The 69,708-nt window shown below is 38.4% G+C and overlaps 1 protein-coding gene across 2 annotated transcripts; it reads left to right on the top strand.

Annotated features, from left to right (window-relative positions):
- Nucleotides 1–23,248: 23,248 nt before the first annotated feature.
- Nucleotides 23,249–64,781, top strand: DSC3 (desmocollin 3). Of its 2 annotated transcripts, XM_022586892.3 has the most exons (17): nt 23,251–23,574; nt 29,563–29,647; nt 31,691–31,890; nt 33,214–33,333; nt 37,413–37,568; nt 39,270–39,414; nt 41,963–42,129; nt 44,727–44,861; nt 45,249–45,434; nt 48,439–48,698; nt 48,811–48,956; nt 49,868–50,092; nt 52,220–52,435; nt 54,799–54,920; nt 58,899–59,141; nt 60,940–60,982; nt 61,063–61,148. In XM_022586892.3, the coding sequence occupies exons 1-16, from the start codon at nt 23,506–23,508 to the stop codon at nt 60,964–60,966; spliced, it is 2,502 nt and encodes an 833-aa protein (XP_022442600.1). In that variant the 5' UTR covers nt 23,251–23,505; the 3' UTR covers nt 60,967–60,982; nt 61,063–61,148. The 2 variants fall into 2 exon arrangements, with proteins under 2 accessions (XP_022442599.1, XP_022442600.1); XM_022586891.3 differs by lacking the exon at nt 60,940–60,982 and having other exon boundaries at nt 23,249–23,574; nt 61,063–64,781.
- The last annotated feature ends 4,927 nt before the right edge of the window (nt 64,782–69,708 follow it).

Below are 69,708 nucleotides of genomic sequence, written 5' to 3'. Positions count from 1 at the left end.
ATTTCTGCTAGTTGCCTGTTTGCTTTTATTTATGTTAGGATACAGGAAGGAGGATGGAGCAAAATGCTGGTTCTTTCACAGTAGACAAATAGTAGGGTGACCTTGCTGAAATATTTGCTTGCACTATTTTTTAGAGTGTGGTTCACCGATCATCTACCTCAGAATCACCCATTGTGTTTGTTAAAATAAAGATCCCTTTGGGACTTCTCTGGTGGTCCAGAGGTTAAGACTCCGTGCTTCCACTGCAGGGGGTGCAGGTTTGATCCCTGGTCAGGGAAATAAGATCCCACAGGCAAAGTGGCCAAAAAAAATCCCTTGAATCAGAATCACAGGGATGACAGGTTATTGGGAAGAAGTATGGAAGGCCACACTTTTTAATAAGTTTGCTAGGTCACTTTTACACCCTTTAAAGTTTGAGAACCATGAATAGGGATTAGTATCTGGATTTAGGTGATTATTTGGAAGTTTATGAAACTGAAGTATCTAAAGTTTGCTTCTTCATATCAGATACATTACACAAAATGCTAGAAATGTACCAAAAAGTTGAAACACATTAGTTTGTAAAATTCCACAATTTCAGTTGATTAACCATTTCAGAATGAACTCTGCTCCGTGATTCCTGCCAACCACATGGAAGGGAAGTGGAGGCATGGTCTTAAGGTAGAATCGTGGGATGAAGACAATCAGTAAACACTAAAAAAAATGAGCTCATTTTGCCACATAAATGCTGCTAACCAATAACATGCATGCAAATTATGTTGCATCTCTTCCCAAAACAAGTCAGGTTGTCAAACCTCCAGAGACAAATGGGGCAAGGAGGGTCAGCACCAGGTGCAAGAGGTGACTCTGTCCATGAAGTGGCAGATACTTGGCAGTGCTATGCTGTCATGTGGAAGCCGTGTCAGGCAGGGTGACAGGCAGTGCTCACTGGGTAACCATGGCTAGGAGCTTCAGAGGGTTTTATGAAACAGGGAAGGGACGTGGTGGAAGAGTCAAGACTTGCAGCTTAAGGAGTGTTCCCATGGGAAGTGGGCCAATTGGAAATTTTCTAAGAACCAAGGACATGAGGTGAACCTACAGGGAATGAGATGTTCTGAAAGCCATCGTTGAAAGGAGAGGGGCGGGGTCAACCTACAGAATTCTGATGCAAAATTACCAGTAAATCAGGTAAAAGGAATTTATCCTGAAAAGGTAGGATAATGGTGCAAAGATTCCACACACATGCAAGGATGTTTATCTCAGTAGTATGAAATATGTGGATAATTGGAAATAAGCTAAACGTCCCATGATAGGAAACTAAATGATTTATAATACATTACTGTGATACAAGTTACCATAAATGAGGATAACGGATGTAGTGACCACGGGCACTGACTTTGTAGTCTGAAAGACATGAATCCAAATTGCAACTTTGTTATCACTAACTGAGGAGCCTTGGTAAGTCATGGGAGCATCAGATTTGTTACATATAAAATGGGGACAAAATAGGAATAAATGACGTAATACATGTAAAGATCCTATCTTTTTAAAAAATTTATTTATTTGTTTTTGGTTGCCTCGGGTCTTAGTTGCAGCACGCGGGGTCTTCATTGAGGCATGCGGGATCTTTTCATTGCTGTGTGGACTCTTCGTTGTGGCACGTGGGCTTCTCTCTAGTTGTGGCATGCGGGCTTAGTTGCCCCGCGGCATGTGGAATCTTAGTTCCCGGACCAGGGCTCGAACCCGTGTCCCTTGCGTTGGAAGGCAGATTCTTTACCACTGGACCACGAGGGACGTCCCAAGGATCCTATCTTAGTGCTTGACTCATCAATGAATTAATAAAGATAACTATTGCTACTATTGTTATGATGATAATGGAATATCATGCAATTATTTTATTTTGAAGGCTATTTAAGAAAAGACAAAATACAGTATTAATGAAAAAGTAGGACAATTCTCTAGTATAATTCCAAATTCATATAAATGTAAGATTCTATGTAATATACTAAAATATTGAGTGGTAATCTGCAGATGAAATATTTCTTTATTGTGTTTTTGTGTTTCCATTTTACAATGAGCATTTATTATAAAATCGGGGGAAAATAATAAATGAAATAACAAGAAAAGTTCATAGGTTTTAGATTTTTGGAGATTTATAGACCTGTGAGAAAAAAACCTTTAAATCTTAGCCTTACAACATCAAGGCTACAAGGAACATGTTACATTCACAGTAAATGACTGAATTGAAGCAAAAACAATATTTTATCATCTCATAAGAATTGAGTGCACTCGTGTTTTTCGTCTAAAAATTTTGCATTAGCACACAAATTTTATCATCAGTAAATTTTCATGTGCTGGCTAGACTAAGAAAAAGTAATCAATTTACTAGACGTACCAAATGAAATATTTCAAACAGTATTTGCATGAGTGCAAGGGTGAACCAAATAAATTGTTCATTTTGTAGCAAGCCTAGCTTTCCCTCTTCCTCCTGCCATAGACACAAAGTTAATCTCTGCACAAAGAAGACCTATGGTGAGGACTTCCCTGGTGGCACAGTGGTTAAGAATCCGCCTGCCAATGCAGGAGACGCCGGTTCGAGCCCTGGTCCACGAAGATTCCACATGCTATGGAGCATCTAAGCCAATGTGCCACAACTACTGAGCCTGCGCTCTAGAGTCCACGAGCCACAGCTGCTGAAGCCCGCGTGCCTAGAACCCAAGCTTTGCAACAAAAGAAGCCACCATAAGGAGAAGGCCGTGTTCCGCAACAAAGAGTAGCCCCCGCTCGCCACAACTAGAGAAAATCCACGCGCAGCAGCGAAGACCCAACACAGCCAAAAATAAATAAATAAAATAAAATTTAAAAAGACTGCTGAGTCTTCATTACATTTTAAACATTGTAACATTGTGGTCTGGTCTGGAGTCTGTACTTTTTATATATATATAAATTTATTTCTGGCTGCGTTGGGTCTTCGTTGCTGGGAGCGGGCTTTTCTCTGGTTGCAGCCAACGGGGGCTACTCTTTGTTGCAGTGTGTGGGTTTCTCATTGCTGTGGCTTCTCTCCTTGCGGAGCACGGGCTCTAAGCACGCAGGTTTCAGTTGTTGTGGCACGTGGGCTCAGTAGTTGTGGCTCGCGGGTTCCAGAGTGCAGGCTCAGTAGCTGTGGTGCACTGGCTTAGTTGCTCCAGGGCATGTGGGATCTTCCACGACCAGGGATTGAACCCGTGTTCCCTGCATTGGCAGGCAGATTCTTAACCACTAAGCCACCAGGGAAGTCCCTGGAATCTGTACTTTCTTTTTTTAATTGAAAAATAGGAGTCATTTTCTAATTATTTTAATGTCTCCTTTATGCAAAATTTTCATATAAACATCAGTAATTTAAATTCTTCCTTTTTGCATAATGCATATAGAAATCTTAGAGAATAAATATCATTTAAAAACTTCTAATTAATAAAATTATTTCTAAAACTCTTTATATGGTTCATTGATTGTTCACAGTAAAAGAATTTGGATAGCTTCCTAGAACAGGATTTAACTTGCAGACACGGTTTTGTTTTTTATGGTTATAATTGGGTGCTGTTTCTTCCAACAATAATACTAATTTAAAACCTGCCAATACATCTTAGGTTTAAGCAGGAAAGAAAAAAACAACATTATGGGTTTCAACCATTTTTGGTTTTAACAGATTAATTTATCTCCATAAAGATTTTTTAAGAGAGGGTATATGGGTCCAAAATTCTGAATTTTTATCTCAACATTCTAAAAACTCATCTGCATCTTTAGGAAAATCACATAACTCCTTCTTTGGGTGTATGTTTCTTCAATAAAATGAGGAGTTAAACCAGGTTAAATATCTAGTCACTTTGTTATAATTTTCTATGATTCCATGTTAATCAAATATAAGTGAAGTGGTAATTCAGTCTTAGTATATCATTGATTTCCAAACGTCCTCCAAGTCAAAGAGATTGTATTGCAATGTCTGTGGTGTGTGGGGATGTATGTCAAGGACAGGGCAAGGGTAGTTGGAATAGTTTGATGTTAGCTCCATGCCGACATGAAGCTGGTAAGCAGCCCCGATAAAATGTCTTTAACAGATAAATGCACACGTCTATCCCAGAACTCTTCTGATGCTTTGATTTATATAGTTTGTCTGGATATGTGCCTGAAACTCAATTACTTAGGGAAGTTCCCTTTTTCTGTTTTTTGGTTGAGTTTCTTTAGGAAATCTTCCAATAACATCTTTGGCAATTTTCGGTCTCTTGTAAAACAATGAAAAACTTTTTCATTGTTTCATTGATCTCATCATTTCCTTCCTTTCTCAACTTCAATTTATTCATTGCTTTAATCTATTCCACTATAACTTTAACTTCTTTTCCCTTCTCTTCTTTGTAGTTACTCAGCAAAACCCTGTCACTGGATTTGCCAGCTTTTTCATGAATTTTACATGAACCCTGGAACATGGCTCAAGAAAAAACATTTAACAATGTTGTCAGTGCTGACCCACAATTCTGCCCTGTTACCTAAGTTCAGGGTTTTTCAAACAGTGAGATACAGCCAATTGGTTGAAACACAGCCAATTAATTCGAGGGATGGCCACCTGCATTATTAATAAATTAGAAGGCAATGAACAGAAATGGTCAGTGTGTGTTACACATGGGAAGAGTAAGCGTTATTCATGAAATTTAAGTTCCAGATTACATGTATGAGCTATGTACCAGTTCACAACATATTTCTTACTATGAATTAGAGTTAACAATTCAAAAGACTGGTCTAGTCAATTTCCTGTTTTACACCTACTCTTTGCTTAAGTCTCTAGACTACCTTCCTTGCTTAACATAACTTTGCAACTGATTTTAATGACAAAATAGAAACAGAACTCTCTCATCTTTCCACCACCAACTCTACCAGACTACCAACAGCTATACCATGTACTTTGACCTCCATCCTTTATAATGGATGACTTGCTCTGCTCCTATTTAAGGCAACCTCTCCATTAATACACTGGTTCCCATGACCTTTTCCTTCCTCAAGATCTTTGTTCATGAAATTAACCTCTCCTACATCGTCCATAATCTGCTCTTGCCTGGATCATCTCCAATAATAAACAGAAATGCTTAATAGAAATAATAGTTAACATGGATATAGTAGTTTTCTTGTGCCATATTGTAAAAACTTTACATATGTTAATTCTTTTTATGCTCATTCAAGTTAAGAACTATTATTATTCCCACTTTATAGATGAGAAAACTGAGACACAGAAATGTTAAATGACTAGCTCAGGGTAGTGGTACTAGGATATGATAGAATCAGTATTTGACTAGGCAATCTGATTCCAGAATCTACGCTCTTAGCCACCCTGCAATTTGCTTCTGTCATGTGCATAAAACTTGTTTACCTCAAGTTGTCCTTCAGCGTTTGCCTCATTTTCTCCGTCCCTTTTCATAGAAAAACCTACGTAACAGAGACCCAAATGATGCTGTTGCAGAAGGCTTTGAGTCCCATAGGACAACCCTTCAACACCCAATTTTAGCATAGCTGAGGCTGACAGCTCCACACACCTGCCAGTGTCCACCTGGAGCACCTGCTTCATCATCTCTCAGTCTTGTGTGTAGATGGAGCCCAGAAAGTCAGAGGAGTGACTGCTCCTCAGGGCCCACCCTCACCGTAAAGGGAAGAGAAGTCAGTGGACATGTGCTCCAGATTCCTGTTTGTTAAGGTGACCCTCCAACGGTTCCTTGCCTTTTGGTGTCCATGATTTTGAGTAATCTCCTCCTCTGGAATGAGGGCTGGGCCTCATTGGCTAGAAGGCAGGGCAGGGCTTCTATTGACTAGAAGCAAGTCTATTGACTAGGCTTGCTTCTAGTCAACAGAACATGGCAAAGGCAATGGGATGAGACTTCACCCACATCGCGTATGATTATGCTATATAACATCCCATTTTAGTGGACCGGGGAAAGAGCTTCTTCTTGCTGACTTGCAATAAGCAGCCGTATTAAGCAAGCCTATGTGACAAAGAACTGGCGTGACCTCTAGAAACTGCTGGTGGCTTGTAGGACTTAATGCTGCCCACCATCCATCCAACAGCCACAAAATCAGGCCATTTGTTACACAGCCATAAGGAAACCTGCCAAGAATCAGCATGAGCTTGAAAGTGGATCCTTCCCCACCTGAGCCTCTGGATGAAAATGCAGCCCAGCCGACACCTCGGTTGCAGCCTGGTGAGAATAAAGCAGAGCACCCAGCTAAGCCATGTCCAAATATCTGACACACAAAAACTATGGATAATACATGTGTGTTGCTTTAAGCCTCTAAGTTTGTGGTAGCTTAGAATTGTCTGGTCACGTACCCTCTTTCCAGAATACAACTCTGAAGTGCAGTAGACCTCATTTCTCAGAGTGTGACAAATGGGACTGAGCCCACAGCATTAATCAAGTCAATAACACAACTTTTAGTGACTTTTATATTTTCCCAGTCTCTGATTCTGCCTCCAGGATTATCTCCCAGTAGACTGTCTTCTCTCACATCTGTGTTTCAGGCTTTGTTTTCAGGTGGACCAAAGTGTGACAGGTGCAAGGAAGCGAAGATCTGAGAGTCGCTTTTGTCTCTATTTCCTCATCACCTCGCCTAGTCCATGTGCGCCTCTGCAATCGTACCTTCGTCACCTCTACTCCAAGGAAACTCACTTTCCTGTCATCACCAATGGCTTAGTCATGTCCAATCCAATGACTTGTTTTTAGCCTTAATCTTACTTGACTTTTCAAAAGTTTATGTCACAGTTAATTACTTCCTTCTTGGTGACAAACTGTCTTCCCTTGGCTTATGGAACACCATGTTCACAGATCATCCCATTCCTCCTTAGTGTCTGGCCACTCCTCCTTAGTCTAGGAGAAGCTGTTTCCTTTTTCCTTCCTGACTCTTGGAGTAACTAAGGGATCTATCTTCACTCATTCCCTAGATTTTCTTTCACTCTCAAAGTTTTAAATAATACATCTTAGCTTGGGTATGTAATAGATATCTCAAACTTTACATGTCCAAATAAAACCCTTCATGTCTTAAGCCAAACCAGTTCCTCTCCCAATTTCCTTCCTTCATTCGGTCACTGTGTTCACACTGCTGCTTAGTACAAAGCCCTTGGTAGGCACCCTTGAATCTTCTCTTTCTCTCACATCCCATCTCCAGTCTATCAACCAGTGCTATGAGGTTTAACTTCAAGTTATACCACAAATCCAAACTCCATCACTAGTTGCGTCACTGCCTTTCATAGGTCAAACCATCATCACCTTCCGCCTGAACTGCTACATCTGCCAGTGTTGTCCTCTATAATCTCTTTTCTTGCAGCAGCCGTAAGTGATTAATAAAATATATACATCATATCACGCCTTCCTCCCCCCCCCACCACCCAAAAGCCTTTCTATGCCTTTTTATGAACAGATGAAATTAACATAAAACCTAAACTCATTAATGGGGCCGATGAGTTTTTTTAAACCTCTGTTGCTTCTTTTTATTGTTTTATATGCTAGTAGCCTTCACTCCACTCCAACACTTGTTGGCTTCTCTCTGTTCTCTGAACAGACAAGCTTGTTCTTGATTTCCGGGGCTTTTATACTTGGTATTCTCTCAGGCTGGGATGCTTTCCCTCCAGATCATTTGTCTCCTCTATCATTCAGATCTCCAAGTTCACACCTCAGTACATCTTTCCAGATGACCCCTATAAAATACCCATTTCTCAGGATATTTAAACTAGCTTGGGTGTCAGGACTGTTTGGTCTTCCTAAAAGAGGTGTGGCAGAAAACTTGTGGTTTCAGGAAGCATGCCTTCACCACTGTCAATTATATGTGTCTTGAGAACATTTTTATTGTCCCAGTTGAGAGTGTGCAATGGAAAGATGAAAAAGTAGGTAAAGCATGAGCTAAAGGAAGAGATTTTTAAAAACCAAAATGAAAAACAAGACCCATAACATCTAGGTAGAGATGAACAGGGGTATCTCAAAGGGAAGCATGATTTTGTTTCAAGACTGGCATTAGTCCCTGAGTAATAAGATACTGTGTTTCAGTACTTAGTATGAAGGCAATGGAAACACCAATCTCTGTCCTGTGTTTACTGTGTCATGATGCTAAAAGTCTTACATGATAGCTTTGGTTATCTAAGTGGAAAGAACACCAAAACAATACCTGATTTTTTTTCCTTTTTGCCAATAGCTGTGGACATCAAAGTAAATTGTGAGAATTGTGTCAATTGTAAGCAGAGGGAAGTCTTAATAATATAGACAGTTTATCTGGAAACCATTTAAAAGACCCAGACCCAAGAGTTACAATAAATATTCTTGTACTTGAGATAGGAAAATGGAACCATTAGAATCTTTCTAGCCATTAATATTTCACCAAGGATAGGAAACATCTAGACCTAAATGGGTGTGTGGAAGAAATACTTCCTTGATATATATTTCTCCTGTAATTTACTGAAATCTAGGGAAAGACTTTGAAAGTAAGAATAAACGAATACAGGTAACAACAGTCCAGGTAATAAACGAACTGGAAAGCACAGTACATTTCATCATGCCCACCATGAAAGGACTTGAGGAAGTGCACAAAAGCAGACCTAAGCCTTTCTTGTAAAGTATTGATTAAATAGATTATATAAATGCTACAAAGAGGGCTAAAAAATGGGAAAAGGAGTTTTACATCTAAATCAAAATGAAACATTTAAAAAAAATTTAAGAATCTGCATCTTAGAAAAACCCAAAGGCCTGAATTCTTCCAACGTCAATTTCATCATTTCCTGGGTTTTGTACCTGTCATATTTCAGAGTGAGTAAAGAACTTCCACATTCCTAGTGGTGCTTGTGCTACTGGTTAAACAACCACATTTTGAGAACTGCTCATCTAGAGCAAGAATCTCATTTCTGATCTGTACAGTAGAATACTCTGGGAAGCTTTTAAATAAAACACTTAAGAGAGCCCCTCCTTCGGAGAATCCGATGTAATTGATCTGAGGGGGGATCCTGAACGTTGGTGTTTATTAAAATCTCCCCAGGAGATATCAATACGCAGTGAGAGTTACGAACTACTGCTCCTGGTGGTGATATTCCTAAATTTGCAGTCAGTCCTGGACCCACTGCAGCCTTCCCAAACTTTTTTTGTTTTGTTTTGTTTTGTTGCGGTACGCGGGCCTCTCACTGTGTGGCCTCTCCCGTTGCAGAGCACAGGCTCCGGACGCGCAGGCTCAGTGCCCATGGCTTACGGGCCCAGCCGCTCCGCGGCACGTGGGATCTTCCCGGACCGGGGCACGAACCCGTGTCCCCTGCATCGGCAGGCGGACTCTCAACCACTGCGCCACCAGGGAAGCCCCCTTCCCAAACTTTTGAGTCAATTACAGAACTGGGACATTCTCTTCCATAACTATAAATTTTATCTTGGCATCCAAAGAGAAATTTAAAAAATGTTTTGTGGTCCAAAAGCTTAGACAATAACATTTTCTAGAAGATACCCTTGCCTCCAACTTCCTACTTGTAAATCCAACCTGTGAAACACAAGATTTTAACAGCTCCTGTGACTCTGGAACCACTTTTGTAATGAACATTAGCCAATATAAAGATGAAAAGGAAGAGGAGGAAGAGGAAGGAGGAGGACTTGAATTACGTTTTCAACAAATAAAATTCTATTTAAAGTGTACAAAATTTGAATTTATATTTAAGTAATTTGTATATTTATTACACATAAATAATTTAATTTTTAAAATATGTAGTAAATATTGTCACAAAACAGTAATGAGGAGACAGACGGTGCAATTGTACTTAACATGGCCAATAAGCACTTGAAAATTTGCTCAACATCATTAGTCATCAGGGGAAAGCAAATTCAAAACATAAGATATCACTTCATCAGTGAAATGCAAATGAAAACCACAATGAGACACCCATAGTGGTAAAATTATAAGACTGACAAAAATGTGTTGGCAAGGGGGATTCCCTGGTGGCGCGGTGGTTGAGAGTCAGCCTGCCGATGCAGGGGACACGGGTTCGTGCCCCGGTCCGGGAGGATCCCACATGCCGCGGAGCGGCTGGGCCCGTGAGCCTTGGGCGCTGAGCCTGCGCGTCCGGAGCCCGTGCTCCGCAGCGGGAGAGGCCACAACAGTGAGAGGCTCGTGTACCGCAAACAAACAAAGAATGTGTTGGCAAGGATGTAGAACAACTGGAACTCATATATATTGATATATGCTGGTGGGGAATTGGTCAGGCAGTTTGAATGAAAGAGAAGTATAGCCTTATCCTATGCCCTATGTCCTAGTTATTCTACTACTAGGGATATATGGGGGAGAAATGAAACTCTATGCGCACAAGAAGACTTGCACATGTTCATAGCAGCTTTATTCATAACAGCTAAAATGTGGAAACAACAAAAAAGAGAAGAATTAAACACACAGTGGTGTACAGACAATGCAATAGTGCTCAGTAATAAAAGGGACAAGGTACTGATACACTCAACAACAACGTTGAATGAGAGACATCGGACACAAAAGCATACATTCTGGGTGGCTGTCAGCCTCTAAGATGGTGTCCAATGATCTCTGCCTTTTGGTGTTCGTGCCCTTGTGTAATCGCCATCCCTTGACTTTGGAGTGCTTCTAGTGACTTACTTCTAGCCAACAGAATTAGGCAGAGGTGACAGAATCTCACTTCTGATGTTGTGTTACAAGAAGACTGTGGCTTCCATTCTGGGCACCTTATCTTTCTGGTTTGTTCTGAGGGAAGCCAGGTACCCATGGTGTGGGCTGCCCTAGAGAGGCCCATGTGGCAAGGAACTGATGTCTCAGCCAACATTTATCAAGGAAAGCCTGCCGAAAGTCATGTACAGGAACTTAAAAACAGATCCAGTGGAACCTTGATATGACTGTAGCCTCAGCTACACACCTTGACTGCAACCTGAGCTAGAGACAGCCAGCTAAGCCTGGATTCCACAGAAACTGTGAGATAACAAGTCCTAGCTGTTTTAACCCACTAAGTTGTGGAATAATGCAAAAGTGATGTCCAATAGATAAAAAGTGATGCTGTAATAGATAACTAAGTTAGTGTGCAATTCCATTTATGTGAAATTCTAAGGAAGCCAAAACTACTCCTTAGTGACAGAAAGCAGAACAGTGGTTGCCTCAGGGTGGGGGTATTGACTAGGGTGAAGGAAATGTTCTCTATCTTGATTTGAATGAAGGTAACACTATGTATATATATAGATAAATAATTGGGTCGGCCAAAAAGTTCGTTCGGGTTTTTCGTAAGATGAAAAGCCCTAACGAACGTTTTGGCCAACCATATATATATTTATGTATATATTTGTCAAAACTTATTGAAGGAAAAAAAAGCTTATTGAAGAGTATGCTTAAGGTCTATGAAATTTACTCTATGTAATCCAGATGTAAAAGGAAAAATCTTTTCTAAAATTTTACATTTTTACAAGATGGAGAGGCCAGAGATTTAAAAATTACCTACCCCAGGGCAATTATGTCAAACAAGTTAACAGGCAATTTAAAAATTCAGTTAGAATCTCTAGACAGATGGGGTTAGAGTACCCAGGTCAGGCTGACTTGGATCCCTGTTACATTTGGAGGGGAAGGGGAGGAAAAAGCTAGAGGGCCTTGGACAAACTTGGGAAAAATAAAAAAACCTGGCATATTCCTTGCCAAATGCCATGATAGAGTATGCCCTTCTCCTTTGAACAGATGAGTCTGGAAAACTATTGCTGAGAGAGCCCAATAGAGCAAGGCTCAGGCCACCTATTCTCAGGGAATACTTTGTATACTATGATAAATGAATGTGGCAGAAAATAAGATGTCTTTATGTTACATTATGTCATGAGAACATGTGTGTCCTTATCACTTTTCAGTATCTCTCTGAAGAGAGGAAACCTTATTCTCGGTGTGCCAAATGAGAAAGGAAAAGTTGATAGTGGATGACATTGGTGTCAATTATCTTGGGACTATTACAGAAAGGCAGGTCACCATAAGGGGAAAGATGTCATAGTTACATCCACAGCGCTTGTCCATTCCAATTTCGTTTTGTCCACCCTTCCTAGGATAAGACAAACGGGGGGAGGCAGTGGGCTCCAGTCTTTGCTTGGACCTTTGGAACAGTACGGCAGTTGAGGTCAGATAACTCATCATTAGATGGTTGAGAAGCTGTTCCACATAATATCTGATCACTACTTAACATTGTTTTGTGTTTTGTTCTTTAAATTATTTTTTATACAGCAGGTTCTTATTAGTCATCAATTTTATACACATCAGTGTATACATGTCAATCCCAATCACTCAATTCATCACACCACCACCCACTCTCCCACCGCTTTCCCCCCTTGGTGTCCATACGTTTGTTCTCTACATGTGTGTCTCAATTTCTGCCCTGCAAACCAGTTCATCTGTACCATTTTTCTAGGTTCCACATATGTGCGTTAATATACGATATTTGTTTTTCTCTTTCTGACTTACTTCACTCTGCATGACAGTTTCTAGATCCATCCACGTCTCAACAAATGACCCAATTTCGTTCCTTTTTATGGCTGAGTAATATTCCATTCTATATATGTACCACATCTTCTTTATCCATTCGTCTGTCGATGGGCATTTAGATTGCTTCCATGACCTGGCTATTGAGAATAGTGCTACAATGAACATTGGGGAGCATGTGTCTTTTGGAGTTATGGTTTTCCCTGAGTATATGCCCAGCAGTGGGATTTCAGGATCATATGGTAATTTTATTTTTAGGTTTCTTAAGGAACCTCCATACTGTTCTCCATAGTGGCTATATCAAGTAACATTCCCACCAACAGTGCAAGAGGGTTCCCTTTTCTCCAGACCCTCTCCAGCATTCGTTGCTTGTAGATTTTCTGATGATTCCCATTCTAACTGGTATGAGGTGATACCTCACTGTAGTTTTGATTTGCATTTCTCTAATAATTAGTGATGGTGAGCAGCTTTTCACATGCTTCTTGGCCATCTGTATGTCTTCTTTGGAGAAATGTCTATTTAGGTCTTCTGCCCATTTCTGGATTGGGTTACTTGTTTTTTTAATATTGAACTGCATGAGTTGTCTGTATATTTTGGAGAATAATCCTTTGTCCGTTGATTCGTTTGCAAATATTTCCTCCCATTCTGAGGGTTGTCTTCTTGTCTTGTTTATGATTTCCTTTGCTGTGCAAAAGCTCTGAAGTTTCATTAGGTCCCATTTGTTTATTTTTGTTTTGATTTCCATTACTCTAGGAGGTGGATCAAAAAAGATCTTGCTGTGATTTATGTCAAAGAGTGTTCTTCCTATGTTTTCCTCTAAGAGTTTTATAGTGTCCAGACTTACATTTAGGTCTTTTACATGTAGCTGTCCAGTTTTCTCAGCACAACTTATTGAAGAGACTGTCTTTTCTCCATTGTATATCCTTTTCTCCTTTGTCATAGATTAGTTGACCATAGGTACGTGGGTTTATCTTTGGGCTTTCTATCTTGTTCCATTGATCTATGTTTCTGTTTTTGTGCCAGTGCCACATTGTCTTGATTACTGTAGCTTTGTAGTATAGTCTGAAGTCAGGGAGTCTGATTCCTCCAGCTCCGTTTTTATCCCACAAGACTGCTTTGGCTATTCGGAGTCTTTTGTGTCTCCATACAAATTTGAAGATGTTTTGTTCTACTTCCATAAAAAATGTCATTGGCAATTTGATAGGGATTGCATTGAATCTGTAGATTGCTTTGGGTAGTATGGTCATTTTCACAATAGTGATTCTTCCAATCCAAAAACATGGTATATCTCTCCATCTGTTGGTATCATCTTTAATTTCTTTCATCAGTGTCTTATAGTTTTCTGCATACAGGTCTTTTGTCTCCCTAGGTAAGTTTATTCCTAAGTATTTTATTCTTTTCATTGCAGTGGTAAATGGGAGTGTTTCCTTAATTTCTCTTTCAGATTTTTCATCATTAGTGTATAGGAATGCAGGAGATTTCTGTGCATTAATTTTGTATCCTGCAGCTTTACCAAATTCATTGATTAGCTGTAGTAGTTTTCTGGTAGCATCTTGAGGATTCTCTATGTATACTATCATGTCATCTGCAAACAGTGACAGTTTTACTTCTTCTTTTCCAGTTTGGATTCCTTTTATTTATTTTTCTTCTCTGATTGCTGTGGCTAGGACTTCCAAAACTATGTTGAATAATAGTGGTGAGAGTGGACATCCTTGTCTCATTCCTGATCCTAGAGGAAATGCTTTCAGTTTTTCACCATTGAGAATGATGTTTGCTGAAGGTTTGTCGTATATGGCCTTTATTATGTTGAGGTAGGTTCCCTCTATGCCCACTTTCTGGAGAGTTTTTATCATAAATGGGTGTTGAATTTTGTCAAAAGCTTTTTCTGCATTTATTCAGATGATCATATGGTTTTTATTCTTCAATTTGTTAATATGGTGTATCACATTGATTGATTTGCATATATTGAAGAATCCTTGCAACCCTGGGATAAATCTCACTTGATCATGGTGTATGATCCTTTTAATGTGTTGTTGGATTCTGTTTGCTAGTATTTTGTTGAGGATTTTTGCATCTATATTCATCAGAGATTTGGTCTGTAATTTTCTTTTTTTGTAGTATCTTTGTCTGGTTTTGGTATCAGGGTGATGGTGGCCTCATAGAATGAGCTTGGGAGTAATCCTTCCTCTGCAATTTTTTGGAAGAGTTTGAGAAGGATGGGTGTTAGCTCTTCTCTAAATGTTTGATAGAATTCACCTGTGAAGCCATCTGGTCCTGGACTTTTGATTGTTGGAAGATTTTTAATCAGTTTCAATTTCATTACTTGTGATTGTTCTGTTCATATTTTCTGTTTATTCCTGGTTCAGTCTTGGAAGGTTCTACCTTTCTAAGAATTTGTCCATTCCTTCCAGGTTGTCCATTTCATTGGCATAGAGTTGCTTGTAGTAGTCTCTTAGGATGCTTTGTATTTCTGCGGTGTCTGTTGTATTTTTCATTTTTTCTCCTTTTTCATTTCTAATTTTAATGATTTGAGTCCTCTCCCTCTTTTTCTTAATGAGTCTGACTAATGGTTTATCAATTTTGTTTATCTTCTCAAAGAACCAGCTTTTAGTTTTATTGATCTTTGCTATTGTTTTCTTTGTTTCTATTTCATTTATTTCTGCCCTGATCTTCATTATTTCTTTCCTTCTGCTAACTCTGGGTTTTGTTTGTTCTTCTTTCTCTAGTTCTTTTAGGTGTAAGGTTCGATTGTTTATTTGAGATTTTTCTTGTGTCTTGAGGTAGGGTTGTATAGCTATAAGCTTCCCTCTTAGAACTGCTTTTGCTGCATCCCATAGGTTTTGGATCGTCATGTTTTTATTGTCATTTGTCTCTAGGTATGTTTTGATTTCCTCTTTGATTTCTTCAGTGATTGATCTCTTGGTTATTTAGTAACGTATTGTTTAGCCTCCATGTCTTTGTGTTTTTTACGGTTTTTTCCCCTGTAATTGATTTCTAATCTCATAGCGTTGTGGTCAGAAAAGAAGCTTGATGTGATTCCAATTTTCTTAAATTTACTGAGGCTTGATTTTTGACCCAAGATGTGATCTATCCCAGGGAATATTCCGTGCACACTTGAGAAGAAAGTGTAATCTGCTGTTTCTGGATGGAATGTCCTATAAATATCAGTTAAATCTATCTCGTCTATTGTGTCATTTAAAGCTTCTGTTTCCTTATTTATTTTCATTTTGGAAGATCTGTCCATTGGTGTAAGTGAGGTGTTAAAGAAGATTTCCTGTTTTATAGCTGTTAGCAGATGCCCTATGTATTGAGGTGCGCCTATATTGGGTGCATATATATTTATAATTGTTATATCTTCTTCTTGGATTGATCCCTTGATCATTATGTAGTGTCCTTCCTTGTCTCTTGTAACATTCTTTATTTTAAAATCTGTTTTATCTGATATGAGTGTTGCTACTCCAGCTTTCTCTTGATTTCCATTTGCATGGAATATCTTTTTTCCATCCCCTCACTTTCAGTCTGTATGTGTCCCTAGGTCTGAAGTTGGTCTCTTGTAGACAGCATATATATGGGTCTTGTTTTTGTATCCACTCAGCAAGCCTGTGTCTTTTGGTTGGAGCATTTAATCCATTTACATTTAAGGTAATTATCAATATGTATGTTCCTATGAACATTTTCTTAATTGTTTTGGGTTTGTTTTTTTAGGTCATTTTCTTCTCTTGTGTTTCCCACTAAAAGAAGTTCCTTTAGCGTTTGTTGAAAAGCTGTTTTGGTGGTGCTGAATTCTCTTAGTTTTTGCTTATCTGTAAAGCTTTTGATTCCTCCATCGAATCTGAATGAGATCCTTGCTGGGTAGAGTACTCTTGGTTGTAGCTTCTTCCCTTTCATCACTTTAAGTATATCATTCCAGTCCCTTCTGTCTTGTAGAGTTTCTGCTGAGAAATCAGCTGTTAACCTTATGGGAGCTCCCTTGTATGTTATATGTCATTTGTCCCTTGCTGCTTTCAATAATTTTTCTTTGTCTTTAATTTTTGCCAGTTTGATTACTATGTGTCTTGGCATGTTTCTCCTTGGGTTTATCCTGTATGGGACTCTCTGTGCCTCCTGGACTTGGGTGGCTATTTCCTTTCACATGTTAGGGAAGTTTTCATCTATAATCTCATCAAATATTTTCACTGGTCCTTTCTCTCTCTCTTCTCCTTCTGGGACCCCTATAATGCGAATGTTGTTGCATTTAATGTTGTCCCAGAGGTCTCTTAGGCTGACTTCATTTCTTTTCATTCTTTTTTCTTTATTCTGTTCCACAGCAGTGAATTCCACCATTCTGTCTTCCAGGTCACTTATCCATTCTTCTGCCTCGGTTATTATGCTATTGATTCCTTCTAGTGTAGTTTTCATTTCAGTTATTGTATTTTCCATCTCTGTTTGTTTGTTCTTTAATTCTTCTAGGTCTTTGTTAAACATTTCTTCCATCTTCTCGACCTTTGCCTTCATTCTTTTTCTGAGGTCCTGGATCATATTCACTCTCAATATTCTGAATTCTTTTTCTGTAAGGTTGCCTATCTCCACTTTATTGAGTTGTTTTTCTGGGATTTTTTCTTGTTCCTTCATCTGGTTCATAGCCCTCTGCCTTTTCATCTTGTCTATCTTTCTGTGAATATGGTTTTTGTTCCACAGGATGCAGGACTGTAGTTCTTCTTGCTTCTGCTGTCTGCCCTCTGGTGAATGCGGCGATCAAAGAAGCTTGGGCAAGTTTCCTGATGGGAGGGACTGGTGGTGGGTAGAGCTGACTGTTCCTCTGGTGGGCAGAGCTCAGTAAAACTTTAATCCACTTGACTGCTGATGGGTGGGGCTGGGTTCCTTCCCTGTTGGTTGTTTGGCCTGAGGCAACCCAACACTGGAGCCTATCTGGGCTCTTTGGTGGGGTTAATGGTGGACTCTGGGAGGGCTCACGCCAAGGATTACTTCCTGGAAGTTCTGCTACCAGTGTTACGCCACCCCCCACCTCTGCAGGAGACCCTCCAACACTAGCAGGTAGATCTGGTTCAGTCTCCCCTGGGGTCACTGCTCCTTCCCCTGGGTCCCGATGCACACTCTACTTTGTGTGTGCCCTCCAATAGTGGAGTCTCTGTTTCCCCCAGTCCTGTTGAAGTCCTGCAATCAAATCCCACTAGCCTTCAAAGTCTGATTCTCTAGGATTCCTCCTCCCGTTGCTGGATCCCCAGGTTGGGAAGCCTGACATGGGGCTCAGAACCTTCACTCCAGTGGGTGGACTTCTGTGGTATACGTGTTCTCCAGTCTGTGAGTCACTCAGCCAGCAGTTATGGGATTTGATTTTACTGAGATTGCGCCACTCTTACCATCTCATTGTGGCTTCTCCTTTGTCTTTGGATGTGGGGTATCTTTTTTGGTGAGTTCCAGTGTTCTCCTGTCGATGATTGTCCAGCAGCTAGCTGTGATTCTGGTGTTCTCGCAAGAGGGAGTGAGAGCATATCCTTCTACTCCACCATCTTGGTTCAGGGCTCTACCTAACATTGTTTTGAGTAGGAAATAAAGTTCTTAAGGATGTCTCTGTGAGTTTGGAATAATTTATTTTGAGATGTCTAACAGTACTATTTATTACTTTGGGGGCCTGAAAGGGTGATTTTGGTCAGAGATTCTCATTTTTAAAGTGAAATATTATAGTTAAGATCAAGTCTTTCTCGGACCACCATCCAAACAGAACTTGGAATCTGGGAGAAGCAGCCAATTTCATTGCACATGTCAAGAACACTGCAACCTTAGGAGAAAGGGACAACAAAATAGGCTTTCTGGAACATGCCTACATGCGTAATAGGAATATTTCTAGCTTCTCTCTCTCTTTTTCTTTTAACATTCAGGTAAGATCCCTGCATTAGGGTTGTTTAGAGGAATAGGGATCTGGTATAACCTTACATAGATGTGTGCAAGTTAAGACTAGAACTTATCAATTAGGGAAAAGTGCAGCTTATCATAATGTTGAAAGGCAAACACAAGTATGATGCTTGAAAGCAGTGCAAGGAAAGAACCTTGGTGTTTGGCTTGTTCAGTGAACACTAAGTAGCTAATTGGTAGAAAACTACTCCTTATCTAGTGACAGAAGGGCTTGGGAAACTGGGCAGGCTGAAAAGAAAAAAACAAATCAAGTTGAATAAATCTTAAGTAGATAAAATTAATGAGTAGATAATTAAAAATAAAATCAACAATTAAGAACAATAAATAATAACTGCTGAATTAAATAATTTACTGCCCATAGAGAACTGGTGGGAAAATCTTTCTCCACTCCTGAGCTAGCTGATAGGCATCTGAGCTGGGGGTCTGCCACTTCCCCAAGCTGATTTTGAGGGATGGTCCTCCTAAACTTCTGGGAAAAAAGAAGGCTGATGGGCCAATGAATCAGATGAATGACACATGGCATCTGGAAGTTGGCCCATTCACACCTGTAGCCTTCATCCATGAGTAATGCTCTTTGAACAACAGATGCACACAATGTGCTCTCCTGGCGACATGAGAACATATAGGAGAAACTAAAGCATCACCTGGTGGGAAGAAATTTTCACGCTGACATGAAGCGAAGGATTATGGGATGATTCCAAGATAAGAGGGACTAAATTGACCCTGTAGCAGGGCTTTGTTACCCTGGGTTTGTGTAGTTAATGTAAGAAGTTATCACTCACACAATGGAGTTGTTGTCTGTGTGGAAATCCGTCTTCCTTCCAGCCTGGTGAGAAGTCACCAGGAGACCATTCCTCTCTCCTTGAAAGGCCTGTTTGCAGAAGAGAGGCTATTTGTCAGGGCTTCTGAAGATTTCCGTGGAGAAAGAGTAAAACTATTGTAATAGTTCTTGAATCATTTATTAATAAGGAGAGACTGAAAGGGAGCCTTTCTGAGCCTGGCACACCCTATCTGGATTGGACTATTATCATGGTGTTACTTAAACTGGATATTTCTGAGTTTGAGAGATGTACAAATGTTCAATTTTTGAATGTTTGTTGCAAGGTTAGAGTGAAAGGTCACACCTCTGTGGCTGGGAGTGTTTTCTCCGGAAAGAAATGGGTAATCCTACTGTCAATCACTCTGGGTAGAAATTAATCCTCAGGAGTAAGGACACAGCACAGAAAAGGAGGAAAGGTAAACTTCTGTTCCCTGGGAGGCCAGGGTTCATTCTGGTCTAGGCTCGAGGTTCTGTTTGTTTCCCGGAGCATTTCCATGGGGGTGGAAATAGAGCTGGGAGGGGTGCTTGCCGTGAGGTTGATGGAGATGGTGGATGGCTCTCGTCCGGAGCATCAATGCAATATTATAGGTTACTCTTGACGTCAACTGTCTCCAGCAGTCTTTTTAAATGACAAAAAAAAAAAAAATCAAGGCCGTTCTTAGCGGCGCTGTGGGAAATTTGTGGAGGACCTACCGCCACATTTTGGGAAAGGTGCTACAGGAAAAGCAGCATCCTCTCCTGGAGGCTGGAAGGGCAGTAGCAGAATTTAGTACTCTTAGAGGAAAACAGTAGTGGAGATGAGAGAATCCGACCGCCCAGTTGCCAAACACCAGGGAAGAGCCTTCTCTAAAAGAGCAAGTGGATACACTAAGGGGAGCTAATTTCTAAAAATTAAGTCTGAGAACGCTCCTGGCATTTGAGTACATGTTTGTACAGTATTCCCCACTCTTGCTCCAGCAAGCAATTTGTTTGAGTACTGTTCATTACCGTGACTATTTACCCTAAATAATATTCTACAAATGCTTCGGAGCTAACGTCTCAGGGCAGAACTCATTCTGTGTCACTAGTAGGACTATTCAACATGAAACTTTTACTTGGTTTTAATTTAAGCTTTTCATAAATATCTCTTCCCTTACCAGCAAATTTGTTCCAAACATCATGCAGTTGTACTGGTTGTGTTTTATAGGCGTGTGTGAGGGGACCCACATTTGCGGTGTCACCGCCCATATAAACCACTGAGGTGAGTGGGTGTGTGAGACCAGCACCTGTGGGTGCGGAGTTGTGCAAGGCAGCCTTCTCAGTGGGCTAGGAGTCGGCTCCCAGCTCCTAGGGTCTTTACCCTTTCTGTGGCCAGAGATCCCTCCTAGCTACAGAGAACTCTTCCTGATGACCTTAAGTTTGCTTTCTACTGAAAATTTGACAATTCACCTGGATCCCTGAAGTTTTAGACGTTAGCTTAAGATCATCTTCCATTTTTGATCTTCTATTTATTGCTGCTCTTACCCTCAAACTAAGAAGATAACAAGGAAAAATCATATTTCTTTCCCATTTTTGTACATTATTCTTTTAGTCGTGACTTCCAACTGACTTCCAGTTTGGGGTACAGGGTATTAAAATAAAGAATAACTCTTTATGCTTTATGATGTCTCATGATGATTTAAAATTAATTTTATTATAGAAGGCATCCAGTTCTAACTATATTCAAACTAAAGCTCAGGTTTTAAATAAATTTTCAACAATTTCACTTAAAATTATAATCTCCACAGCAGAAATAAAAGCAATTTTTAAATTTGTCTTCAAGTCATATTTATAATTATAACTGCCTATGAAGATCCTTTTCTAAATTATAAAAACACATTGCTTTTTATTAGGACTTTAATATACTCATGGTGGACAAATACATGTCTTAGCAAAACAGGAAATTCCAAGATAGTTATACTCCATTATGTTATTATTCAGTATTCATATTGCACCTAGAATTTTACAATACAAATAGAAAATATCACCAATATGCTTTCTTACACTATTTCTGGAATAGATTCCTATAATTTTTATTTTGTAGAAGCTAAACATAGAAGCTCAGAGTAACTGTCATATATAGTCAGTAGGTTTAACAATCGCCTTAATTATACAGCAAATGATAGCTATCTTATGGTTTTAGTCACATGCAAGACAGTAGTAATCAGGTCAGACTCTATTAGACAAAGTTGAAATCACTGAAAACTAGGGCTACTGAGCATAAAGAAAAACATTTCAAATCTTTTATTTCCTAAATATTAAGGAAAAGCTATATATTGGCAGAAACAGGTTCATTAACGAAGTTAATGAGCCCATTAACTCACCCAAAGTGATCATCTTTCTTACAGATTGAGTGGATGATTCTCCATCTCCTCTAGGATGAAATTCAACTCCTCAGCCTGGTTTGTTAGAAGACTACCTTTCTAACCTGATTCTCAGCACAGGTCTTCCATCCAGTGGTTCTGAAGAAACTCCTTCCTATTTCCTTGATGTGGGAAACCCTTACAAGACTCCTGAGAGCTCCACTAGGGCTATTACTATGGTCTTTGCCCAAAACATGTTCCTACCCTTCTCCTTGGTTCTTATCTCAAACATTATTTAGTTCTGGAGGCTGAGGGTCCAAAATCAGGTGCTAGCCAATTTGCCTTCTGATGAGAGCTATCATCCTGGCTTGTTTCTAAAGTCGGCCTGGGGCCAGAGGACACTTTGAGAGGCTCGGTCTTGAGGTCATGGGTCAAGGTGAGGGTCTGGAGGATGGGAGGTGAAAATGGTTGGAGTGAAGTATGGAGAGCGTTCTCTGAGGTTGGAAGAGCTCTTCCATACGAGGCGTCCAGAGGTGAAACAGGATCTCTGATGGGTGCATAGGAGCCTTGCATGCCTCAGAGGTGGGACTGGGAAGCTCAGCTTAGGGTTTGAGACCTGAGAGCTTAGGCCTGTGAGTTTTAGGGAAACACGTGGCTTAGACAAGCAGCCTATTGGGGTGACCAGGGTGGGATGAATGAAGGCCTTAGTGCCTTCTCTGATTAATCTGCAGTGTCTGAGGGTCCTGACCTTGGAACTTGTGCACGGACTTTATGAAGCAACAGCACATATGTAAGAGGGAGTTCATCCTGAGTCTACTAGGTGGGGCCTTAGAGGACACAAAACTCAGTCTAGAGAGAAACAAAGGAATGTGCCCTAGTGTTGTAAACTTCCTTTCTATTAAAAGGTTTCGCATACTGGGCTATGATGAATGCCTTTATTCCCTCATAGACTTTGAATTGCTTTGGGCAGGAACTGGGTTTTGTGCATTTTCTTTCCTCCAGCCCCAGTGCCTGTGCAACTCTGGGCAGTGATAAACATTTGTCGAATGATATTGAATCTGTAAGCCTCATTTTAGACTAGAAGTTTTGGTGTGGTAGATTTTTCTTTTACCACAAACCGAAAAATTGCGTCTTAGTATAATTACCAGGTAATTACTCAAATCAATAATTTCATATAAGAAGAACAAATTCTTAGAAGACTCAGATAAGGCCACGAGATTGGCAGGAAATGAAAGCTTTGAGTGTAATCCCTCATATTTTGGGTGCGTGAAAATGGTAAGATATCAGAATTCCCTTTATTTGCTTTTAATTTCTGGTATAACAAGTGTCAGCTTATTCATGCCTCTTGGGATAATTTCCCCTCCCGTCCTTTATCTTATCGTGTGAGGCAAATTTGGGTAGAATACATATATTTTGCATTAACCAGGAGACTTTGCCCAGCATTTGATCAGATGTTGAAGGGAGTATCCGCTGGTCCAATGACAAGGGTGTTGCTGGCACCCAGGAGCGCCCGTGTTGGGGCAGGTATCCCTGCAGGCGGTTTTGGCTTCCGCAGTAGGAACGCGCCAAGCATTGTCTGCGAGGAAGACCCCACTGAGCTTTGGGCGAAAGGCGTGGCAGCCGGAGGCGGGGGAGGGGCGTGGGAGAGCTGGCAGAGAGGGGGTGGCCTGGACAGCTTTCCAGCGAGCGAGCACCCGGCGCGGCCTCCGAGAAGCCTAAGGGCAGTCTTGGGCAGCTCCCCAGAGGTTCTCGCGGTGATAAAACTTGAGAAAAAACGAGGAGGAGCGGCTCGGCGTCTCCCGAGTCCAATCCTGTCTCAGGAGTGAAAACGCCCTCCGGCACGCAAACCTGAAAAAGTCCCGGGCGACGTAACGAGCAGCTGAAAGAAGTGCACCTCCGCGCCGCCGCACCTCAGCGGGCTCTGGTCTCTTACGTCCCGCCCGGTGCCTGCGTCTTCCTCTCCGGCCCCGCACCCCGATGGCTGCCGCCGGGCCCCAGAGCTCCCTGCGCGGAGCACTCTGCAGGCAGCTACTGCTGACCCTTGTGGTGAGTGGAGCCCGGGCGGGGTGGGGCGCGACCACCTACCCGGAGCCGGGATGCGGCAGGGGGTCGAATGGGCACTGGTCCTGCAGGGGGAGCGGTGGGGGCGAAGCCGACCGAAAGGTGACATCCGCGGCTTAGCTCCATCTTGGGGGTGGGGGCGGGAGGGGCACAGACGAGCCAGATTCGGGGTCTGAGGGCTGAGGATGGGAAACGAGTCCTCAGTCAGTTCCGGACTGAGGGTTTTGTTTCGGGCTTGTTCGATTGTTTGAATTACGGGATGGGCTCCCGCTTCGCTGAGCTCTCTCGTGCGCCGTGGCGAGTGGGCTGGCTTGGGGTTCGCGCTCCTTTCCTGGCTCCTAGGGCTGGTGATGATGGTTGGGGTGGGTTTGGGTAGAGAGCGAAGAAGAGTGTTGGGTTAGGTTTTGGAGGATCCCTGAGTGAGTTACCGGGGCTGACCCCCTACCCCAGGGTCCCCTGGGATGGGGACGCTGGTGAGAGGAGGGGTTGGAGCGGTGCCCCTGGGTCCCGGCGTTGAGTTACCTCTGAAAAATGGCTTCCAGGTTTTGCCTCCGTTGAAGCAGGTCACCTGAGCGGTCCACCCGCGCTGGCCACCCGGAGTGGAACAGGGGCGCGAGGGCGTGCGCGGCTCCACTAGGGATGGGGGTTGGGTCGGCGGTGTGATGGGGGAGTTGGGTGGGGCTGAGGGGATAGAATCAGGCTGAGAGGAGTGTTGGGAGAGGCGTGGGACTGGGTGGTTCTTTGTCCGGCTCCAGGCAGGACTGCGCAAGCCCAGAGCCCAGCCTGGGGGTCTTCTATGACCAGGAAACCTGAGACCCAAGATGAGATCCACCCCGAGAGGAAGGTACGGACAAGTCTCGGAGAACTCGCGATACACAAAACGAAAAATCGGGAACTCTGTGCGATTACGCGGAGCTGCGGGCGAGACCACGGCTGCGCTCAAGACATGCTCTGGAAAGAAGCTGCGAACTCCCGACTACCCCGCGCTTGGTCCGGTGGCGAGAGGACCAGCCTGGCTCGGGAGCAGGTCGACTCTGGCTACTTGGATTCTTGCTGCTCTCAGCCCCCAAGCAGGGCGTGTGGGTGCCAGCTTTGACTTCTCTTTGAATCATCGAGCTATGAATAATGGTTTAGTAGTTATGATCTAAGATATATTTATGGACAAGAAATTGTACAGATGAGGGCGTCGACCTGTCAGGCAGCTGTTCCAACAAAATGAGCTGATGAAATGACTCTTTACAAGTGGGAACTGCTCTCAAAGTGCGCTCTTTTGTGATATCTTTGAAAGTGTTTCCAGCTAATATGTTTAAAAGCATGAATTTAGTGTTTTGTGTTTTCCCTGCGAAAGGAATCCCGGAATGGGGAGAAGAAAACAGCGGAGGTGCTGTGTTCTCAAGATTTCTCGTGTATTCGCTGGAGGGGAGGGCGTGGAATGCGAGTATCTGTCCGGGTGGCGGGGTGTGGTGGTGGGAGTACTGGGGCGCGGCAAGGCAGGAAGGTGCCTGTACATCTAAACAGGGATAGCATCAGCTTTAGTGTATGACTTCCTTTAGGATTATTTTTTAAAAGAATTTCCTAAAGTTTAGATTAAATGGTCTGTCTGGAGACTTGTATACTAGAGAGTGTATATAGAATAATTTCTTTCACCTGCAATCCCCAGTTTACAGACAACTTCAATTTCTGTCCAGATGGATAAATTAAGACTTCTGTTGACCATCCTATATCTGTATTTCCTTTTGACTCCTAGGACTCTTTGGTATAATATTAAGGGCATAACATTTTAGAAACGCAGTTTTCATTTTATGGACCCCTTAATGGATTTCTCAAAGACAATTCCTTGTTTGAAGTGAGCTCTTCAACAGAAAACTGAGACTTTTAAGGTGTTAGCTTTCCCACTGAGCTGCCCCATAGGTTGTGGAATCTTCCCTTCTGCACTTTTCTCCTGAATCTGCATCCCTTTCCCACCTTTCTATCCTCAGTATACTCCAAACTGCTACAATTAACTACAATTCCTAATCATCCTTCCATACACATATACAAAGAAAAGGAAGAAAGGAGAGGGGGAAACTAGAAAAGAAACGTGTCAGATCATCCCATTATTGTTGAAAGCACTGAGTAGCTCTTAAAATGTTTCTCCTTTTAAAGTAGCAAAATTGTTAGGAATGGTGAAAACTAATTCACATTAGCTCAGTTGCTCAGATGTCTTCTGCCCTGTTGTAAATAATGAGATCCTTTTATATGTGTGTTGAATATTGTTTGCCATATCAAATCCACTTCGGGAATTATATTTACTATTATATGTTATAAATGGTATGTACTTGGACATGGTTAATCTATCACTTGCTAAAAGGGCTCTTCAAAAGGAATTAAAATAGTATTTTTATTTATAACATAACATGCTTTTCCCCTTGGAGTATGTGAAATTCTGCCTGCAACCTATGTTGACAAACGGGCATTCTATCTTTTCAGACTTTATAGCATTTGAGAATAATGTGACTCCTTTAACAGACTTTTTTGTTATTATTGTTCTTGATAACATTTGACATATTCAATTTTTAAAATAAAAGTGAGTATAATACTTTCTATTATCTTTTGCATTAGTGGGGAAAAAAGCTTAGGACAAATAAAATAAGTAAATGCGAACTAGTTTATTTCAAAACCACGATCTTAAGGAAGTCAGAGTTGTAGTATATATTTATATCAGTTCATTATCACCTACCTTCTTTAATGGAGATTATTGGTGCTCATATTGAGATACAGCTAAATGGTGCAGCACTCTCTGAGTCACTAAATACATGTAAGCTGTGCACATTTTTTGGCCCTGTTGTAATCCTTGTGGCAGTTGCCATCCCATATATGGCATCTCTGGTGACCTGCAGCTAATCATACTTTCCATTTAGCTAGAATCCCATCATACAGAGTTTGGTTAGAAAGAAATTTAGTAGAATCATCAAAGCACTGAGAATACAGAAAGGTAAATCCTACAATTCAGGGTGGTAAGAACTTGAAAGGTAAGATTTCCGTCTCTAAGATGGCAAGTGTCCACAGGAGAAACGACGAATTGAAAATTCTGTAACCAATATGCTCAGTCAAGATCTCCTTTATGTTTCAGATACTCTATAAATTTCTGTTCTTTGGCTTCTTTTTCCTCTATTGAAAAAGGTGTTATTTTAGAAAGCCTACCTTGCCTATTCACTCTAAAATTGAACAACAGCACAAAAATGAAACACTGACACGTATGCCTGTGTTTTCACTCTCCCTTTGGCATTAGATAGTTCTATCAGGATTTAATGATTTGTAGGATAAGCTTTCTATGATACAATTAATACAATTTGGGCAGTACTGTAAAGTGAAACAAAGCAATTCATTTTTCCCAGACTAGAGTAGATAATACTTTATATTATCATTTTTTAAAACTTAATTTGTTACATTTTAATTTAAAGTTGCTCGCAACTCTAAGTTTTATGTCAGATATTTAAAGTTGTCCTGGAGGGTTCTTCATTAAAATAAATTCTTTTATAACTCAAATAGTCAATCCATAATTCATTAATCTTTAAAATTTTTTTTGTATTTTGTATTTTTTTGTTGTTGGGCACTCATCTGTACAAAAGTTACTTTTAAAATACCTTTAAAAGTCATTAGCTCATCATTGCTAATTAATGGTGGTTTTATTTTATGTTTTTACTTTATTTTCAGTAATATATCCAGTTCCCACAAACATAGTATCAAATTTCTTTATAATTCAGGAAACATGGCATAACTGAAATCTATATATGAATATCATCCTTTCCAATATCGATCCCTTATATTAATGAATTAATTGTACCTGCTTTCCAGTGATGTACTATACAGCGACAAAGATGAATGGGCTGCTGCTATATATTCAGCATGGATCTATTTCACAAACATAATTTGAGGAAAGAAATCAAGTTGCATATAATTGGCATATGACTACATATATTTAAAGCCTAAAGTTGGCAAAACAAACCAATTTTCTTTAGGGATACATACTCATGGGATAAAATTAAGCAGAAATGGGGAAGTAAATGATTTACAAAAAAAATCATTCATTATTGATATTTGGAGAGGTTGAAGTCAAGAAGAAAATGCAGTTAGGGAGAGTTATATAGGGACTTTGAAAATAATAGTAATGTTTTATTTCTTAACTTTGAAGGTAAGTGCCCTAGTGTTTCTTTTATTACTTCTTAAAATACACATGTACTTAGAGTATATCTTATGAAGAACAGTTAAAAAAGGAAAAAGAAACAAGCAATATAGAGGATTAGCAAAACCAAATGCTATTATTTGAAAGTATAGACCAACCTGCTATGACTGAACAAGTGAAAAATAGAGAAGGCACAGATAAGACAATATTAGGAATAAAAAGAGGCACAGTTATGGAGAGGACAGATGTTTTAAAAAGTAGATAATAATATTAATATATTATTCTAGTTCATTTGAAAAGAGACAAAATAGGCAATTTTCTACAAGATACAAATTACCAACGTTGACTCGAGGAGGTATACAAACTGTAAATAGACTTATAAAGACACTGAATTGGAAGCCAAATGTCTCCACATACACACACTGTCATATCCATCAAGCCCAGACCTGAGATAGGTGAATTTTTCCATAATTATATGGAACAGATAATCTCTACCTTATATACACTGTTTCAAAGAACAGAAAAAAGTGGAACTCTCCCTAACTCATTTTATGAGGATGGTATGAAGTTGAAAAGTAGTAGCCTGATCTTACTTGTGGACATATATTTGAAATACTAAAATAAGTGGCAGCAAACAAAACCAATAATGTATTTTTAAATATGTAAGGGCCTATTTATGGAATTTCAGTTCCATTCCATTCATCTATATGTTTGTCCTGACACTCGTACCACTCTGCCTTGATTATTGTATTTTTGTAGTAAGTTTTGAAATTGGGAAATCTTTCAACTTTGTTCTTTTTCAAGTTTATTTGGGTCTTTGGGTCCCTTGCATTTCCTCAAGGATTGATTTTTAATTTCTGCAAAAAAAAGTTATTTGGGATTTCAGTAGGGAGTGCATTGAATTTGTTAGATGAATTTTGGGAATACGTCTTTTAATCTATGAAGGTGGGGTATCTATTGTGAATAGAACTGCTTGCTTAATTTTGTTTTCAGATTTTTTTATTGCTAGTATATAGGAAAACAATCGGTTTTTGTATGTTGATCTTGTATCCTGCAACCTTGCTGAAACCACTTATTATTTTTTTGATAGTTTTTAGTGGATTCCTTAGGATTTTCTATGTACAAGATCATATCATTTGAAAACAGAGACTATTTTATTTCTTCTTTCCCAATCTGGATGCCTTTAATTTTATTTGTGTGTATGTGTAATTGCCCTGGCTAGAACCTCCAGTACAATGTTGAATAGAGGTGGTGAGAGTAGGCATCATTGTCTTGTTCTTTATGTCAGAGGAAAGCATTCAGTCTTTCTCTGTTAAGTAGGATGTTTTTCATAGATGCCCTTTATCACATTGAGCAAAATCTCTTGAATTCCTAGTTTGTTGAAAGTTTTTAATTGTAAGTCGGTGTTGGATTATGTCAGTTGCTTGCATCTATTGAGATGATCATATGGCTTTGTTCTTTATTCTTTTTTAAAAACTATGTTATTGAGGTGAAATGGACACACAAAAAGCTGTGCATATTCAATGTACACCAATTGATGAGCTTGGAGATAAGTATGTACCCGTGAGAACATCATCACCATCTATCCCATAAACATATCTATTACCTCCAAGTTTCCTCTCACCTTCTTTATATATTATTATTATTTTCTTTTGGTAAGAACACTTAACATAAGATTTACTCTCAGCAAAAATTTTAAGTATACAATACAGTATTGCTAGCTGTAGATCTCTAGGACTTACATATCTTGCATATCTAAAACTTAGTTCTTTATTCTATACTGTATTAATGTGACCATTTTTTCCTAGGTCTTCAGTTTTGCTTGTGAAGCTTGCAAAAAGGTGATATTTCATATACCTTCCAAACTAGAGGCAGACAAAGTGGTTGGCAGAGGTGAGCAATTTCAAAACAGTGTTTTTTTGTTTTTGTTTTTGTTTTTTTTTGTGGTACACGGGCCTCTCACTGTTGTGTCCTCTCCCGTTGCGGAGCACAGGCTCCGGAGGCGCAGGCTCAGCGGCCATGGCTCACGGGCCCAGCCGCTCCGCGGCATGTGGGATCTTCCTGGACCAGGGCACAAACCCGTGTCCCCTGCATCAGCAGGCGGACTCTCAACCAGTGCGCCACCAGGGAAGCCCAAAACAGTGTTTTTAAAACAGAAATTTAATTTACTTATGCTGGAAAGAGCATGTTATCCAATCTTTGCCTTTTGGAATTAACCGGAACCAATAATTAGATACAAGTCAAGTTTAAAATATATGTTCTGTTCTTTAGAACTCTATAGAATTCTGTCATCGATTCTAATGAACATGTGCTAATCCATGCTTTTGTAGTCACTTATGTTTTAACAGTAAAAATTACATAAAAAATTACATGTAGAATGTAGCCCTTTCATTACTCTAGGATTCTAAGCACTTGAGAGATATAGGTAAGGACCTGAGAGAATCAGAGCAGTATTTTTATCAATGCCATAGCTGCAGTGAGAAATATAACAAGGTGAACTATTCCATTCAAAACTGCGCTTAATCAGCCATTTGCACACTTGAGAAGTTAGGGAACCTCAACCTTTCCCAACAGCTGGGAAGCTCTGTCCAGGTGGACTTTCCCTGTGGTACAGGGAATATTGGAGGAAAGCATCATGTTTTTTTCAGAGATATAGCTTGTCCCAGAGACGCCACATTAATTTTCAACAGTGTCCCATTTCTGGGAAGGAAGAAAGGAGAGGATGTAAAGAGAAGTCGGGGGTGTTCCTCCAGGGGAATAGACCAGAGGTTATCACTCTGCTAAAAATATGAACACGAGAGAAATGTGTCATCACTTCTAAAGATGTTCACTTCATTTTGACTTAACGTTTCCATCTGTGACAGATTTGGATTAAAGTGAAAACACTATACATGGGTAACGTGAATCTTTTGAGATGATATTACTTAACTGAGTATTAGGTTATTACTTAAGTGAGTATTAGGTTATTACTTAAGTGAGTATTAGGTTATTACTTGAGTATTAGGTTATTACTTAAGTGAGTATTAGGTTATTACTTAAGTGAGTATTAGGTTATTACTTGAGTATTAGGTTATTACTTAAGTGAGTATTAGGTTATTACTTAAGTGAGTATTAGGTTATTAAGTGAGTATTAGGTTATTACTTAAGTGAGTATTAGGTTATTACTTAAGTGTGTATTAATGTATCAGTTTGGTTTCTGTCAAAGCAGATAGTGGACGAATGGGATGGATTTGATACTTTTGATATAAGTATCAAAACACTTGCATGATACTTATATTTTATGACTTTTCACTTGGGAAAATTTCCAGGGGGAGAGGATTCCACATAGCATTTCACTGGGGAGCCCGGGAAAGCAAGGAACAGGAACACAAAGAAAACTCTGGGCCCCTGGGGCGTTGGTGAGGGTCGGGGTGGGGGGTGGGGAAGATGTGACAGAAAAGTGCTAGTGGGAAGAATTTAAAGATTTTTCTTACTTGACTGTTTGCCAAACTCATACACTCTGTCACTCTTTGTGTGAAACTTCTGGCTTAACACAGGTGTATCTTAAAAGACTCAGACTATATTGTTAAGGAAAACTTTTCTGTTTGTTTATCCAGCTGTGTGGGCGGGCAGGTAGCTCAGCTTTGTCATGATTGCAACACACAGACGTCTTTAATAGGAAGATCATTTTCATAAGCCTCTTAGAAGCATATAAAGGTTTAAAAAACCTTATTTAATACAAATATACAATCCAGAATTGTCATTTTTTTAACAGAGAAAGTATTATCACTTTAAAAAATTACATGTAAAGAGTCTTAAGATATTTGATAAATGCAGAGTGATTGGTTCATTTCATTTCACTTCAGGATTTTGAAGAAGATTGTATAAATTATTTTAACACTGTTTTTCTTTTTGCATGTGTTTCTTACGTTACAACTTGAAAATTCCTACTTGCAGTTAATTTGAAAGAGTGCCTCGGATCTGCAGACCACATCCAATCCAGTGATCCTGATTTCAGAGTTCTAGAAGATGGATCAGTATACACAGCCCATGCTGTTGCGTTGTCTGATGAGAAAAGATCTTTCACCATATGGCTTTCTGACTCAAAGAAACAGACACAGAAAGAGATTCCTGTGCTCCTGGAACATCAGAAGAAGGTATTCAAAGTACATTGATATTTTCAGGCATGTTTTTCTTCTCATTTAAATACTCTCATTAAAGGTTGCAAAGAAGACAAAAGAAAAAATAGGATTTATTTTCCTCATCTTTTCTCTTCCTTCTGTTTGCTTTCCCTTCCTTCCTTCTCCCTTCCCTCCTTCTCCTTCCCTTTTCAACACTGATTAGACATTGGATCTTACTTTGTTAAATCTAAATGACACCTCCTCTGTGAAGGTTTCTTCCACCTCTAAAGTCTACTTGCTTTTGTGTGCCAGTGTCAGTTTGGTTATCCCTCTGTTGTAGCATTGGGCATTTTTTATTAGCACAAACAATTTACCTGTCATTGTTTAAGGGCATGAATCAATCCCTTTTGTGTTTATAGCCTCATTTACACCAGACCCATAGTCAATAGGTACATGTTAAATTAATATTAAGTGCAGTAGTTCCCAGTGAATAAGAGGTTGATTTCAAGTGCCACAGTGATTCTGATGTTAAAATAGGATGGAAATCCTGGAGTATGTATGCGTCTGAATGGTATTAGCCACCACTCAGTGATTGACTGTAGTTCTAAATTCCATGTCATGAGGAATGCCGTTGTGAAAGTACTCACTGGATTACAACTAATCGATGTGAAGTGTATTAATGAAAAAGTCCTCTAAATGCTTAAATGACTGCTTAGATGGAAATCACTAAAAACTCCAATAGTACTTTCTACAATGATGGAAATGTTCTGTAATCTGCACTGTGTGATATGGTCACCCAATATTAATGGCTACTGCTACTTAGCATGTGGCTAGTACAACTGAAGGGTGGAATTTATATTTTATTTAATTCTAATTAGTTTAAGTAGTCACATGTGGCTTGTGGCTACCATATTGGACAGTGCAGGTAGAGTGTTCAGGCAATGAAGAACATGCATTATCTCACTATAGTTCACCTGAGAGCATGAGGTTTTAGCAGAAAGAACAAGTAAGTGCTGTCTATAGATTGTCTGAAAGAGGATGTGTTCTCCAGCTCATTTTGGGAAGGAACAGGAAGAACTGAGAGTACAGTGATAATTTTCCTAACCTGAAAGTATGGTCAGTGTTGGAAAGGTATGTGAAATTAAATTCTTTGGTTCATGAAACCTTTAAAGTCTGGATACATTCTTTCTTATCCTTCTAACACAAAGAAGACCTTATTATCTGGTCTTTAGTTTCAGCATGGAAATTCCTGACACTGAGCCTCTAGAGAGGTGTTAGATTTATGGTCCATCCACTATTTTACAATGAAGTAGGCTGTGATGCTTTTGTTTATTGTTAATTTTCTTTCTCTAAATTCAGGTACTGAGGAAGAGACACACTAAAGAGACTGTTCTCAGGCGTTCCAAGAGGAGATGGGCGCCTATCCCCTGCTCAATGCAAGAGAATTCCTTGGGCCCTTTCCCTTTGTTCCTTCAACAGGTAGGTTTTCCATTCCTTCTGATTGGGATTGCTAAATTAGTTCCAAGAGTCTGTTTTGTCCAGGTTTTAATAACTCTTTAAACATTTAAAAATCAACAGATTTGATTTAAGATATTCATGGAGAGTCATAAAAGTACATAAAATGGGAAAATCACTAAAAAGCTAATAATGAGAAAAACTAGAAAATCACTAAAAAACTAATAATAATAATATGAGAAAGACTCTACAGCCACTAAATGATCTTTATTAGTTTATTCATTCACTTAGCAGCCAGCTATAGAGCACCTACCCTGTCCTGTGGAAGGCACTGCTCTAAGTACTGAAGCTAGAAATACATTTAGTCATGGCCTTTGCTCTCATGTATTTTATGAGTCTAGTGAGGAAGACAGAAGTAGGCAAATGATTGCAGTACTGCATGACGAGTGCTGAGATGGGGCTGGGTCAGGGTGATTTGAGAATTCATGGGCTGAAATGCTGTGAAAAACAGAAAAAAGACTTAGAGGGGGAGGCATCTGAGCTAAAGCCTGAAGGATGGGAGAGTGTCATGCAGGTAAATCACTGTGGAAGAAGAGAGGGGGACAGAGGTGCAAGCAAGCATGATTCCTCGCGGGAGCTCACAGAGCTTAGTCTTCCTGTGTGTGATGGGCGTGGAGCAGGGAGATGGGGCAGAAGAGGCAGGCAGGGTCCACCCAGAACTGGCCAGGTGTGCTCTGCTAGATAGTTTAACTTTTTCCTAAAAACAAGATGTTTTTAAGCAGGGTCAGGTTTACTTTGCATAAAGATCCAAATGGAATATACACAATGGAAATAATGACTGAGTTGAGGCTATGGCATAATGCTTGCCTTTTTCCCTTACATTTCTATTACTGTGGTTGATGTTTAATACCAGTGGTGCCACCTGTGTCCTACTTGTTTATGTTTTTAACTATGCTTCCAGTGTCTTTCACACTTGTAGAAAATTCTATCCAGTTCTGGACCCTGGTTTCTTCTCTTAGATTATCGTACTTTAAGCACTGGTGAAAGCGTATTAAGAAATGACTTCTGTTTACCAAACTTATACTGGTCAGAGGTAATTTTGGTCTTTGCACTGTTAAACCAGTCACCACTTCTAGTCCTCATTTCCTTGTCGTGTGCCATTTGATTTAGCCGACCTGTCCCTCCTCCTTCACATCGCTTCTAGGACAACATTCACCTAGTTTTCCACTTTTCTCACTGGCCGCTCCTTCTTAGTATGTTTCGCTGGTTCTTCTTCATTCCCACATCCTCCCAACCCTCACCACCCTGACCCCTCAGTCTCTAAATTTGGAGCGCTCCAGGGCTCAGACTATGAACCTTGTGTAATGTTTATTTATATTCACTCTCTCGGTGATCTCATCCAGCCTCATAGCTTTAAGTACTTTTTTTTTTTTTTTTTTTTTTGTGGTACGCCGGCCTCTCACTGTTGTGGCCTCTCCCATTGCGGAGCACAGGCTCCGGACGCGCAGGCTCAGCGGCCACGGCCCACAGGCCCAGCTGCTCCGCAGCATGTGGGATCTTCCCGGACCGGGGCACGAACCCGTGTCCCCTGCATCGGCAGGCGGACTCTCAACCACTGCGCCATCAGGGAAGCCCCTAAGTACTTTTTATACATTGGAAACTTAAGACTTCATATCTCCAGCCCAAGTTGCCTAATTAATATTCCCACTTGGAATTTCAGTACACATTTCAAACTTAACGTATAAAAATCAAATGTTTGCGTTTTCTTATAAAAAATATCCTCCCCTCTCAGTTAATGGCAGCTGCATCCTTTCAGTTCTTGGGGCAGTAGAGTCCATTCGGTAAGGTTTTGGTTGCGGAGAGCACAATTCTCTTTGAGGAATTAACAGAGGGATTTACGATAGTGTATTAAACAGTTTACAGAATTGTTGGGAAGGCTCAAGAAACAAACTTTAGGTTGAATTTTCAGGAACGAATCTCCTAGCTACCCCACAGAATCTATAACCAAGGGACATACTGCTTTCTTCATGATGGGGAAGCCAGTCATTTTAGAGCCAAAGTGCCACTGCCATGGTCAGGAAACTGCACTGGGCAAGGAACCACCACAGGCAGGAAGCTGCTCCTCCAATTGCAGCTCCAAAACGATCTTAACTGCTCCCATCAGTGTTCACAAAAAGATTGATCTATATCCTGTCTCTCAACATCCACGAAGTCTGTGAAAAACCATTAGAACTTCTGCTGCTGCAGGAAAAAAGAAAAAAAAATTGCACCACAAAGAGCCAGCAAAAACAGTAGAAGCAGCAAAAAGGAGGCATCTATCTCCCTTATGGCTTCCAAATTTCATGCAAGCACACCTGACTGTCTGTATTTTAATTCAGAACCCTTGTTTCAAGAGACCCTGGAAAAGGGAGAGTTTTTTGGTTTGTTTTTATCTGAATCTTTCTAATATCTACACTATGAGAGGACACAGTAGAAGGAGGTGAAATCGATGTTGAGCCCCAATTTACCATATCCATCCATTCTTTATAGTTAAAATTTTAATTCCTGTATTATAATAGGATAAGGATATAGCCACATTTTACCAAGATCTCAAATCATAGTGGCTAAAGCATGACAGAGATTTCATCCTTTCATGTCAACGTGTGATCTGGTAAAGAGGTTCTAATTTGAGAAATCACCAGGGGCCCAGGATTCTTTCCGTTTTAAGCTTGGCCATCCTTCCAGGTTGAAGATGGCTCATCACTGTGTCCCACTGAGGGAACACACTCCTCCACTTTCTAGAGTACAGTCTGGATCCTGCATGTATTATTATTATTTTGCGGTACGTGGGCTTCTCACTGTTGTGGCCTCTCCCGTTGTGGAGCACAGGCTCTGGACGTGCAGGCTCAGCGGCCATGGCTCACGGGCCTAGCCGCTCCGCGGCATGTGGGATCTTCCCACACCAGGGCACGAACCCGTGTCCCCTGCATCGGCAGGCGGACTCTCAACCACTGCGCCACCAGGGAAGCCCCTGCATGTATTATTTTTGCACACACCCTATTGACCTGACCTTTTTGTGTGGTCATACCTAATTGCAAGGGAGACTGAGAAAAGTCTTTCTTCCAGGCAACCTTGTGCTCAACTGTAAATTCTAATACTAAGGAAGATAGGCAGAATAGACATCAGGGGATACTTGCACCCACTGACATAGTGTCATCCCTGACTTCTGTCTTCACACCATGCAGCCAACCAACTGGCACATTCTGTTGGCTGTATCTTCAAATTATATCCAGAATCTAACCACTTCTCACAACCCCTATTGCTACCACGCTGGTCTAACAAACAGTTCTCTCTCTCCTGAATTCTTGCAGTAACTTTCTAAATGGCCTTCCTGCTTCTTCCTTTACCTGCCCACCCAAGTCTAATCTTAACAGAACACCAAGAATTCTCCTTCTAAAATATAAATCAGATACTACTCTTGTCTAAATTCTCCATTGGCTCCCCATCTGACTCCAAGCAGAAGTCAGCATCCTTGGAATCTCTTACATGCCGTGGCCCTATTACTGCATTCGTCCTCCTCTCCGACTTCCTTTTCCCATAGTTCTGTCTATTCCAACCACAGTGGCCTCCTTGGTCCTTGAACACTCCAGGAACGACCCTGGTCTGGTTGTTTTGCACTTCCTGTTTCCTCTGCCAGGAAGAGTCTTCCCTATTTATTCTCATTCTTTTAATTTTTGTTAATTCCCCTCCCTAAGGAACATTACAACTGGCATTCCTTTCAACAGTATATGAGAATCCCTGTTTACCTCACCCCTGTCCACAGTGGGTATTATTGCTTTTTTCTACCTTTGCCAAATCACTAGATGGGAAACTGTGCCTTAATATGAGGTTGTCTTTGGCTACTATTTATGTTGAACATTGTTTTCATTAAATTTGAGCAGTTTAAGAAATCTTTTGCCAAATTACCATTGTTCATTACCATTTTGCATGTTGATGAAGTGACAAAGGTGATTATTATATTATTAAAGTCATCTCTTTAAAATAAAAAAATATATAAACATATAAGTTGTATTTAAAAATAGCATTTTCATGAAAAATTTTTTACATATGCTTTTTCCTCTTAGGTTCAATCTGACGCGGCACAGAACTATACCGTCTTCTACTCAATAAGTGGGCGTGGAGTTGACCAAGAACCTTTAAATCTGTTTTTCATAGAAAGAGACACTGGAAATCTGTATTGTACCCGGCCTGTGGATCGTGAAGAATATGATGTTTTTGATGTAGGACTTTTATTGATACACATAACTTTAAATGATTAAACTATAATCATAGTTTAAACTAAACTTCTGATAGCGCATCTACTCTTTCCTGTCTTCTGAACTTCTTCTTAGAGGGGATCTGAAAGACAAAGGAAATAGATTGTGTAATATTATGGAATACTTGGTCTGCTCTTTATCTCAACTTGTATTAGGTAAGCCTCAAATGAAGCCAAGAAATTTAATTGTATTTGGATGTAAATTCCAGCAAATTTGCAGGAGTTGGTTTTGCTTATGAGATTCTCTTTCTCTCTCTGGTCGTGGTACTTTCTCCTCTCTCCGAGACAGGGCCACAGTTGATTGGAAGGGTCCTCTTCCAGTGTCCCTCTTCTGCTCTGTGTTTTTTGTTTTTCCTTTTTTGGTCTTTGTTCCACCTGTCTAATTATCTGATGATATCCGAGAAGTATATATAAGGAAGCAAAACTGGGAGACCAAGTCCAAACAAGGCATAATAAGCCAGCATTCTGATGTGGATGAACTTACATCAATGGGGAATCATTCAGACAATTTTCAGTGTAATATGGTCAATGCTCTGGGGTCATGTGGTACAGGGGGACCGATTCCCCATAGGAAAGAGGGATTCTCTTCCTAAAAGAAGAGGGAAGAGATGCTGGGTAAGTAAACTTGACTGATGTTCACCACATGACATTTCTTTGCTCTTGGCTGGAAAAATTTCAACTCAGTGTTGTAATGACATGCTGAATAGAAATACATTCTATTTGTCCACCGACAGCGGTCTAGTTAAATAAATTACAGTATGTCTGTGTGGTAGATTATTAGACTGCCAATAAATCCCATTTTCAAAGCATGTTTAAGGGCTTTGGGAAATGGTTACAGCATAAAGTCGTTTGTTTGCTTTTTGGAAAAAAACGATATAAGCTTACAGTAGTATGATCTCAATTTTTGTGTACAAATATATACACAGAAGGGACTGAAGGAATACGTCAAATGTGAACAGTACTTATCTCTGGGTAGTAGGTCATGGATTTTTCTTTTCTTCTTTTGTACTTTACAGAATTTTTAAATTTATCATGATAAGGATGTTTCTTTTATAATTGAAATAGTGCACCTTTATGGAAAAATTGTTTATATTAAAAATCATTTAAAAATGAAAAAAAGAAATAAGTTCTATTTGACATTACATTGCTTTTGATTAATTAGTAATGTGGAAACCGTTAAATGTATTTTGTTAGAAAACCTCTTACAAATATGTGATCTATGAGGTTAAACAATAAAGGGGCTCAGTAGTGACAAAGTTGGGACTCATTTAGATGATATAGTCAGGATTTTCCCCATTGCAGGGAGGTTAACTGTTCTTCCCAATACAATTTTATGATTATGGGGAGAATAAGGACTGTAATCCACGTCTCCATATTCACATTTAATTCCTTAGTCTCATGACCTGAGTAGTCTCTGATTCTCTGTACTCTGACCTAGGTTTTATTTGAAGTGTAGGCACTTCTACCAAACATTGGATACTTTTAACTGTAGTTAAAGTCTTTCTATGTTTGATGTTTTGATAACTAAAGAAGCATTGAATAGGAATTTTTGAAGTGATTTATTATTGAAAAGATTTGCAGAGAAGGTAGTAGATAAAGCATAGTATTCTTTCATGCTGGAATCTTTTATAATGGACTGTTGAACTTGCTTTTCACTGTTTTACAGCTGATTGCCCATGCGTCAACTGCAGATGGGTATTCAGCAGACTTACCTCTTCCACTGCCCATCAGAGTGGAGGATGAAAACGACAACTACCCTATTTTCACAGAAGCAATTTATAATTTTGAAGTTCCAGAAAGCAGTAAAATTGGTAAGACAACTTTTAGGAGTAAAATGTGCTATGTTAAATGTTTATATACTTTGTTTGAGAGGTTGAGTTTTTACTCAAAGCCAGATCATCCTGAGATGACACTGGACCAATAGCTACTTACCAGAATACATTTAATCCTATCAAATCTAATCAATGTGTAATTTACAAGGTATTATAGGAGTTTGTAGTGTTGTTGGTATGATACCAATGAATTATAAAGGCAGATAACAGTTATTCAAGCTTTGTACCATATTTGGCTTATATACTTTATTTCATCTCATTATTATGTGGGTTTATCATTATTCCTAGCTCCAAGGGAGGACATGCAGGGTAGAATGTACGATAAAACTAAAATCAATGTAGATAGTTTTATTAGGTTTTATTTAGGAAGGTGTTGAATGATATCCACTGAGGATACAATTTTTTAAGCTCTTATCTATATTGTCTCTTCTCTTTAAACTACTACTTTACTACTTCCAATTTAGAGTGAATACAGGAATAACTTTAGAGAAACTTGCATTGTGTGTTCTCCATCCTAAACACTTGCTCTCACATGTGGAAAACCAAAGTGTTTCACTTCAATAGGCCCTTAAATGTGGCATTCTTAATGTCTTCTGAGACTTGCAATATGGAGAATAACCACTCACAATAAAGTTGAAAGGAAGTGAACTCAACCATAGAGGATTAGCTAACTTGCTTATTAAAGTTTCTAGGAGTTACTTAGATCTTCAGTGGATTGTTGTAACTGCTCTTTCCTTTTATATTTTAGTTTGATAATTTGATGTCATAGATGTTAACCTCTTTATTACTCACATGGTGCAATTAAAAAAATTATTGTTGCTTTGGAGTTTAGGAAACCTAGTTTTTGATTCAGGGTCTGTTATTATTTCACTGTGGGAACTAATGGAAGTTCCTTTGAGTTCTCTGATCTATAAAATGAGTTAATTATGTTTGATGACTTATAATGTTTTTAACCTCACAAGTCTATGACTCTTACATTTTTCTATTTTCAAAGAGGGATGATTGGTTTTAGGCTCTTTGTTGAACATTCTGTTCTCTTTGGTAGTAACAGAGAAGGATCTAGGGCAAACACTTTGATGCCCAGATTAACCCAGAATACTTTAAGCATATCACACCAGTAGGTTCAGCCCTGTTAAGGCTGTGGTACTCTGAAGGTGTTCTCTGAGTTTGCCTTAACTCACACACAGAGGGTTTGGGCAAAGGGTGCTCAATGAATAGTGAAATATAGCACTCATGGAAAAGAATTTTCAAGTCAAGATTTTAGGAAGGTTTTATGTAATAAGTAAAGGAGTTCTGTATCCAGAGAATTAAAATAGTGTTATGTCTTCCTGACTGTCAATGAAATTGCAGGAAGAAAATGTGTGTCTTATAAAGATTATATAAACAGTTTTCTATGAAAAGATAATTTATTTTCTTATAATAATAAGATTATTACTTCATGTCTTCATATTGATCCACTGCAGAAATCTTTTTGTTACTTTTAAGTATGTATTTGGACATTCTCTACAAATTTATATCTATATCTATGTATACATATATATGTATACACATATATATATACTTAAGCACACATATACACACATATATAAAGTTTAAGGATATAATGACAAAATTATTTAAAACTAATACTTCCTTGCATTAATAGTTTTACTTGGCTTTTATTTCCCTCAAATATAAAATTTCAATGAATATATATATATATACATATATATATGTATATGATTGTATGTGTCTATGTATTGTTCCTCAGGCCAACCTCACATACAGGGCTACAGGCAAAGTGGTTCTATGTATTATAATTTTATGGGCATTGGAACACTATCCTTAGACTATAAAAATACCACCTGTATGTACTCTTTGATACCTGAAGTCCTTTATCAGAGCAATATTCTTACATTCCATACTGATGAAAAATACTAATAGCTCTAACTGCAGAAACAGTTAACTTAAATTCTCCCTGAATGGTAAATAGTATGAAATAAGATTAAGTGGGGCTGGGGGCAGTGAGGTTTGGATACAAATCTGGTGAAAGAGAAGGAGGCAAATCAAGAACTAGCAAAAAATAGAATAGAAAAGAGACTGAGATGTGAAAGGTCAACTTCATCATCTATCCAGTTATAACCCAAGTCAGCCTTGATTTAGTTATTAATCAAAACTTTGATTTAAAAAAATCTGATTGCTTAGGAGACATGGTTTCTCTCTCCAGCTAGGTTAGTTATTGCAGTATGTGGGAATATGTGTTGAAATTATTCTTGGATGCCATTTAAATAAGTTTTTAATAAATTTACTATCAAATAGTTTAAGCTGTGGGCAAAGTAAGAGTATGCCTTGATTCTCAGCATCAAAGTGTTTCATATTATAAATTTGAAGTCATCTTCATCAGTACTATGTAAAGATGGAATATCTCTGGTAAGAAATACATCGTAAATGAGGTTTCCACCATCACTGTTAGAATTTGAGAAGTGTAGATATGCCTAAACATATTTTGCAATTCTGGAAAGTAAAGACTCTTTTTTTAAACATGTAGGTACTACAGTGGGAGTGATTTATGCCACAGACAGAGACGAACCAGACACAATGCATACGCGCCTGATGTATAGCATTTTGGAGCAGACGCCAGGAAAACCTGGGATCTTTTCTGTGCATCCCAGCACAGGTGTAATCACAACAGTCTCTCATTATTTGGACAGAGAGGTAGCTTTCACAATCCGTAGATTATCATTTTACTTGGGGTTGAACCCACCACCCCCAATTTACTATAATTTGCTATCCTGTGGATTAGGAGTTTCTCATTTTATTTTATTTAGGCATAAGACAATAAGAATTCCTGGCTATGTTACCTGTTTTTATATTATTTCTATTTCCTTATGTAAGAGAAACCATGAGGAATAGAAATAAAGATCAACTGGTGTTCAGAAGGGGTGAGAAAAAAAGATATTGCTATGAATGTTGATATTATTGAATAATACTTTATTTCTTGTGTATGGCTAGTTGGTTCCAGCTCAGTGTTCCAGCTCAATTCTCATGTAGGACAATTAGTGTTGCTTGTTCCATGGGTATAGATTATACCCTGATCCCTATCCAGTTATTATAGATATGTACTTTTAATCAGGAAAGGATTAGCTGAGATAAAGTTGATAGATTATTAAAAATCTCTAACACTATGTGGATGATAGTAATAGCATATTTTTACATGTATAGCACTTGATGTTCAAATTCTTTATGCATAATTTGATCTCATCTTTATAATTTCCTTGTTTGATTAGATAGAGGTTATATCCAATCTATAGGGGAGAAAGGTGACAGAAGGATTGATTGACTTGCCCAGGTCAGATTACTGCACTGAATCTTCTGATCTTGCTCTTGTCCATTTCATCAGCCCATATTTAACTCAGAGTCTTGCATTATTGACTGAGGCAGATCAATCAATTTCATATGTACAAAGTAGCTTTATTAGAACACTTCAGTGGTTCCCACTAAAACTAGAGTAACATAAATGGAAGGATCGATACGACTGGGAGAGATATTATAAAGAAGAAATCAGCAGGATTTGATGTCAGAGCAAAAGGGAGAGGTGGTGAGAACCTATAAAAAAGAATAAAAAAGAGTACAAAGGTTTTATTTATTATTATTTTTATTTTTGTGGGGTCAGGACATGCTATGTGATAAAATACATAATGGCCATAATAAATGGGAAAGTTTGAAGGGAACAATATGAATGTGTTTTGAATCTGTGGAATATTTAGAGATGATATGGTAATCAAGTGAAAACAAGGATTTTTCCTAATTTTTCAATATTGACAAATGAGGCTTAGAGAAATTAAATAAGTTAAGGTTACACAGCTTGTAAGATACAGATTTGGGGTCAAATCCAGATATGCTTGCTTAATCAAAAAAAATATAATGGGATTTTGTGGGGAACAACCATGAGGTGTGTTATAGGGGACAATACAGGAAGTAAAGAAATGAACAAGGGAGCTAGAGAAACTGCATTTAGAAGAAGAAAAAGCAGGGTCTCAGAGAGTGCTGGAGCCTGTGGAAGGAGCGTTTCGGGGTGGGAATGTTGGTTTCCACCGTGAAAGAAGGATGAGTAAAATAAAGACCAAGGAAGGGAGAGAGGGAAATAGAAAATGAAGAAGAACAAAAGGAGTGGAGTGGCTAAAGAAGAGTAAAATAGAAGGAAAGGCAACAGAGGTGATTGTGTCACAGACCAGGGACTCCATTTCATCATCAACACACCATTTGCAAACTCCATTCGCAGAAGTCAACAGTGACCACCTAATTGCCTAATCCAAAGGTTAATCATTAAAACTCTCTCTAGTGCTGGCAATTATTAAAACTCTCTCTTCTCTTGGATTTCTGGTTCTCCTCCTGCTTCTCTGATCTTTTGTTTTGAGTGTCTGTCCTTTGCTTCGTCTTCTTACTTCCCTCCTGCTTGAAATGCTGTTGTTCCTTATATCCTCAGCTCTTCTCATCCTTTAACCTTTCCCAGGAAATCAGATTCTTGCCATAATCTCAACCACTATCTACATACTGCTGACTCCCAGATTGCTGTTTCTGGCCTTGAACTCCCCTGAAGTATAGGGCCATCTATCCAGCTGTCTTCTGGACCTTTCTCCTTAGATTTCCCATAGGAACGTAAAATTCAGTATCCACCAGACAAAACTCAGTTTTTTCACCTCTCCTTGCCAACCTTGCCAGTGTTCACTTCCTCAGAGAACCGCTGTCTTCCTGTATTGGTTGGTGATACTTCTGTGTGCCTGTTATCCAGGTAGTACACCTGAGCAGCATCCTCCACCCCCTCTTTCTCTCGTAGCTTGTGCATACCATCTGTTCTTAAGTCCAACTCCATTCTGACTTACAGATAACTTTCCTCACCCTTTCCTTTTGTCCTCATTGCTAATGCCCCAGCTTTGTACTATTTCAGGAGGCTTTAACTGGTTTCTTTGAATCTCAGCTCAGCTTGCTCCAAATTGTGCTCGACCTTCTTTTAAATATATTCTTTCTCAAACTCAACTGTTTCTATTTTGTGCTCCCACTATGACTCCCATAAAACCTTTCCCATTACCTGCTGCTTAAGCATAAGTCTACGTTCTTACTCTGGATCTTATAATTGAATTTCTGCTTACCTTTTCAGCTTTATTCCTGTCTACCATGTCTTTGGGTATATACAAATAGGGAAATCAAATAAAAGCATGGATACACACCAATAGAAGTGTGAATAACTGAGGTTTCCTTTATAAATCTAAACAAGGTTTTCAAAGCTAATTAAATATTTGCTTTGTTTTTAGGTTGTACACAAGTACTCATTGATAATGAAAGTGCAAGACATGAATGGTCAATTTTTTGGATTGATGAATACAGCAACTTGCATCATAACAGTAAAAGATTCGAATGACAATCTACCCACTTTCAGACGAAATGCTGTAAGTAGATAATATCAAAATTGATCTCTATTGTTATCTTTATTTAATCTGAATTAATAAAATATTTATCATACTTTGAAGTATGCATGTTTATTTTATCAATAAAATGAAATATCTGACATATAAATATCTTTTATTTATTCATAATAGTATTTATATTCTCTCCCTTTTGTTAAAGACCATAGCATTAGTCTTTTATTTGTAACAAAGTTCTTCATTCATTTAAAAGATAACCCTTAGTAAAACAGTGCTTTTGTGATTCATGTTTTAAAATAATCTAGGCAAAAGCTGTAAGAACAAGTACTTTTGGAGTGGAAGAAACATTTTACTTTCTTTGTAAAAGTTTCCTTTATAAAGTAAGTTTTTAATGAGCTTTCTCTGTTTCAGTATGAAGCATCAGTAGAGGAAAATACGTTCGATGTGGAAATCTTACGAATACCTATAGAAGATAAGGATTTAATTAACACTGCCAATTGGAGAGCCAATTTTACTATTTTAAAGGGCAATGAAAATGGACATTTCAAAATCAGTACAGACAAAGAAACTAATGAAGGTGTTCTCTGTGTTGTAAAGGTAAAGTAATAATGAGTAATAGACAATTTGGCAAGTTAAGTTTTAATCAACTAATGGTTTAATCAACTAAGTAGTTTTAGATCATAGACTTTACAAGTTGGAAGAGAACTTAATCTATTTAGTTCACTTGTTCTGCTTTAATGCTGCCTTTCTTCTATAATTTGTTACCAGCTATTAGGCATCTAGCTTATGCTTGAACAGTCTCGATCGTAAGAATCTCTGTATATCCATTGGCAGCTTATTCCATATCTGGAGAACTCTAATTCTCAGAAGGCCTTACTTTTACTGTGCCTAAATTATTCTCCTTGTAACCCGTGTCTTTGGACCAGGTTTTATCTCTAATGTTATACAAAACAGGTATAATCCTTTGAAAAGGCTGTGATGTCTATTTGAGATTTACCTTCTCTAGGATAAATATTCCCAATTCCTCTAACTATTCTTTACATGATATAATTTAGAGGCTCATATTCCTCTCTCTGTGTCTCTCTCTCTCTTGAATATATGACTGGTTGTATCTGAACTTCTTAAAGGTAATATTGAGGATGAAATATAGTATTACATCAAACAGCACTGAATGAACATATTCTTTGTTCTATATGTTGTATTTTTGGTAGTACTGTTACATTCTAGGGTCCAGGTTATAAGGGCAGAAAAGGCGCTTTTGGGAAGGACTCTTGCTTTTATATTCCTTACCCAGAAAAAGAAAGAAAATTGTCCTGTAGTGTAAAGCAGCACTTACTGTGTGCGCTAATGTTAAATGTCATTCTTATAACAATTGTACAGAAGAGAAAACTTAGTCTCAGAGACATTAAGAAACCTACCCAAAGTGACACAGCTCAGATGTAGTAGAGAGAGGATTTGAGTCTATGTTTCTTTGATTCCAGGTTATCTGCTCTTAAGCCCTGTGTTAAATTGCTTTGCATAGCTCTGTGATCTTGGAAAATTAGCCTCTGTATTATCTGTAAAATATAAATAATATTTCTCTCTGCCTTCCTAGTAGCTGTTCAAATATGATAAAGAAAATGAGAGCACTTGGTAAACTATAGGATATTAGTATTATATTTTTAGAAGTCACATCATGTTCTTGGGAGCAGTGTTATAATTTTCCATAATAGATAACTTTTTTGAAACTGTAGAGTATGAGCTAATTCAGTCTTTAGCTGGGTGTCCTGGGTAATCTTTCCATCTTAGTATTTTCTCTGCATTTCAGCAACAGCAGCAGTGCATCAGAGCTTGAGTGAGGAAGACAGTTCTTGGTCATTCTCAACGTAGAAAGTCCTCACATCCATCTTCACAACAATACATTTTCTAGGGAATTGTTAGCATCTTAGTGCAGATATGGGATATTTTTGGACAATTTTTTTTCAGTTGATGAAACAAGAAGGTATCCTATGGTTGAAGAGAATTCATATTTTTTCATTAATCATTGATTTCATCCCACCAGATTTCTAAATCTTGCAGAGTTTTAAGCTACTACAGCAATATCCAGTTTAAGCCTTAAAAGATTGCATTAAAAATCTCTAGGGCTTTTAGCAAGTAACTCTAGATTGAATAACTGCACCTCTTCTAGGGCAGCAGCTGTTTTCTAAATTTCCATCCATTTCTCATTGCTAGCAGACTCTCAGCCTGATCATAGCAATACGAGCAATTTGTGAGGTAGTGTTCATTAGCGGCAAATAAACAGATATTAATCCTTTTCTCTCTTGGCGCTCCAGTTTCTGGGATATTAATAAAAGAATCAAAAAGAATTTCACATACATTTTGTAGATTCTAAGATTCAGAACTTTTCTTGACTTCTTATTGGACTTGTGGTATTAGTATCTCAGCTTGATAACGCCTAGATGTGGAGAAAGGCTTAAACCCAAAATTTTACTCATCAGTTTTGATTTTGTTCAATGTTCAGCCAGTGATTATTTTGATAAGCGGAAAGAGAATGAAAGAAAAAGTGCGTTAGCTTTTCAGTACAGTGTAAAATACTGTTTTATGGATTTGGCTTGTTTGCTGAATAAAAATCAATTGTAACCAAAGAATTGATTTAGAAGATTTTAGAGGCTGGTGAGTCAATTAAGCAGAAGGATTATAGTGTGGTGGTTAGGAAAATGGACTCATACCAGACTACCTGGCTTGAAACTCCAGCTCGAATGAGTTTCTTTTGGCTTTGAGAAACCCAGCTTATTTCCTCTTCTTCACTTTCCTGCTCTCTAAAATGGGGATGACGATAATAATAGTGCCAATAGCACATATTTTTCTTACCCCTCTGCATTCTTCACTGTGAGAGTTTCATTGGATAAACTACAAACAATGCCAAAGTATAATTCTCAAATTGTCAAAAATAAAATTTTCATAAAAATAGTTAGCATGGGTAAAAAGTTTGCTTAACTCATCAGTGAAGGACTCAGCAAAAAGCCAAAGCAGCTTCCTAGAAGAAATGAGAAGCTGTATGGATTTTGATAAAAGGAAAAGCTGAAATAAAGATTGCTTAGTTATATGCCTTAGAGGACAATTAAAACATGCATTTGAAATACCATTTCTATCAGAGAGAAAATAAAATCACTGCACCATTTCAGCTTTAAGTCAACATCTAGTTTTATAAGAGCTGTAAAATGTCTGGGTCCTCATCAGTGGTAAATAGTAAGTTGAACCTTCTCCGAGAGTCAGATGACCCTTAGGCCGGTCTTCTAAATAAGGCCAGAAGAACACGGTCATGTTTTTGCATTATCTTCAGGTTCAGAATAATTTTCCTTAGTAAGAATGAGCTATAAAAATATTTTAGGAATTGCTTTCCTACAACTCCATAAAACCACCTGCAGAAACTTTCTGACCACTCTTGCTAAAGGCTTAGTGAAGAATCACCTCTCTATTTAGCAAAGGATAAAAGTCAATATTGGCTAAGTGAGAGCACAGAATTTATGTAGCACTGTTCATATCGACAAAAGATCACTTGCTATTTGAAATACCAAATGTATTTTACACTGATGTTCATATACTTGTCCTTTTTTTAAAGCCACTGAATTATGAAGAAAACCGTCAAGTGATCCTGGAAATTGGAGTAGGCAATGAAGCTCCATTTACTGGAGATGTGACACTCAGAATGACAAACATGAACAGAGCCGTGGTCACAGTTCATGTGGAGGATCAGGATGAAGGGCCTGAATGCAGACCTGCAGTCCAATATGTACAGATTAAAGAAAACTCCCCAGTGGGTTCAAAGATCAATGGATATGAGGCATATGACCCTGAAAGTAGAAGTAGCAGTGGTTTAAGGTACAAAGAAATCTATAACCACATACTAATTATGTATTTGTAATAATTGAGACAGTAATATATTTTAATACATTTTATAGTGCTAAAAACTATTTTTACTTTTTATTAACAGGTACAAATTATTGCATGACCCGAAAGGGTGGATCACCATTGATGAAATTTCGGGCTCACTCGAAACTTCCAAAATCTTAGACAGGGAGGCTGTAACTCCCGGAAGTGCCTTATATAATAATGTTACAGTCCTGGCAATAGATAAAGGTAGGACACCAGCTTTCATCTGGTATGTTATAAAAGAATTAGAGAATAAACTTCATTTATTCTTGTGCAGAATTATCCTTGTGCTAAGTATATAGAATTCTTAGAAATTACTTTAAAGATTGTTTCTATTTATCTTAATCATCAAACAAGGTGAAACTGCTTGGTGACATGAAACCATGCCTTATTTATCTTTATATCCCTAGCATGGCAGCATCTTAAATGCCTATAGATCTCTATGTCAGAGGACAGAGATGAAACTTAAGTCTAGGACTAGATGAAATGGTCTCACCAGACTCTTCTAGATCTCTTTACATCATTTTAAATTGAGCTGTTAAATAGCTCAGCTGACTATTAAGTCAAAATAATTCTTTCCTTGAATTCTGTTCCTTAAAGTAACCCAGAGTTTCTCAACCCTGGCTACGTATTAAAATAATTTGGGACATTTAAAAAAATATCAAGGTGTAGACACTACCTCAGACCAACTGAATCAGAATCCCTGGTTGGGGAGCCTGGGCATCGTATATTTTTTAAAATCTCCCTAGGTGGTTTAAATGTGTACCAGGATTAGAGTAACTTTTCTGTAGTCACTTTACTGTTCCTTAACATCTGGACCAAAAGAAACCCAAGGAAATAGAGAGTTTGAAATTCAGACATTTAGTTTTACTTTTTGGTAATAATTCTGGTAAAAGTTTTATGGCCAGTTATATCTGATACTATCAACAGCATACTCATTTTAGGTGATCTACAGGTTTCATTTATCCATCTACCTTCTTATTTACCGTTTTCTCTAATGATCAGGGTTTATTTAAAAAAAAAACCCCATACATCATATGTAGAATCTAGTTGATTATTTTTCTTAAGAAACTATAAAAGTCTATGAACTACACTAAACTTTTTTCCTTTCTTCCTAGATGGTAGATCATGTACTGGAACCATTGCAGTTAAAATTGAAGATGAGAATGATAATCCACCAGAAATACTTCAAAATTATCTAGTAATTTGCAAACCAAAGATGGAGTATGTTGACATTTCAGCTGTTGATCCTGACGAGCCCATCCACGGCGCTCCATTTCACTTCAGCTTGGCAAAAACTTCTCCAGAAATCAACAGACTATGGACCCTTGCCAAAGTTAATGGTATTTCATCAAAAATAATGATTTATATCCTCTGAAATAAGTGAGAATGGATTTACTGCTTTACTCACGTGAAGCATAATGTAAAATGGATTCTCATGAACATATTTTAGAAGGCTAACTTTAACTTTTGCACACATTGTGTGGGACCTGTGTTTTGTACATAAAATGAAAAAAAATCATAATTTTTATGAAGGCAGAATTTACATTTACAACAAAGACAAAAAATCCTTGTTAAAATATTGAGCAACTTATCATTAAAACAAACTGTTCTTGCTGTGTTTTTGAAGTAACTACTGTGCAATGAGGAAAGAACAGAAGGTGGGAGGCTTAAATTTTAGTGTAAGCAAACTCTGGAAATGAGAGATCTGGGTATGTGGGATAAGCACTCTCTAACATTCTGGAAGGAAACATGGTGGGCTGTGGACAGAGGCCTGGCATTGAAGCCTGCAGTGCAGACTGCTACAGTAGTGGTTTCTGAGGTGTACAGTTTTCTGTGTTATAGCCATAGTTCACTGCTGTTTTGTTGCTATGTTGTGCTCTTTCATGCAATTCAACTTTTGCATATGCTGTTCCTTCTGCCTAGACTACCTCCTTCCCACTTCTTAGCTTGATATTAATTCATAATATTTATGGAACACCTACTATCTACCTGTTGTATCTACATGTAATCTACATGTTGTATTCTTATTTGTCTACCTTTCTGCTCTAATACGTGACTTTCTCAGAACATTTGTAACCCATCTGTGTATTTCCAGCACCTAGCCCAGTGCTTGGTAGACACTAACTGCCTAATAAATGTTTGTTTAATCAATAATTGATAAACAAATATGCATGAAACCAGGAAAATACTAGGGCAATAAGTAAATCAGGGTTGTTAGAGTTTAGAAGGTTTTAGTAGGAATGCCGAGAGATTTGGTGGGAGTGGTGATGAAGGGCCTTATGTACTAGCTGAGGAGGCTGACCTTTGTATGGTTGGTGACAGCAGGTACGCATTGAGAGTGTACAAGTAAGGCAATGCTGTACCAGGTTTATGTCTTAAAAACAGTGACATTGATAACAGGAGGGCAGTTTGAAGAGTGCAGAGTTGAGTAGCAGGGAAAGTCAGAGGCTGCTGCACTAGTACGAGTGAATGGACATGAATATGGCTCTTGGTCTTGAGGTAATGAATAAGCCTGTGGTCTTGAGGGACGAGAGAGATTTGAAGGATTTTACTTTAAACACAATATAATCCTGAAAAGTTCCAAATAAACCTTAGTGGTAATTCACATTCCTCTGGGGAGCTTTGTGTCTGAGGTGTAGCCAGAAATCTTTGAAGTTCTCAACAGCTCTAACAGTGCATTTAAGAAAGGCTTAGAAATTACAGATCACTTCCAGGAGGTGCATTATGGTATTTTGTCATTTCACTTATTGAAAAACCCAAAAGATTGCAATTGCCATTGAAAGTGTGTGGAGCTTTTGGTCAGTTGATAATAAAGTCATTGAAATAAGGTAGCAAGTTCATTGGGGAAATATCACTGTTCGTAAAAACTTGTATTGTTAGGATATAGATATGTCTGTGTTTATGTAAGCCTTATACCTAGCCTGGGTGATGTTAATTAGTTTTCTGGTATTGAGATTACTTCCACAGGGAAGGTGTTAAATACCAAGGGTCAGTTGCCCTTTGAGAAATTACCTTATACATAAAGACAGTGGACAGGTACCAGAAGATAAATGGATAAGAAAATATGAACTTAAGACATCTCTTGTGTGTAACTATTGGTGTTAAATTTTTATGAGTACCATAAACTGGTACTTTAGAGAAATGCTTGGAGTGTATGTCAAGAGCCAATCTAGCATCATTAGCTTGTAGATAAGGGAGGAAATAAGGGAATACTAAATATTGCTGAAAGGCTGCTGGGTCACTCCAATGCCAAATTATTTCTTTAAGCCTCTCTTCTAAAAAGTTACAGTGGGCAACATACATCTGGTGATATTAGTGCCTGAAAAGGTTGAAGATCGTCATCTTTTTTTATCCATTTTCACATGGAAGGTGGCTCCTTGAGAACAGTGTCTTTAAAAATAGGTGTGGTGGAACAGATGTTAGAGGAGGAATCAATGTTCATTAAAAATATCATTCTTTTCTTTCAGATACAGCTGCCCATCTTTCATATCGGAAAGATGCCAAATTTCAAGAATATTATATTTCCATTACTGTAAAAGATGGAGAAGGTCAATCTGCAACAAAAACCTTGAGAGTGAACCTCTGTGATTGTACTCATCCAGATCAATGTCGCGTGACTGCAGGAGCGATACTTGGCAAATGGGCGATCCTCGCGATACTTCTGGGTATAGCATTGCTTTTCTGTAAGTCCTTTTACTTACCTGACTTTGAAATATAAAATAAATATCTGAGTGCAGGAAAAGGTCTTTAAAAAGAAATCTTGTCCAGCTATCTGTCAGGTGTGAGTCCCCTTTACAAATTCTTTTTGTATTATTTTCTGAGTTCTGAGTGAATATTTTCTGTGAGAAGAAGCAAAATCCTTTTTGAGATCAAAGATTTCATACTTGGACAGAACTGTTGAAAATGCCTTAGATTTTGCCAAACCTGTCAATGTATAACTTCAATTTCTTGGTCCTCATACTACCCCTTTTAAGGCTAAATCAAACAATCTAAAACTTCTGCCATATGCAAGTCCACTAAAAGCCACTTTCATGTCATGTCATTTTCATTTCAGCTACAGACTTATGGGAGGTGTTCAAATCACAGCAATATCTCTTCTTGGGTGTATCCTACCAGGTTAATTAAATTCTATTAACCTCCTCCTAACCAGTTATGTAGTTCCCAATGGTGCCGTATTTTTTCTTCTCTTTTCATTTCCATTCAATCCTTCAGCTTACTTTAGCTGTTGTTCCTTTATTCTGTGATAGGACTAGTGGTTAAGAGTAAGACTCTGGAACCAGACTGTCTGGGTTTGGACCCTAGCTCTATTATTTGTAAGACATGTGACCTGGGGCAAGTTACTTCACTGTGCTTCAGTTTCCTCATCTGTAAAAAGGGATAATTGTAGTGGGTTATTTTATGGGGTAGCACCAGAGATTCATTGAGTTAATGCATGTGAAGAGCTTAAAACAGAGCATGGTACATTTCTAATAAGTGTTTATTATCTTTTATCAACTCAAAAAAATAAATATATATTGAACACCTACTATATACCAGAACTGTCTAGGTGCTTGGGATTCATCAATGAACAAAGCAGACAAAAGCAAACAAGCCAAAACAAAGTCTGCCTTGTGACAGTAAAGTAATAAATAAATTAAATGCTGTGGAGGAAAAAAATAGAGCCAGATAATTAGGGTCTCTGGTGCTGTAAAGTGTGTGTGGGTGAGTGCGGGGGATGGGTGCTAGTGATAGTAATTTTCAGTAGATGGTTGGGCCAGCCTAACTGAGAAGGTTATCACTGATGGTTTTTGGAAAAGGTGAAAGAGGCAGCCAAGAATACTTAAGGAAGAGCTTTCAGTCAGAGGAGAAAGTCAGTTCAAAGGCCCTAAGGTGAGGGAATGCTTGAGAAATCAAGGAAGGCAGGGAGACCAGTGTGGCCTGAGAGTAGAGAGAGGATGAGGGAAGAGGAGTGTAGGAAGTGGAACCAGAAAGGTAACAAGGGGCCACACAGAGTTGGCAAGGGTTGGTACACTTTTTCTGTGAAGGGCAAGATAGTATATATTTTAAACTTTGCAGGCCATATGGTTTCATTTGTAACCAATCAAATCTGCCCTTGTAGCGAGAGAGCAGCCATAGAAAACATTTAAACCACAGGCATGGCTGTGTTCCATTAGAACTTTATTTATGGACACTAAAATTTGAATTTCATATAATTTTCCCATGTAATAAACTATTATTCTTTTGATATTTTTCAGTCATTTAAACATATAAAAACCACAGCTCATGAGTCATACAAAACATGGTGGGCTGGATTTGGGGCCGTAGGTTGGCAATCCTTGGTATAGGGGCTTGTAGAACATTGTAAAGAGTTGTTGTTGCTGTTAGCTTTATTATCATGTATTTCAACCTCCCACAATTACGATGTAGAATGAAAATTCTGAATAGGCAAAATACAAAGTAAGTTTAATTAAGATACTTGGAGATAAATCTATTCTGGGAAGAAAAGTCTGCTTTGTTATCTTTTCGTATTGGCAAACCATTCTTTTGGGAATCAGTAAATCTCTTTAAAGTCTTTGTCTTAAAAAATGTCATTGGGGCTTCCCTGGTGGCGCAGCGGTTGAGAGTCCGCCTGCCGATGCAGGGGACACGGGTTCGTGCCCCAGTCCGGGGGAATCCCACGTGCCGCGGAGCGGCTGGGCCCGTGAGCCATGGCCCACGGAGCCTGTGCTCCACAATGGGAGAGGCTGCAGTGGTGAGAGGCCCGCTTACCGCAAAAAAAAAAAAAAAAAAAGTCATTGATTTTTGAAAAATTCATGATTCAGAATACTTAAATGATGGGTGGAATCCAAACTCTTGAAGATATGTGTATCAAAATATACATATAATCACTTTAAATGTTAAAATCTAAGCTAAATCATGGCCTGTTCATTTAGAAGGGCCAGGGTAATTTGTGGGACACCATGCTCAGTGACTTGTTTTCCTCCTGTGCACCTTAGGTAATAAGAAATAAAAGATGAGTATTTTATTGTGTGCATGTTAAACATTTTTGTTTTTGTTTTTAACTCAGCTATATTGCTAACTGTAGTATGTGGACTTGTTAGTGCCAGAAATAAAAAAAGTTTTCCTGAAGATTTGGCACAGCAAAACTTAATCATCTCAAACACAGAAGCACCTGGAGATGATAAAGTGGTAAGTAATTTTTTTTTGAATTTTTGAATTTTATTTTATTAATTTTTTTATACGGCTATTTATCTCTGAGTAGTTCCCACAATTTCTTTAACTCATCCTCATGAAGTTATTTCAGAATTTAGGAGTTAATTTCTATTTTTCATTTGAACAGATTCTGTAGACATAAATATGTTATCTGTCAATATTCAAATATTTTTATAGGGCATTTATTAAACCAGATGTATTGTTTTAGTTATCTTTTTTCTACTCTCTAGTGTTACGGTTTAAAACATATTATTTGATGTTGTGAATTTATTATAAGAAGAATCTTTTTGACTGCTCTCTACAATGTATATTTTCAGATATTGTTTGTTTATCTAACTCTTTGACCATTTATAATAGGAAGAACTTGCTGAAAGTTCTCAAGATAAACTAAAAATATCAAAAAGATATATGTTTACAAAAAAGTGTGTGTTTGGGGGGGCAGATTGGAACAATACTGCCACTTTCTTTTCTTACATATTTCTTGGGACCTCTGAGGTGCTTGGCACTATGCTTCTTGTTCTGCGGGAAGTATGTAAAAAATTATTACAAGGCATGTTCTTCCCTCGAAAAGATTTCAATTCATTCTTGAGAAATTGAAAAATAAATAGGAATGTGACAGTAAACTATTAGCCCCAATATGATAGGCACTGGTGGAGTTCAAAGATACTGATGATACATAAGTATATTCATGATGTCTGGATATCAACCAGAAAGGCCTGGTGGAAGAGGTACAGATTACTCTGTACCATAAAGAACACGAAGGGTTTGAAAGTGAAGAGATGGAGAAAAACAGCCTAATGAATAAAAAAGGAGATGACAAAGTTTAGGGATTATTCACCAAATACTAAATAAATTGATTTGAAATGGAAGAAATGATGTTTTGGACTAGAGGCTTGACACTTAGGTTCTGGAGGGAGAAGATATAGTAAGAGAGGGATGGGGGATGAAACTTTTTTGTGGCACACTAAGGATTTTGGATTTATTCTCTTGGTAAGGGAGAGCCAGTCAAGGCTTTCTGCACGAAAGTGGCATAACGTGAGCAGTGTGATACTGAATCAGTAGGGTGACCAACAAGAACAGGAAGACGTTAGGAATGGGGAGGATAAAGGATTAGGATCTTTTGATAATTTAAGCATGAGATAACTCTACTAGGATAATGGTTATTGGAAAATTAAAATAGGGATGGATAAGAAATATTTTAAATGTATAAATAAAATTGTTTTCTTTTAAGTAATAAAATAAAAAGTGGAGTCAATGTGACAGAAGCTATAGCCCGGGACAGTGACTTTATATCAGGCCTTTTCTGTATCTCAAGGTGACGATGCCTTTCTTATCGACTATTTCTTTCACTTCCTTCCCACCATCAGGCAAAATCATGACTCCTCTATGCTTGACATGCCTATGTGTGGAACCCTGTAATTATCTCTCCATTCAGGAAATAGATTTAGCCCCATGATCGTCCTTGACTCATAGTAAGCTCTTATTTTATATCTGAGAATGGAATGATTGAGCTGTACTTAATTTTTTTTCTTTGCCATTTGATGCTGGAGTCGGTGGCATTGATCGGCCACTTCACCATAACATACACCTATTTACCTGTTCTCTATTAGGAACACTTCTCAAAAGGACTTGAAATTGTTAATTTATACCAGCATATAATTTTAGGCATATTTTTACAAAATGCAACAAAATTTCACGGTGAATGTGTAAACTCGTTTTAATACAATGAGTAAAGGTGGTAACTTTAGTTTTGAATCTGAGTTTAAGTCAAAGGCATTCAGATGGGGTTAGGAGTTGTGTGAAAAATCAGGACTGGAAAAGTAAATTTGAAAATCACTGACATGGAGAAGGAGTTGTTGATGCCCTATGAGAATAAACTTGGAGGAAGGAACAGAGATTAGAGAATGTGAAACAGTACTGTGGATTCAGCTTTGATTTTAGTTTATTTTCAATTCTCCCTTTATTAGCTTAGAAATATGATCTCAGTATGTATTTATAATGACAAAATTGTACCCATCAAGGAGATTTGACAAATAGGATTTGTGTGTGTGTGTGTGTGTGTGAGTGATAGAATTTTACTGTAGCAGCAACCTAAGCAAAAAATGTAGGGTAGCAGTGCCACCAAATGGCTACTTTTCAGTTCTCTTTTCTGGTATTTTTTTCAAAGGCAGTAAAATGATATGTTTGACTTTTATAGATATATTTCAGATTCAGTAAATTATCTGAACTTGAAAATCTTTGTTTTGATAGAGACTCTGCATATTAGATAGAAAAAATAAATTGGTAAGAAGATGACACAATGACACCTGATTATAGCGGAGGTCTTGTCATGAAAGTGATGGTTTAGAATTCAAACTGACATGCAGAGGTTATTGCTATAACTGAACATCTCACCTGTGGCCTGGAGGGTTGGTGTTCAGTTCCAGCATTAAGTTAATGTTTAATCAAGACTTTTCCATTTTAAAATATTCCCTTGACTCTTTGTCCTCCCCTAGATCCCTCCATATTTCTTTTTCTTTGAAACTGAATTTTTTGAGAGAAATATTTTTTACTCGATTTCTCTATGACATTACTTCCTGTTCATTCCGCACTCTGTGGAAATTCTTTTGACACAGATCACCACTGGCCACTTTTTTACTTGACTCTCATGGGTGCTTACTTCATTTGAACCAGTTCTTACCCTACTTGGATTTTTTCTACACCATTGATCTTACCGTAATCCTCTCTTGGCTAGAGAGTCATGGCTTTTTGGTTCCGTATTATCTCAGTGGCTATTCCACATCAGTTCTGTCACAGCCCTAATTCCTTTATCCACCCTTTAAAACATGATGTTTCTTGTCGTTCTATTCTTAGCCTTTTTTTCTTTTGGTCTTCAGTTTTCTCTGGGTGATATAATTTATTCCCATGGCTTCAACTCCCCACTACATGGAAGTGACTCCCAGAATTATACTCCAGCTCAGATCTCTCACCTGAGCTCCAGACCACATATTCATGTACTCATTTTGGAAATCCACAGGTTTCTCGTTTACCACGTCCAAAATTGAATTGCTCACCCTCCTCTCACCCGCAAGTGCATCCTTCCTCCCTGTTTCAGTGAATCATACCATCTATCTAGTTGCACAAGCAGGACACACAGGAATAATTCCTGACCCTTCCCTTTGCTGCCTCATCCATCTAACCACCAGTAAGCACTCTATGGAGTCCATCCTCTTCTTTTAATCATCGCTGCTTTGACTTTGGCTTAGATCCTTATCGTTTTTCACCTATAATGTTTCACTGACTGATATCCATGACTCTAAACTTGTCTCCTTCTTATTTGTCTTTCACATTATTGCCTAAAATGATTTTTTTAAAATATGTCCCTTGCCTGTTATTAAAACCGTTCTTTTAGTCCCCATAATCTTCAAGATAGTCTAAAAATTTTAGCATGGCATATAGATCTTTATGTCCTCTGGCCTTTTATAACCTCTCTAGCTTCCTCTCTCCGAACTTTCTGTGGTAGGCATTCTCGACAGGCTGAAGTTGGGAACCCCCAAGGAACCCCATTTGGCTTTGCCTCTAGACCCTCTTACAGATAATGCATTCTTCCTCCTATTTCTCAGTAGGAATCCCTCAGCTCAGAGTTTTCCCAGTTTGCGCCACTTACTTTCTCCGAGTTTGAATTTTCATGCTCTTCCTCTGTGTCCCTACAGCATTCTGTGTTCACCTGTACATCAGCATAATCACATTCTTAAAGTAATTGTCTATTTTTCTGCCTCACTGGAGTAAGAGCTTCTTGGAGCCACTGAGGGACCTTGTCTCTATCTTTGCACCTAATTGGAAAATGATAAATGTCTGTTGAATGAATGAATGAATAAAAGGTTGAGTAAACGAGCTGTCTCCTTTGCCTTCTTGCGACTTTACTTGGACTCCATTTACTCCCTATATGAACTGTCTTATTTTATCTTATTTCAGTGTTCTGCCAATGGCTTTACGACCGATACAGTCAACAACTCTAGCCAAGGCTTTTGTGGTACTATGGGATCAGAAGTCAAAAATGGCAGGCAGGAAACCATTGAAATGGTAAAAGGAGGAAACCAGACCTTGGAATTGTGCCAGGGGGCCGGGCATCATCACACCCTGGATTCCTGCAGAGGAGGCACTGTGGAGATGGACCACTCGGAGTGGTACAATTTCACTCAGCCCCGCCTTGGTGAAGTGAGTTTTCTTGAGTGTTTTGACCCTGCAATTTAAATGTCCAAGTGGAGGACATTAGGAAATTGAGATTAATATATATTTTCAGAAACTTCTTTTTCAGATTCTCCAATGTATCCTTTCTCTCTCACTCTCTGATTATTCTTGCCCCTGCTCTTTGATTTTGTTACAGTATTTGATATAAAAGTTTTTATTTCATGTGTCACATTTCTCTTAATTTCTAAAATCTCATGAAAATTGGAGGATTCTACTATCCCTCACTAAAGTTGCATTTCATTTTTAGGTGTGTGTTTATCTCATGAACTCTTTTAATACAGAAGAATAGGGAAAAAATCTCATTCTCCACAATCACAAAAATCCCCAAATCAAATCTGCATCTCTCTGTGAAAACAAAGCATCTGTACAGAATTCTGGAGTGAATATTAAATAATATGGTTCATATGAACTATTTTTTCATGTAAAAAGCGTCATGCATGTATAAACTGTTTCTAATTCAGAGGAAAGCAAGGATGTGAAAGATAGGGGGGTTCAATAAGGGATTTTCATTCCTGGCACCACATCAAAATTCCCTGGGAAGCTTTTAAAAAATACTAATGCCTGTGCTTCACCTTGAAAGATTTGGATTCTAATTGGTTTAGCTTTTTTTTTTTTTTCTAAGCTCCTCAGGTGATTCAAACGTGCAGCCTGAGTAGAGGACCACTGAATTAAGTATTCTTTCTGGTACTAAGTTTTCACTTCTTTTATCAGAGAGTACCAGTGCTGTTGTAATACAAACACTGGTCCAGAAACCCTAAAGCCTTTGATGGACTGTAGATGGGCAACATTCTGTGACATGGCTGTAGGTTATCATAGGTCCACAGCATATTTATATTTTTCATCAAATTCAAATGTTAATCCCTTTTCTGTTTCTAGACAGTCAGTAGCCATGTAAGATCAGGCTGAGGAGGAGGGAAGCTTAAGAAACACTCTTAGGGGTGTTCTCCAATGTGCATGTCAGGTAATGGGACGTGAGGCTAAAATGGTCATGAAGAGAGACACTTGCTAACGTAAGCCAAGGTAATAAGCGCTGGGTTTGAGAGGGGATGTGTACACAGGTGAGAAAGGGGAGAGGTGCACGAGTTTGACAAGTTGGCACACAGGCCAGTGACAAAGAGCGAGGGTAAATGTGGCTGAATGCTTGGTCTCTATTCTGGCCAGGTTTTTGCAGTGTGAGTTATCTTGATTATTTTAAATGTCACTGAAACTTTTTGGTGCATCTTTTTATTTTGTCATGGTTTGGCTCTCTCGGAAGCTTGATTCTGAAGACAGTGTGGTAATCTTACTGACATTATATCTGCAGATAGTAGCGATTTTTGTTTATTGAACATGTACTATGTGCTGGACATAATAAGGGTATTTTTCATGCATTATTATTTCATCATTTAATAATGATCCTGTGAGATAGTCATTGTCTGTATTCCTATTTTAGAAATGAGGAAACTGAGAGTTAAAGATGTTCAGTATTATAACTTGCTCAAAGTCATGTAGCTAGTTGGTAAAGCCAAGCTATGACTCCAAATCAGGACTGCTTGACTATCCAAGCTCAAATTCCTAACCGCTATGCATATTGCCACCATTTTGTGGACTAGCCTGACCTCTAGATATAAAATTTAGGGGTAAGAATTTAATAATAATTTAAATGTACTTAAATATAGTGTGTATACATAATTTTGGATTTGTATGGATTACTAGAAATGTAAAATATACTGACTTTGTAGTATGGCTGTGATATAGACCAACCATGTGCATTTTTTGTATGTAGGAATCCATTAGAGGACACACTGGTTAAAAATTAAACAGAAAAGGTAAATAAAAAATAAATTTTATGTTTATCTTTCAGTGTGTTTAAAACAATAATACAATCCCTTTCTTTTGAACTTTACAGAAACTGCATCTATGTAATCAGGATGAAGACCACATGCCGTCTCAAGATTATGTTCTTACGTATAACTATGAAGGAAGAGGGTCTCCAGCTGGTTCTGTAGGTTGCTGCAGTGAAAAACAGGAAGAGGATGGCCTTGACTTTTTAAATAATTTGGAAACCAAATTTACTGCCTTAGCAGAAACATGCACAAAGAAATAATGTTACAGTGCTACAATTAGACATATCTTTGTCAGACATTCTGGAGGTTTCTGAAAGGGATATTGTAAAATTTAATTTATATCTAGATATATATGAATATGAATACCTATGAATTTTTCTAAAATTTTTGAATTATGCTACATACCAATTTCTACTTTAAAACAGTTTGTTACTTATCTTTTCAGGAAGTTTAAAATGTTAAAACAGATTTTGCCTCTTTTACTGCTGAGTAAACAGACAACCAGCAAATCTCATGCTATAGCACTGGAATTAAGGTCTATAAAGGACCTCCTTTTCTTTGCATATGTTTTTCCAATAAATACATTGGCTAAATATTAGTCCAACAATAGAAGCTGTATTTGACTGACTATAGTAGAACAGCTCTCTGGGCTAGAAATTCCATCCTTATTCCAGATTTAGATAAAAGTAGAATATTAATCGTTATGGTAAATTATGTTGGATTTTTTAGCTCTAAAAAATCAATAGCACCTGGTCATTTGCTCTGAAGGCTGCTAGAATTTTGTTTTTCTTCTGGGTAGCAATTAGATTATGAAGAGCAGTTCTAGATACTAGATTGCCCTAATAAGGTCTCAAAAACACAGAGCCACAATGTGAAAACTAGACCAGGAAAGTGTAGACCAAAAAAAAAAAAAATTGTGTTGCTTTTATACTTTTGAAAGTGTGTTTTATGGTTTACAAAAGTCCTGTTATGAGGAATATATCTAAGTTTCCTTAATCTCGAGAAAGAAAACTATATTCACCATACAGAGCTATTGCCAGTATTTTAATGTAAAGATCTTCTGTTGAGATTGTAATCACAAGTCTTTTTCCTGAGATTCAGAACTACCTTTGATAACTTGCCAGTAATGAGAATTATGCTGAGAAAAAGTTGCTTTTCTTCTCTTGAGAATTATACTTTCATATTCTCATTTGCAAGTTTAGCACATATGGCTCTTTATTTTCTCTCGACAGTAGTCATTTGCAATTAGAATATCTTATCCTTAGATGGACTGTAGTTACGCCATTGAATCAGTCTGAAGAAACAGACTCCCATCGTAGTTACAGTAGCAATGAGCATTAACATTCATTTCTATTCACTACCATTTTCAAATGAAATACATTATTCCTTATTAAAGCAGGTAAATATTACACAATGCTATAATGAATCAAATGAATATAGGGAAACTTAAACCTTAGGTGCAATTTAATATCTTCCAAGGTGTTGCTTAAATTTTGTGCTTCTCAAATTTGTTCACATGCTACAGCCTCTGGAAGGCCTTGCAAAATTCCCCAAAGCAATGACGTTTAAACTTAAAATAATTAACATCTAATCTTATGATAAACCTAATAGCACATTATTATGTACTCACTTCAAATGATAGTTTAAAAAATAGACAACAAATAATAGGTACCACTAGTTGAAGAAAAGTTTGAAAGAAAAATAATAAGACTAAATTAATTTTAAGATTTTGCAGCTATGAAGAATTGGGACCTGCTCCCCATACCCGACCCTGCAAAAAAAAATTCTTTATTTTACTTTGGAGGCAGAATTTGTTGAGCTAGCCCATGAAGTAGCAATGTTCCATAGGAATACAGTTTGAACTGGATATATGTATATATATACACATACATACATATTAATGTTTATTGATTAATGGTCAAATATATAACCATTAATCATTAATGGTTAAATATATAACCACTAGTCATTAATGGTTAAATCATTAATCAATGCAACATTTAAAACAAAGTGAAAAACAACATTTTAAACAAAGTGAAAAACATTTAATTTTAAATGAGGCAGGGGTGTGGTATGTTCTATAATAAATATCCAGGATTTAAAAAATAGAGAACTTATGTTTGGTTCTTAGGTGCTGCATGATAACTAAGCATGTCAGGAAATAGTTCATGTACATTTATGTAATTTGTTTAGAATTGTATACAGTTAATTAAACTTTTCTGGTTTCAGTGGAAAGGAAAGAAGGGATCACGCGGAACTGTAGATTTGCTTTGCAGTCTCCTTCTGCATCTACAGACTGGGAGCAAACTGGTGACTGGCTATCACAGCTAGGGCTCCTTGACTTCCAGTGACAGGTTTCCAGAGATGAAATGTTTTTCTTGGAGCTAACACTAAAAACTTCTTTCAACCTAATTCTGGTAAAAATAAATCTTCTACAACCATTTTCATTGTCTCTCCTACCAATCGACATTTAAAAAAATTTAGAGCCAAACAACCATGTTCTCTGGGTCAGATTTTAAAGGCTAAAGGGGGCTGGGTTGGGGTAAATCTTACGAAAGTGGGGCGTGACTGTCCTAAGACCTCAAATCTGTCACCTTTACACTGTGTTCTAATCCAAGCCTGGAAACTATAAAATGTCATTTCCCTAATCACTGCCCTGTTTTAAAGAGACATAGATGTGATTCAAGGAAATCAGCCCTCCCATCAGGCCCCCTTTCTTTAATCTCTCTCCCAACCTTGTCAATAACACTTAGCTGGCAAATACTCCGGGCTGTCAATCACCCTTCAGTATAAATTACTTTTTCCGGGTTTGCTTTCTTACGAGGATTTTTTAAATAATAGAGGAACTAAGAAGTTTGAATTCATGAAAGAAAAAGATCACGTGGTCAGGTGGGGACACAGAGAACTCCAGGAGAGGGCAAGCCCAAGTGGGGTATTTGCACAGTCAGAGAGGAACATGAAAGCCCAGGCCTTCAAGGGCAAAAAGAGAGGCCACAAAAGGGACATGAGTGGTACACACTGAAGCAACATTGTTTGCTTCTTAATTTGTCCTAGGCCAGGCCCTTCCTTTTCCTTTTTTCGCAGGCCAGTGGCAGCTGCCGTTTGAGTTTGGTGAAGTGTCACCAACCCTTTCTCTGCCTCAGCTTATTTGGAGTGTGGAATCAAGAAGAGAGCTGACTCCTTGCTGAGTCTGAAAGCGTTTTCAGGACGGGCCTGAACTGGTTGTGCAGGACAAACGCGGCATTCATGGGGAATACTGGATTCCTAATGAGGCCCTCTGGTCGCTGAGATAGATGTCTTCAATTAAACAGGTGTCTGAATTTTCTATGTGATGCTCCATTTTCTGTTTTCTAATTTGCTCCTGAAATCTAGCTTTTTAGACTTAGACATTTTATAGAGTAATTTTCCTTTTAAGGGCTTCTTATTTTTAATGTAAACATTTATAACATATAGTATTCTTCTTTCCTTACATGTGTAAGGTGAAAATTATGCTATTTTAGTGTGAAAGAAAATATCTTTTTGAAGCTCTAATTTTTCTTCCAGTGAATGTTCTTGAATTTTTATGTAAATGTACAAATTATTTTTTTCTTATTTTTGTAAGGAAGCAGCTAATTGTCTAAAATGCAGTGAGATTTTGCAACGTTTTTAACAGAGCTTTAATTTTGCTGTTCAGAGAAGTTACTTTGCTTTTAGAGAAACATGGCAGGTTAAAATAAGCAAAAATTTAATGTGTAACGCAATATTTACAGATCTGGGATATAATAAAACAATGTTAACTTGATTTCTTGTCTTTGCTATTTTTAGAGATTAAATTATTCCAAGGTGGTCATGCTGCAAAATTGTGCTTAATACTGGAATGGAAACAGATCCTTAGTAATAGTTTCATTGTATTTATAGGGAAATACTTTAGAGAAGGGGTCATTACCAAATTGTCAACATCATTATACTATTTGGGAGGAGGTCACCATTTGGGGCACAGCTTTACAAATATTAACTGTCTGCTAACTGTCTGTCTATATATCTGTCTATCAGCTGATTTTGACTGGTGAAGAAGTATTGTAAGGTTGTAATTGCAGAATGTTCCAGAATTAATACAGTGATACAGGATTCTTACTTGGAGGGGCAATGTAGTCAAGGAAAAACATTATGAGTTAAAAAAAAAAAATCAAGCAATATTCCATTCTTGGTTCCACAGGTCCAGCAGAATTCGTTTGGTTAGATTTTGGGTCACAGTGGCTGAGAAGCATGGAATCTAGAGTCAGATTGTTTGAATCTGAATCCTGGCTCTGCCACTTATTAAGTGTGTAACTTAAGAAAGGCTACTTATCTTCTAAGTCTTAGTTTTCTTATCTTTAAAATCAAAAAAGCAATACCAACTTTACGAAGTTGTGGGGATGATTAAATGAATTCATATATTTAAAGCATGTAGAACATTGCCTGTACATAGTAAAAGATTTATGAATGTTATGTATATAGGAAGTAAAATTATGTAGTTGAATATAATACAAAACAATACCTGATCTCTTTTTGGAGAAAAGGTTATGGTTATATAGGAGAAAAGGATAAGGGGGGAAGAGACACTTATTCCCCCCCAAAATTTGTGCTCATAATACACAAAACAATTCTATAGCATGTTTTTCTTTCTGATAGGTTGTTTTTATTCCCCAGCCCACATCCCATTTAAGCAACTAAGTCCTTCTGTTTTTATTAGATTCTGTGTACGTGTGCCAGAGAATTAACACCTAGAGATTCAAGGTCTAAGCCATCCAGGTAACCCTGATCAGACTAAGAGCTGCCTTAATGACCACTTGTGTGACCAACCACCAGACTGTCTCCCTCCTCAGTGCCACTTGCCACTTGGTGCCACTCAGACATCTGCTGTGTTTGAGCACAGTGTGAAGACACCTGGGGATGCACAAACATGTGGGCAGTGCCAGAGAAGCACGCTGCTGTTGTCACGTGTAACTTCAAAAGCAGAAGTATCTCCAGAAGGCATTTTGAAACAAGCTAAAACATTGGCAGAAACACCTGCAACCTATGTCTTCTGTCATTGTTCTATGTCCTGTGGACAGCACAACAATAGTGGGGAAAATACACACTTGGGATATTATAAGCTAGTATTTTACTTAGGGGCAAGCTAATAGATATAATATTCTAGAAGAAACCTGAATACTTGTTACCAAGTTCCCACGTATTTATTAAATTAATTTTATTGTTTTTTTTCAAACTACGTAACGTAAATACAAGCTCTGTGATATGTGATTATACATTTTTTAAATTAAAGGATAGGTTTCCATGTTACCTTATTAGATTCACTTCCTGTGTAGAGACAAATTGTCTGTGGTGGTGAATTGTATTACTAGCGACAGCTGAGACATTGGCATTCTGACTCATAGACTATGCAAGTTTCTCTGACGTGATGCGATGAGTTCCAAGCAAAAGTGCAATTTCACAAAGATTCCTGCTACATTGAAATTTCTGTGTTCTTAATATGAATCATCATAGTCAAGTTAAAGCAGATAGAGGATAATAGAAGTTTATTTGGGGGAATGCAAGAAAACAGCTTAAATGTATTAGGCACAGAAGGAAAAAAAGCAAAGCAGAGAGGAAAAAAGTGATGTGAATTTTATTAGAATCACATGCTTTAGTCACATGTTGTTCTGTGATTCTAATTTGGCGATACTGGATGTACCTGGTCCACTCTGGGAATGGTCCTCAGAATTAAATATGAATACTTTCCTCAGTCCAATTCTCAAAACACTGTATTTTTCAAAAAGAAGCCTTCTTCACCTCACCCTCTTGATTTGGAAAGATCATGTATGATTTAGAAGGAATTCTATGTTGTATGTGTGTAAACCTAGAACACAGATAATATCCATGATCACAATTCCAGATGTAGAAAATATGTCAATATTTTTTCATAACTTAATTTGTCTTTATCTTGACAGTCCCCTCACACCCTATGTAGCTGGTTGGCCATAATAAAATAAAAATGGACATTTTATCAGACTAAAAGTAGGGCTCTTTTTCACTCATCTATTCATGGATTGTGTCCGAGTTTCAGAGAGTTTATGCTACTTCAAGCAATTGGGGATCAGAGGGAAGGATTTCTCTTCCTGAGATCTTCAGATCTAGGATGCCCCCTAATTTTTTTAAACTATTTTACTAATCCTTGAAAAAGTTGTAAGCTCCTATTTTCTGACCAGATTTTTAGGTAATTTAATTGAGCAAATTATTATCTCAAGCAGCAAATTAGACTAATTTCCCATCTCCAGTCTACACACCAACACTCATACCGAATGTGTAATGATAGAATAAGATTATTTTATTATCTTGATAGATGAGGATAACACATCAGAACAACGATCCAAAGAGAAGCACAAGAAAATAAAACAAAAACACACATGTATACAAAAAGAAAACATCAGCTTTCAATTTGAATGCAATTTATGTTCTAAATATCTACAAAGGTTGTTTGCCTCATTACAGTAAAATTATTTAACTTGCCAAGTAACCTGGACAAACTATTTAATTTCACTGTGCTTCTGTTTATTGTCTAAAGCAAGTCCCTTCCCTCCCCCCACCTCCCTCCCTCCCCCCACCTCCCTCCCTCCCTTCTTTCCTTCCTTCCTTGTCAGTCAGTAAATCACTGACAATTATTTCTTGGTCAACTACCACATGCCAAGCACAGTTCTAGATGCTAAAGATGCAGCAGTGAATAAAACAGCAAGTCTGTTCTCATGACAAATCCCAAGAAGGGAGGGGAGACAGATAATGAACAAATGTACAAATACATGCCATGGAGCAATGAATGATGTAAAGAAAAAAAGCAGAAAAAGGGCACACAGAAATATGGGAGATTTTTATTTTCTTAAGCAGTGGTTATAATTATAACAGCCTTTATAATTAGGTGACTTTTGAGCAAAAACCTGAAGGAAGTGAATGAGGAAGCCCTGTTGCAGGGCTGGGGCGGGCAGAGAGCGTTCTGGGGAAAGGTAATAGCTAACCCAAATGCTCTGAGGTAAGATTTTGCTTGGTGTGTTCCACGAAGCTGGTGTCGCTGAACTTGAGTGGAAGAGAGAGGAACAGTGGGAGGGCCGGGGAGGGGGCGTCACCGTGGGAAAATCCTGTAGGGCTCTGTGGCTACCGTAATGGTTTGGGGTCTTACTTTGGATAGGGTAAGCATCCACTGTCAGGTCTTCGGCAAAGGAGACACATGAATTATAACAGCAGTTCCTACTACCCAGGTGAGATGAGTTAGTACATAGAAAGGGTTTTCTTCTTCCTCTTTCTCTCTTCCTTCTTCACTGCCTTCTCTCTTTTAAAATTTTCTTCTCTTCTCCGCTTCTTCCTCCTCCGCATTTCTTCTTCTCCTTCCCATCCCCGCCCCCCGCTTCCTCCTCTTTCTTCCTCTTGTCTTCTATTTACTGCCTCGACTTAGACTTGAGTTGCCTCCTAACTTTTCTACTTACCAGATCCCTTCCTTCACATGTCACGATGGAGGCGCCCACGTAAGTGACTTTGGAATGTCACAGGGAATACATAAATAGGCGTGAACCGGCAAGTGTTCTGGGGGGAACCAAGCTGCCAATGTCAATGCTTGGCATCTTGTTTCTCCTCCAACAATGGGAATCCAACTTGTCTTCGAACATGTCGCTACAGCCATGAGCCAGGTCTGATTTCAGATCTGATGTTTGCCTTCCAGCCAGCTTATGTCACCTTTGAATGGTTTGTCTCCACCCCAAGTCAATCCATTTTTCCTACAAGGCTTGAAAAACATCCCTCTTAAACAGAGCCTGCGCGTCTTTACTAATCTGATGTCATGTATTCCACAGTTTAGGTTTTCTATTTATCTCTACACCAACAGTCTTATAATTTTTCATTCTGGTAAGAAAGGGAAAGGACATAAAGATGTATGTTTCAAGGAGCCTATCAAATATTTACAGCTCGATTTTTTTCTTTTCTTTTTTTTTTTTGCGGTACGCGGGCCTCTCACTGTTGTGGCCTCTCCTGTTGCGGACCACAGGCTCCGGACGCGCAGGCTCAGCGGCCATGGCTCACGGTCCCAGCCTCTCCGCGGCATGTGGGATCTTCCCGAACCGGGGCAAGAACCCGTGTCCCCTGCATCGGCAGGCGGACTCTCAACCACTGCACCACCAGGGAAGCCCCTCGATTTGCTTCTTTTAGAAAGTTTATTCAATTTCCACTCTGTTTTTTTGTTCCTAAGTGGTTACAATGCTGAAAATTATATAGAAAATTTCTCAAATCAATGCAATAAACATTTCATTATTTGAAATTGTCAAAAAAATGGGGTATTCTACTTCCCTGCTTTTCAAAATTTAAAAGAATATGTTTTTTGAAGTTGCTGCAGGTTAAGTTTTATATATGTCATTTAGGTCAATTTGGCTGATCAATTTGCTCAAATATTGTATTTTTTACCACATATTTGGTCTGCTCATTCTATCACACATCTATACTGAGAGGGGTGTGTTAAAACCTCCTATTATGATTATGGATTTGCCTGTCTTAAATTTTTTGACAATTTTATATAAAATTTCATATCTTTCTGTTGAATTGATTTATCACTATGAAGTGTTTCTTTTTATCATTTGTAACATTTTTAGCCTTAAACTCTAAGTTGTTTGATAGTTATACAGCTATACCAGCTTTCTTTTGCTAAATATTTTGCTAAGAGTATATTTCTTTCC

The sequence above is a fragment of the Delphinapterus leucas genome, chromosome 14 (assembly GCF_059928025.1).
Source record: "Delphinapterus leucas isolate spDelLeu-1000000601 "Yukka" chromosome 14, BTC_Dleu_Yukka2, whole genome shotgun sequence".
Classification (NCBI taxonomy): domain Eukaryota; kingdom Metazoa; phylum Chordata; class Mammalia; order Artiodactyla; family Monodontidae; genus Delphinapterus; species Delphinapterus leucas.
This window is presented reverse-complemented; position numbering and strand designations above follow the sequence as displayed.

Bases quoted from the DNA above. Each gene is read 5' to 3' on its own strand.
- DSC3 (XM_022586891.3), top strand. From the start codon at position 23,506: ATGGCTGCCGCCGGGCCCCAGAGCTCCCTGCGCGGAGCACTCTGCAGG. The intron at 44,862-45,248 runs GTAAGTAGATAA...TCTCTGTTTCAG, and splicing joins CCACTTTCAGACGAAATGCT to TATGAAGCATCAGTAGAGGA. The intron at 48,957-49,867 runs GTAGGACACCAG...CTTTCTTCCTAG, and splicing joins AGTCCTGGCAATAGATAAAG to ATGGTAGATCATGTACTGGA.